General features: G+C 43.6%; 2 protein-coding genes across 2 annotated transcripts; one reads left to right on the forward strand and one right to left on the reverse strand.

The window, feature by feature from the left end:
- Positions 1–30,295: 30,295 nt before the first annotated feature.
- Positions 30,296–33,961, reverse strand: Tmem176a (transmembrane protein 176A). The gene is made up of 7 exons (XM_051203039.1): positions 33,902–33,961; positions 33,149–33,340; positions 32,813–32,923; positions 31,716–31,772; positions 31,374–31,592; positions 30,821–30,931; positions 30,296–30,535 (listed from the first exon to the last, which is right to left on the reverse strand). The coding sequence occupies exons 2-7, from the start codon at positions 33,338–33,340 to the stop codon at positions 30,494–30,496; spliced, it is 732 nt and encodes a 243-aa protein (XP_051058996.1). The 5' UTR covers positions 33,902–33,961; the 3' UTR covers positions 30,296–30,493.
- A 510-nt stretch (positions 33,962–34,471) lies between these two features.
- On the forward strand, positions 34,472–47,722 carry Tmem176b (transmembrane protein 176B). Its single transcript, XM_051203040.1, has 7 exons — positions 34,472–34,486; positions 37,586–37,791; positions 45,195–45,305; positions 45,563–45,619; positions 45,842–46,060; positions 46,874–46,993; positions 47,393–47,722. The coding sequence occupies exons 2-7, from the start codon at positions 37,591–37,593 to the stop codon at positions 47,474–47,476; spliced, it is 792 nt and encodes a 263-aa protein (XP_051058997.1). The 5' UTR covers positions 34,472–34,486; positions 37,586–37,590; the 3' UTR covers positions 47,477–47,722.
- Positions 47,723–71,919: the final 24,197 nt, after the last annotated feature.

Genomic DNA, 71,919 nt, shown 5'->3' on the forward strand with positions numbered 1-71,919 from the left:
GGATACTCCACTCTCAGACAGCTTAGTGTTGCTGCCCGTCCTGTCACTCATCACCAGGAGCATGCCACTGCCATTACAGCAAGGAGACATGCCATCCTATTACCACAGGAGAAAGGTAGCCATGCTGGGATTGTCCCTGCAGATACCCACTCTCCGATCCATCAACCTTCATTACATGCCTCACCATCCTCACCATGCAAAAACTCTTCCTAGACTCATTTTTGGTCTGGCAGTGTCAGTTCAGTCAATAGCTATGCTATGTGACTTTTCTTGGGGAGACACTAGCAAATATTACACAATGACAGACCAAAGGAACAATTCTACCCTACTCTACCTTGGAGGATCAATGGTGTTATTGAGATTCTATACAGTGACAGAGGTGAGGGGTTACTTACAGAGGCATGGTCCCTCCAAAGACAGTCACATCACTGTAAGACTATTCAAGCATGGATGTTGGTTCACCAGAGCTACATACCTAGGAGCTCCCTGCCTAACACGCTGCTTCTCCACTGGAGACAATGTCTTTGGGAAATCACTCACTGTTAACAGAAGCTTGGCAGGGGCTTGAGAATCCTGTAACTTTTTGTGCTTCCTGGGCCTTGTAAGTTTCCTCAGATTTTTAAGTCCTCCTCTAGGATAGATTGTTAAGTTTTGAGAAAAGAGCTGCACAATATTGGCAGAGACTGGAGTGCCTATTACCAGGTAGCATAGAATAAGCATGGTGGGAGTCAGAGGTGCTCTGTAAGCTTTGGGAGGAGATTCCCTTGTAAACTTCCAATTTGTCTTATATACATTGAATTACGAGATGATCTTTTATGACTGGTTGCTTTCATTTTAATAATGGTTTTAAGGTTAATCCATGTACATATGCATGCATATGCAGGTACATACATAAGAAAGATAAGCTCTTGGAAGACAGCTCAGCCAACAAGACACTTGTATGATAAGACCTGAGTTCAGATCCCTCAAATCCACATGAAAAGTGAGGTCTGGTGGTGCACATTTATAATCCTGGTGATGGCAAGATGGGAGATAGAGACAGGCAGATCCCTGCAGCTCACTGGCTAGCTTAGCCCACTTGGAGAAGTTCCAGACTAATGAGAGATCCTGCCTCAAACAAAAGGTGCAGAGTGCTGAGGAATAACATCTAAGATCATCTTTTGACCTCCACACACATGCACAAACATGTGAATGCATATACCCATACACGGGCATCCCTACACATACACTATTACATACTTGTATACACATACATACACACAAGTACCTTCATGCACATACACTGGTATCTCCATTACATACATATGTACATATACACACAAAGGTAAGGTGGGCCTCTGAGGTCATTGTTAGATCAGCTCTGTAGCAGATGTCCATAAATAATAGATGCCAGAGAAGAAAGGATGAGTGACTGCTGGTCATCAAACTGGAGTCCGGATGGCCTTGAGAGCAGGAACATTACCAGTCTCACTCCTGCAGCATTGGGAGAAAGGAGAGGACAATGAATGGTTCTGCGTGCATACAGAGATCTGGGATAGTGAGGTTTTGTCTTTACTAAAAGGGGCACATAGAGCAATGTTATAAGAAGGCCTAGAATAAATGTAATAGGAGTGATAGTAGGTGCAGGACTGGCATTTCCCTCCAGTCTACAAACGCTTGAGCCTCAGGACTGTCATGTTAGCCTTCTTGGGATGTTGCTACAAAGTGCCAAAAACTAGAGCATAAATAGCAAAATTGGATTCTCTGGCAGCTCTGGAGGCGGAATCTTGAAATCAGAGTAATGACAAGACTACATTTCCTCTCCAAGGGCCAGGTTCTTCCCACCTCTGCCAGCTTTGGGAGCTGGCAGTTTCCTGGTGCCATCTCTTAGACCTTGGCTTACAGATGCATTATTCTGGTCTCTGCTCCCGTCCTTACTGGTGTTCTGCCCTGAATCTCTGTTTTTTTCTAACGGGCTAGGGGCAGTAGCTATTCACTGGAACATTGCCCATTTTCCTCCATCTTAAATAATCATCTGTGATGATCCTATTTCATAATAGACTCACATTCTGGAGCACATGGTGTGAAGATGCACATGCAACCTCACAGCCCTCTTCTCCCACCTCATCGTAAGGAGCCCAGAGCGGAATGGGTGAGTAACCTCCTGGGTCTGTGCTCTGGTGTGGATTGTCGGGGCTCTGAGGATCTGCTTCAGGTATGACGGGGATGAGGAGGAGGAGAAGGGCTCTTCAGACAAGGAGCGGGTGGTGGAGCCACACAGCTGACATGAGTGCTGTGTCCTTAGGACATGATGTGAGGTATGTCATTGTGCTGGGGAGATGGGGATGAGCTCCTGGGAGATGAGATCAGAGGGGCTTAAGGAAACCCAGTGGAGACTTAGAGGAGGACAAGCCTTTGGGAGAGTGCCCTTTTAAAGACAGCGGCAAGTGGACAAAAAAGCTAAGCAACCCCATCCTTTAGACTGCGAGTGTGGCCCATGGAGGCTTTGAGTTTATGGCAATTTTCTAGCCTTAGATTCCAGTGTTGGCTTACCTCATGCCCCGCTGGGGCCACTGACCTTGATGTAAGTTTAATGAATGTGGTGGTTGGGGGAAATGAGGTGTAACTTCTGAGAACTCAGGCTCTTCTCCTGGGCTCACCATGCTGCATGGCCAGCTATTGGGCTTTTCTTATTGTTGAGAACTTCAGCTCTGGAGGCATAGTCCTTTTCTCCTGCAGTTAATGATTGATGACAATTACAGATAACATTTGGGCAAAGATTGCAAGCCCTTGCCCTTCATCTTCTCAGCTGCCTGCCTTTCTTAAAGGGACAGAACCAAGGGACTTAGGGACAGACTGCTGCCATCTGGGAGTTCAGGAAATTGACACCATGTGTGAAATGGGATTGGAGTGCTTGGTCAGTTGATGATGTAAAAACTGACTTCGAAGATCAAAGCTTCAGGAGAGACTTAAATGCCAGGCCCGTAGGGGATGAGGACCTGCCTCTTGATCTGTTCCATGTGATGACAGTCCCCAAATGAGATTTATTTAAAAATTTATCTGAAAATACAGAATTTCTTCTAAAGTTTACTGTGATTCCCAAATAGGGAGGGATATGACACAGAGTTAAGTGTATAAATAAGTAGTGAAAAAACTGATCCAGAGGCTGGAGAGATGGTTCAGTGATTAAAAGTACTGAGTGCTCTTTCAGAGGATCCAGGTTCAATTCCCAGTAACCACATAGTGATTAGCAACCATCTGTAACTACTCTTCCAGAATATCCAACACCCTTGTCTGGCTTCTGTAGACTCTGCACACAAGCCACATAGACACATGTGCAGGCAAAACATCCTCACACATACAATTTTAATTTTATTTTTTAAAAGAGGGATCTATAAAGGGGACTACTGTCTTCTGATTGCTCTTTATATTTCAAAGTGTGCCCAGTATCCCAAAATTACAGAAGCTAAAATTAAAACCCATCCCTCTCACTTCAAACTTTGTGGAACTGACTTTGCTTTTAGTCAGTGCCTGAGAGGCCAGAGCCAAAGGAGAAAAAAGGCTTTTACCATGCAATCAGCCAGAACCCAAAGGGCTTTAAGAACCTTCTTAAAAGACCCTTTCATTCACATTGCATCACCGAATCTCTAGCTAAGGGATCATGAGAGTCCAGGGTTGGACTCTTACCAGTGTAGTCTGAAGAGGAGAGGGGAGTGTCCTCAACACATCAAACAGAGGTCACACGTTCAGTGAGACCCTGACCATTTCTGAAAACTAACACAACTGAAGGATGAAAATACTAAAGATGCCAAAGGGCTCCTTGAATGTTCTAAGAAGCCTTGGTAGACTTGACTGGTAGAGAAGAAGCTGGTCAGGCTCAGGCCACCTTTTAGACACCTATTCAATACTCAGAAGGAAAGCAGAGCCAAAGAGTGGCCCAACTGGTAATAATAAAAAGCAGAGGGAAGTAATCTAAACCTAAAAGGGGCTGTGAGCAGGGCTGTTATCTGAGAAAGACACCAGTGGGTATGTGTTCAGGAAGAAATCCACCCCCACACCTGCCAAAGGCATATCTGTAGTGTTGAAACCTGCAGCCATAACACTCCCCAGTTCCCACTATCTTTTCTGAGCATGAATCCTTCAATCTGTCTTAGCTTAGTGCCTTTCTGTTGTTTTTATGTGTACTCAATCACACCCTGATGTCTGTCTTCAAGGTAAAACAGCAATGTAAACATTCTAGCCACCAAATGTTATTTCACCACAAACTGACTTTCTGTGACCCAGTGCAGACTTTCTAATTGGTTGTCTGAAACCAGTCACTTTAAAGAAAAGACCAGATCCTGGGTCCTGGGCCCTGAATAAAAACTCTGGTAGGTTCAAGTCAAGTTGATGTTCACAAATGGTTTCCAACCAATCTCAGTCTGTCTTGTTCTATCAGGCAGAAAAGCATTTCTACATCCAAGGATAGGTTAAGGCCAGTGTCATATGTGTACTGATAGTAGCCAAAGGAGATTAGAGAATTGGCCCTTTCTTCTCTTTAGGATTAAGGGAAACCCGGGCTAAAGAGATGGTTCATTGATTAAAAGCACTTGCTGTTCTTCCGTAAGACCGGGGTTCAGTTCTGATACTCACTTGGCTCATGATCACCACCTATATCACTCCAGTCCAGGAACATATATAGTGAACAGACATATATGTAGATAAAACACCCTTACACATAAAATAAATCAATTCAAAAATGATTAAGGAGGAAGAACTCTCTGATAGGGAATGACATAGACGGGGACAACAGGGGATTGCATAGACGGACAGGGGGAATGTGTGGACGGGGGGAATGTGTGGACAGGGGGAATGTGTGGACGGGGGAATGTGTGGACGGGGGGAATGTGTGGATGGGGGGAATGTGTGGACAGGGGGAATGTGTGGACAGGGGGAATGTGTGGACGGGGGAATGTGTGGACGGGGGGAATGTGTGGACGGGGGAATGTGTGGACGGGGGAATGTGTGGATGGGGGGAATATGTGGACAGGGGGAATGTGTGGACAGGGGAATGTGTGGACAGGGGAATGTGTGGACGGGGGGAATATGTGGACAGGGGGAATGTGTGGACAGGGGGAATGTGTGGACGGGGGAATGTGTGGACGGGGGGAATGTGTGGACGGGGGAATATGTGGACAGGGGGAATGTGTGGACAGGGGGAATGTGTGGACGGGGGATGGCATAGACAGGGGATGGCATAGACAGGGGATGGCATAGACAGGGGATGGCATAGACAGGGATCCTTATTGGATAACAAACAGATTCTCAAGCCCATATAGTCTGTAAAGTGAAAATGTGTCTCTTTTCTCCATTGTCAGCTATGCAGGGAGTGACCCTGTCCTTCTCCCTTCCTACACTCTACTTTTGTCGCAGGGACAAAGGGTGCATCATGGGTAGGAAGACACTATGGGTCCACAGATCAACAGGACACTGATTTATACCTTATATGAGAAAAAAATTCTGTTGAGTCGTAGGATGACTCTTAGAATATGCCACTTTCATTAGCAGCATAAGATTGGCAGACCCTGGGCTACTCCAGAAACCCCACAGAAGGGCCTGTTCTTTCTGGTTCTTTCCAGTGATTTGGGGTGGATGGCCCTCTCAGTGTCTCTCCCAAAGCTGTCCTCATTTTTCTTCCACATACCTTCCCCATATCCCCTCCCCATATTTCTTCCTCATCTCCTTTCCTCTCATACCTGTATGGGAAAAGGCTTCTGTGTGGACGTTTGCTTGCGAACTCACTCTGTGTGCATACCAATTTCCATTTCTATTAGTATTTCTAACTGGGCCTCAGAAGGCAGCTGACTTGATAGGAAGCCACACTGCAGTCAACAACTCGCACCTGAAAAGCACAGGAGAGAGGCTGGGAGATGGCTCAATCGGCAAAGTGCTTGCAGGACAAGCGTGGGACCTCAGTGTGGATCCCCAATGAGCGGGCATGGTGATACATTCCTATAACCCCAGCTCTGGGGAGGCAGAGATGGGCCAGCCAGTCTAGCTAATGGGTGAGCTCCAGGTCTCAAAAATGTAAGACAGAGAATGAGCAAAGAAGACATTCTACATTGACTCCTGGCCTCCATATGCATATGTTCGCGCATGGACATGTGCATGTGCACACACACACACACACTGCAAGAGAGCATGCATGACCCTGGGGTTCCTCACCACCACAGTGCCCTAGGAGCTACTTCTCCAGCATAGGGCTTTCTCATATTTTGCCAAATGGTATATAAACAGCAAGAAAAACAAAACAAAACAAAACTAAACTAAAACCTAACACCACTACATATTATTTACTTAAACAAAGAGATGGATGGGAATTAGCTCAGATGAAAAGTCAACCCTATGACCCTTCAGGCTGGGTGGGGGCAGGCTTGGATCACATCTTGAGTGGCAATTACTAGTTTGATGGGGAATGTTATTCTGTATATATGTTTGTCTTATTGGTTGATGAATAAAATACTGATTGGCCAGGCATGAAATGATGTAGCATGGTAGATACTGCCACTAGCTGACCATAGAGATCTGGAGGTCTGTACAGACAGGCAGGAAATGACTTGGCAGAATCAGAATATAAGCAGGGACAAACAGAAAATTGCTCTTTTCTCTGAAGAGATGTAGCCGGCATTTCCAGTAAGCCAAGACCACATGGAAATACTTAGATTGATAGAAATGAGTTAATATTTAAGACAGAGCTAGCCAATAAGAAGCTCTAGACATTGGTCAACAGCTTTATAATTAATAGAGTGTCTCTCTGAGTTATTGGGGGCTGATGCGGCAGTGGGACCAGGCTGGTGAGAAAGTGCTCATTACACTAGTTTCTTCCTTTTTCTTGTTTGGTTTTGTTTTGCAAAACAGGGTTTCTCTGTGTAGCATTGGAGCCTGTCCTGGAACTTGCTCTGTAGACCAGGCTGGCCTCGAACTCACAGAGATCCACCTGACCCTGCCTCCGGAGTGCTGGGATTAAAGGTGTGCACCACCAATGCCCAGTCTACTAGTTTCTTATTTTAAGCTGCCAAAATCAGGTAGAAAATCACATCCTAATCACTGGTGGAATCTCCTAAAGCGGAGACCCTTCTCCTACTCAGTGGCCCCAATGGGAGGTGGTTCTGGTCACCCCACGAAGGAGACAGGAGCCCTTGCAGGGACAAAAAATGAATAGGTTCTTGAGCCCCTGACCCCTACTCTGTAAACATTAATATGCCCCCTTTCTTCTCTTGTTGAAAGTACATAGAATGTGCCCACCCAGTATCCCTGACTCCTTATCCCACTTACCACAGGGATAAAATCTGCCATGTGCAGAGTAACGTCAAAAATGAAATGGGCTACTGATATATGTCTTATATGAGCAAAAGTATCTTGAAGCACAAGGAAGTAACTGTTTTAAAAGGCCATTTTCACGAGCAGTGGAAAATTACAGAACCCTGGAGATCCAGGGGTGATATGTCAGTACAGAAGAATGCAAGAGGGATTTGTCTTTTCTCCTATCTAGGTCCCCAGCTGATTGGATAGAGAGAGCTTACAGGCAGGCCTTCGCCATTCAGTCCACTGATGCATGTGCCAGCTCTCTGAAACACCTTCATAGACACACCCAGAAACAGTCGTTATAAATTCTCCTGGTCTTCCTTGCTTGCTGGCTGACCTCTTCATAGCAAAGAAATGACCCTGGAAGGGAGCCTGGTGAGATGTTTGTGCAACACAGAAGGGACATATATGAGAACAAAATCCCTTATTGGAGGAAGAAGAGGTGCATTAACTAGACCCTGCAACTCCTGAGGGAAAAGCCTAATGTGGCAAGATCTCATCATCCAGTCATCACCTGACATAAGAAGAAAATGCAAAAAATTACATACGGAAGCCAGGCCATCTAAATAAGTTAGTATATTTTGCCTCCACTGTCTTTAACAATCAGGACTTAGAGGAGAGAAGGGCAGAACAAACCAAGGGGCAAATAAGAGCTGATAAAATGGCAGCTGTAGATGGAGATGCCCTGGGTAGAGACCTCTAGGTCCAGAGAAGCCTGGAGGGGTTTGCTCTAAATTCAGGATGGGCAAAGACTGCACCGAGTCTCAGCTGACACCCTGTCCTCTCTACCAAGAAACTGGGCTGGGCACCTGGCATTGGAGAATTGGCTGTCCCAGGCCTTGGAGCAGATATCTAGAACTCTGATGGTCATGGAAGTCATGGATGATTAGGGAGGCCTGAAGAGATCCCCGTTGTCCTAGCTGGAGAATATCATCATCACCTTAGAACTCTGGCAATTATGGGGATTCATCATCTTATAGATACAATGGCAGCTTATTCAATTTTACCCATATTTGCAGGTCAACCATCCTCTCAGCCCACGTTTGTTACTGAGGGGAAAGGTCATGTTGATGCAATTCATATCACTAAACAGTGATTAATGCCAAGGGCCATCAAGAGATGGTAGTGAGAACTCTGAGGACAACAGAACAATTGACCAGTGTAGGAGTCTCTGTGACCTTAACAGGATGCGGAGAGACAAGCCATGGGAAGCAAGAAGATAGTTCAGTTCAATACTACTCAGGAGCTGGTGTTGGTTCAAACTTTGGGAGTCCAAGTGGTTTGTTTTAGGCATATTTAAACACAACACAGTTTGGTGAAAACTATGCTGGCAGTAATTAACTCAATCCTGCGTGCACAGGAAGCATGTATATATTTCCTAAAGGAAAAAAGGAAGCTAAATGCAGATCAGACTTGACTACACAGAAAGCTTTGGAAAGTCCATGAAGATAGGTTCTACAGACTGACAGAGAAAAATACACCCACAATAAGAGTCTGGGGGAGGGCTCAGTGCTGGACAATCTCCAGTTGCACAAATAGTGCAAAGGCCACCAGGCTAGTAAGCACACGTGCTTCAGCTTTCTGGGTGGATAATAGGTATTGCATCTCTTCCCTTGAAGGCTTTTTATGGTAGCAGATGGGGAATCACTGTGAAGCAATGTACCATGCTTGTCCCATATGTCTGGCTAACAACCAGGGACCAAAACCTCCTCCAGTTTGCAGAGTATCAGTGACATCTTTCTTGTTTGCAGGAGGGGAAAGATGGAACAACTTGTCCTTCACCTTCAGAGGCTATCTTGTTGTTGTCATAGTCCATACCACTGGACTGGAGACATTTCACTGAAGTTTTAGTTGGATTCATGAGACATGTAAGTGTTTTACTAATGAGACCAGGATGGATGCTACTTCATACTCACCACGTCCAGCCAGCATCATGTTATCAATATAATGAATCAGTAACATGTTGTGAAAGCAGAAGATAACCAGATCCCTGTGGACCAAATTGTGACATCAATTTGGACAAGTTTAGACAAGTGATATATCTACAAGGTTCAATGGTAGAAGTATATCTGCTTTTGCCAACTGAAATTAAACTGGTTCTGGTGGACACTGTGGGTAGAGATGATGGAAAGGGTACTTGTCAGATCCATAGATGCATAAGCAAGTATCTGGGGTGTGTTAATCTGCTCAGACAATGAAACAGCATCTGATACAGCAGCTGAAATTGGAGTCACTACTTAGTTAAATGTACCACTGCCAGACTCTGGAATTCATCAGTCTGTCTTTTGTACAAGTCAATAGAGAACTGTATGGAGATGTGGCATGAGTCATCACCTGTGTGTTTTTAACTCCTTGATGGTGATACTGACATCTAAAATCTTATCAAGAATGTGTCTCCCTTTTGGAGGATGCTATAAAGACTTTCTGGCCTTTTCCACAACAGCCCTTACTCCATAGCCCAGAGAACCAGTAAGAGGATTCTGTCAACTGCTAAGGAAGTCTATTCTGGTTATTCATTCCATCACTGGAGAAGTCCCTGGACCCATTTTCCCAATGTGAGTCTGCTTAGCTGAAACTTCATGGATCACCTTACCTTCCTAAAGCTCTACACTGGCTGGGGTCTCATGGATTCAGTGTTGGTCCAGAATCAGTGCTTCCCTAAAAATCTCATTATTTCTTTGTCCCCAAATGCACAGTTACACAAAACCCAGGAGAGAGTTTAGCAATATAAATGCTTAGTGTGTGGGACCATCATTCTTTGGGTTCTGATAAACCACTGATTCTGCTTCTTTGATTTGAGATACATCATTGTTCAACTGATGTGAAAGTGTTCTGCTTGTCCAGATTGAACATGAACCCAGTAGACATTTTATCTGTTTTTCCTCTAGGAACACTACATTCAGCCCAATGCCAGGGGTCTCCACAATTGAGCATGCTCTGATTGTTGCCTTGTCTTTGATATCTATTTCAGTAATCATGTCCTCTGTGCCTTTGGTTCAGGAGTGTCTCCACTTGGTCTCTATCATCCTCAGGTCAAATTACTCTCATTTTATTTCCAACTGAGTGGCAGAGGTTCTAACAGTAAGGTCTGGCCAATATAGAAGAGTGCTCACAGAGCTTTTCAAGTGCTACAGCTCTGCTTAAAACCTATTGTTCAAAGTATTGGTCAAAAGCATGCCTCTGAACTCTTCCAGTATGTTGGAAGAGCCAATGTGACTACTCCATGGTGGCATTGCATTTTCCCTTGAATCCTTTCTATGCTAGCCCACGATGAGACCTTTCTCAGACTGGGCCAACTTTTGGTCCATATTTTAGCCAACCAGCCAAACTGTTAGCCTCATTCTAACTCCCTGATCTACAAATATTCTATCTTGGGAAGAATATCAATAATTTCAGCCAGACCCACAGTCATCTTCCTTCCACAAGTATTTCTTACCTTTACATTGACAGGCCTGTTCCATGGGTTTGTGTTTGTATAAATTAAAAAACTCAGTTCTTTTGGACTAGAACACATCTCCTTTTGAGTCAGACTTTGTGTCTCCTCTTTAGAGGCCATGGACTTAAGCTTGTAGGCCTAGAAGCAAAGTGGGGTGGTGAGACCAGATCCTAGAGAGATTCAGCATTGTCTTCCATGGTAACTACCCTGTGGAAGCCATTAATATTTCCAAGGCAAAGCAGGCGTAGCCCCCTAGACACTGGTAGAAAGGCTAATACCACTATATCAGGAGGTTACTACTGATTGGATGTGAGAAATGGGGACAGAGAAACCGTTTCCAGTTATAAGTAAGACTTAACAGAACTCAGAAGTTCTGTCTCTAGCTTCTCCGGATCTTTACACATAGCCCCATCTGAACTTGCAAGGCCTCAGTTTTCTCAGCCAGTGACCTCACCTACACAGACGATATTCTTAGAAGTTGAGCATTCAGCATTCACTGTAACTCAGTAAACTACATAATGGACATGCCCTTGATTTTCAGAACTCTCAGTCTGTGTTGGTAAGGAGGATTTAGCTCAGGGCACACCTAGAAACTTCCGGGGTGTTTATGCTTAGCTGAAGGTAGAAGATAATTCTTGCTCCTTCCCCCACCCCCCCATCTGTCCTGAGATGCTGGGAGCAGCCAATGTTGCTATTGTCCCTGGTTTTCTACCAATGTTCATGGACATCTTAAACTTCTTCTCATCCTATAAGTGATAGAGTAGGAACACCCAGGACAATTACTTTGCATATATTTGCAAACACACCATGGGCTATTAGTGCCACCTCATTTAGAAGTGAAGTCCTCCAGTCCACTGGCAGAGGTGAGTCTGGGACCAGTTCAGGCTGAATCCCCCTCCCCCACATCCTTCCCTGGAAACTTGCTGGGTTAGTGCTGCATCTCGCTCCCCACTATATCCTGGCCCTGGATAGTACAGTCCTAGTCCTCTGTTCTATACACCACCCAGAGACTGTCCTCCCCCCTACCCTTTGTTCTATGGGGGCCTTATCCTCCACTGCTCCACTGCTCTGGGTGAGCACTGGGCCAGATTGCAGGTCCAGCAACCCCTCCACCTCCGCTGAACTTCCGGAGTCTGCTCTGAGCACACTGGACCCACCTATCCATGTGGAACCACCCCGAGGCCACACCTACCCAATCTTTGGACCCCATCACTGGACCTCTGCCAGAGGAGAGACCCCCCCAAGAGAACCTGGATCATCCAGAGTTATAGACATTGAACTCCTGACCCACCTACACCCACCAGGAGAGTAGGGTAGAGAAAGAGACTCCATCAGCATCCACTGGAAAAAGGGACGGGAAGACGGCAATACAAGAAAATACCCAACGGCAATACAAGAAAATACCCAACAATAGAAAGGAGATCATGACACCATCAGAATTTAGGGACTTTACACTAACTAGATAGACATGAACACACCAAAGCAGATGAAGCAGAAGAGTACAACTTCAAAAATAACTTCATAAAAATGATAGAGGTCCTCAAAGAGGATATGAGAAAATCCCTTAAGGAAGTGGAAGAAAAAACAAACAAAAGATTGCAAGACATAGAGGGAAAAACCACACACACACACACACACAAAACAACAACAAAAAAACAAAAAAAACAAAAAAAACAAAAACAAAAACAAACAAACCAAAAAAAAAGCAAAAAAAAAAAAAAAAAAAAAAAAAGAAAGAAAGAAAGAAAGAAAAAAAAAAAAAAAAAATCCAAGAAAAAAAAAAAAAAACAACAATAACAAAAACCAATCAAACAGATGAAGGAAACAATTCAAACAGTTCAAGACCTGAAAACTGAAATAGAGACAATAAATAAAACATAATCTGAAGGAATGTTGAAATAGAAAAACTTGACAAACGATCAAGAACTACAGACACAAGCATAACCAACAGAATACAAGAGATTGAAGAGAGAATCGCAGGCACTGAAGATAAACAAGAGGAAATAGATTCGTCAACCAAAGAAACTCTTAAATCCAACAAATCCCTTACACAAAACATCCAGGAAATGTGGGACACCCTGAAAAGGCCAAACCCAAGAATAATAGGCATAGAAGGCAAAGAAGCCCAGTTCAACGGTGCAGAAAACATATTCAACAAAATCATTGAAGAAAACTTTCCCAGTCTGAAGAAGGACATGCCTATGAAAGTACAAGAAGAATACTGAATAATAATCAAAACACCTAACATACAGAACATGCAGAATAAAGAAAGAATATTAAGAGCAGAGAAGGAAAAAGGCCAGGTAACATATAAAGGCAGACCTATCAAAATTACACCTGACTTCTTCATGGAAACTCTCAAAGCCAGAAAGTCCTAGATAGGTGTTCTACAAATATTAAGAGTTCATGGATGCCACCACAGGCTACAATATCCAGCAAAATTCTCAATCACTATAGATGGAGAAAACAAGATATTCAATGACAAAGCCAGATTTTTTACAATACACATCCACAAATCCAGCCCTACAGAAAGCTCTGGAAGGAAAATTCCAACCCAAGGAAGTTAACTACTCTCACAAAGACATAGGCAATAGATAATTCCACTTTAGCAGAATCCAAAAGGAAAAAGTGGGACAAAATACTCACTATACCACCGCCAACAACAAATATAAAACAAACAAGAATTAATAATCAGTGGTCCTTACTTTCCATCAACATTAATGGTCTTAACTCGCCTATAAAAAGACACAGGCTAACAGAATGGATTCGAAGACAGAATCCATCCTTCTGCTGCATACAAGAAACACATCTAAGCTTCAAAGATAGACATTACCTCAGGGTAAAGGGTTGGGAAAAGATCTTCCAATCAAATGGACCCAAGAAACAAGCAAGTGTAGCTATCCTAATATCTAACAAGTCAGACTTCAAATCAAAATCAATCAAAAGAGATGAAGAAGGTTATTTCATATTCATTACAGGAAAAGTCCATCAAGATGTAGTCTCAATTCTGAACATCTATGCCCCAAATACAAAGGCACCCACATTCGTGAAAGAAATGCTACTAAAACTCAAAGCTCACATAAAACTTCACACACTCATCGTGGGGAACTTCAAGACCCCACTCTCACCACTAGACAGGACCATCAGACAGGAGCTTAACAAAAGAACAAAAGAACTAACAGAAGTTGTGTACAAATTGGATTTAACAGGCATCTATAGAACATTCCATTCAAACACAAAAGAGTATATCTTCTTCTCAGCTCCACATGGAACCTTCTCTAAAATTGACCACATACTAAGCAACATAACAAACCTCAACAGATGCAAAAAAAAAAAAAAAAAAAAAAAAAAAACTGGAAAAGCCCCCTGTATCTTATCAGACCACTATGCTTAAAGTTAGAATTCAGCAAGAACACAAATTGTAGAAACCCTACAAACTCATGGAAACTGAACAATGCACAATTGCACCATTCCTGGGTCAAGGAAGAAATAAAGAAATTAAAGATTTCCTAGAATTCAACCAGAATGAGGACACAACATACCAGAACTTATGGGACACTTTGAAAGCAGGACTACGAGGAAAGTTCATTGCACTAAGAGCCCGTATAAAGAAAATGGAGGATAGTCACATTAGAGAATTAACAGCGCAACTGAAAGCCTTAGAACAAAAAGAAGCAAAGTCCTCAATTTGAGGACTAAAATCAATAAAGTAGAAACCAGGAAAACAATACAAAAAAAAAATCAATGCACCAAAGATTTGGCTTTTCGAGAAAATCAACAAGCTAGACAGACCTTTATCCAAACTAACCAAAAAGCAGAGAGAGAACATGCAAATCAACAAAGTCAGACATGAAAAGGGGGACAAAACAACAGACATTGAGGAAATCCAGAGAATTTCCAGGTCATACTTTGAAAACCTGTACTCCACACAATTTGAAAATTCAAAGGAAATGAACAAATTTCTGGATAGCTATTACTTACCAAAATTAAATCAAGAACAGATAAGCAACTTTAAATAGACCTATAACCCCTAATGAAATTGAAGTATTTACCAAAAGTCTCCCAATGAAAAAAAAGCCCAGGACCAGAATGCTTCAGTGCAGAATGCTACCAGAAATCCAAGGAACAGCTAATATCAAATCTCCTCAAATTGTTCCACACAATAAAAACAAAAGGCTTATTACCAAAATCTTTTTATAAAGCAACAATTGCCTTGGTACCCAAGCCACACAAAGACATAACTAAGAAAGAGAACTACAGACCAATATTCCTCATGAACATTGATGTAAAAATACTCAATAAAATACTGGCAAATTGAATCCAAGAACACATCAGAGAAATCATCTACCATGACCAAGTAGGCTTCATCCCAGGTATGCAGGAATGGTTATCATATGAAAATTTGTCAATGTGATCCACCATATAACCAAACTGAAAAAGAAAAACTACATGATCATCTCACTAGATGCTGAAAAAGCCTTTGACAAAATCCAACACACTTTCATATGGAGAAAGGGGAACACTCCTCCACTGCTGGTGGGAGTGCAAACTTGTACAGCCATTTTGGAGATCCTCAGGAAAATGGGAAATCAGTCTACCACAGGACTCAGCAATCTCGCTCCTAGGCTATAACCAAATGATCCACATCCATGCAACAAGGACATTTGTTCAACTATGTTCATAGCAGCATTATTTGTAATGGCAAGTACCTGGAAGCAACCTAGATGCCCCTCAACTGAAGAATGGATAAAGAAGATGTGGCACATCTACACAATGGAATACTACTCAACGGAAAAACAAAAGAATGTAAACTTGAAATCCACAGGCAAATGGATGGAATTTGAAGAAACCATCCTGAATGAGGTAACCCAGTCACAAAAAGAGGAACATGGTATATACTCACTCACATATGGATTTTAGACACAGAGCAAAGGCTCACCAGCCTATAATTCACACCACCAGAGAAACTAGGATACAAGGAGTTTCATAGAAGGTCCCTCACAAAAGGGGAAAGGAACAAGATCTCCTGAGCATATTGGGAGTTGGGGGGGCAGGGAGTGGAGAGGGAGTTAGGAGAAAGTGATGGGGAGGAGAGGAGAACATGAGGGACCAGGAAGATTGAGTCGGGGGACGAATAGACCAGAGCCATAAATAAATAAGTAAATAAATAAAATTAAAAAAAAAAAATAAAAAAGAGATACCATAATAGAAGGATCCATTATAGGTTTGAAGAGAAATCTTACTCTAGAGAAATGTCCAGAGATCTACAAGGATGACCCCCGATAACAATCTGAGCAACAGTGAAAAGGCTACCTTAAATGCCTTTCTCTGATAATGAGATTGAAAACTAACGGTGCCCCATCATAGAGCCTTCATGTAATAGCTGATGGAAACAGAAGCAGATAGCCACACCTAAACAATGAGCCGAACTCCTGGAGTCCAGTTGTAGAGAAGGAGGAGTGATTAAAAAAAAAATGGGGTCAAGACCAGGCTACAGAAACCCACAGAGACACCTGACCTGAACAATGGGGAGCTCATGGACCCCCAGACTGATAGCTGGGAAACCAGTATTGAACCAACTCAGATCCCCCTGAACGTGGGTCTCAGAAGGCCTGGGCAGTCTATGATACCTCTGACTGTGAAACCAGGATGTATCCCTAGTGCACGAAAGCACTTTGGGGCACATACCCCATGGAGGGATACTCCCTTGGCCTAGAGGCAGGAGGGAGGGCCTAGACCCTATTCCAAATGACTTCACAGACTTTGATGATCTGTCCTGGAAGGCATTGCCTTTCCAGTGGGGATGGGATGGGATGGGGGAGTCAGGTGGCATGTGTGGTAGGGAGCGAGGAAGAGGGAACTGGGATTGATATGTAAAATATGATATATATATATATATGTATATATATATATATATGTCCTCAACATTTTTAAGTCTAGCGAGATTAAAGAACAAATTAAGTTTGCCTTTCTTTAAATTTATATACACCTAGAACCACTCTTATTTCCAAAATCTGTATTAGTTGGAGTTTGACAGAGAGAGGGGCTGGCGTTCTTTTCTCCGTCCTCCATCTTGGAACTCCTCCCTACTCCTTCCAGAATCCTCCTTGACTCCTAGTCTTACCTATCTTGCTTTCCTATTGGCCAACAGTGCTTTATTCATTAACCAATAAAAGAAACATATATACAGGATGATTTCTCCCATCATCTCCTCTTTTCAGGTGGGCTGCTAGAATGTTTAAGATCCAAAAGCTAGAGAGTCTATGGTTCTGTGGTTAATGAGACCAGTATCATTGAGATGAAATCTTCTGGGGACTATTTCTTCAGGGTCAGCACACAGAGGATGTGATCTACAGGGTGCTAAGGATGCATCTCAATTTAGCAGCCAAACTTGGTAATGTATACAAATCTCCAACATGGTACTGGAAGCTACAGGATGGGAGGGGGTGATGGAGAACAGCTGAGACTTGGAATATAAGAGGCCAGGGGAAGGGGAAGCCATAGGTGAAAGTATAGGCTTAATTGCAGTAAAGACCCTAGGATTGAAGTGGTCCCGGACAGAAGCCAAGGCTTGGCACTGTGTAGCAGGGTTAGAGCCCCTCAAAGGAAAATTGCCATTGGTGACAGTGCAACCTCAGTTGCTCAGTTGCAATGGCGACTCCGGCATATTGTACTATGGGATGTGGATATGACAAGACTATGGGATGACCACCAAGGGCAGTGTCAACTGTGGAATGGACTCAACCTGTGCCTATAACCTGTGCATGGCAAAGCTGTAGAGGTATCTTTTTTGTGGGGGGTGCCTAGCTCTGCAGAGTCCAAAGGATCATGAATGATTCCTTGGTGTTGCATTCTGAGCTGTATATGCTCTGGGTTTTGGGTTTGCTTTGATCTGATTGTAACTGTGCCCTGATTCTTCCCTCTTGGATTAAGAAAGTATATAACTTGGCCAGGCAGTGGTGGTGCACACCTTTAATCCCAGACTTGGAAGGATCTCTGTGAGTTTGAGACCAGCCTGGTCTACAGAGTGAATTCCAGGACAGCCTCCAAAGCTACACAGAGAAACCTTGTCTTGAAAAACAAACACAAAAGAGATAGTATATAAAAAAGAGAACTTGGACTTTTAACGTGTTGAAAATTTTAAAGACTATGGGGAATAAAAAGTTTTTATATTGTGGTCTGTGGTGTTCACATGAAATCTTGGGGATAACCAAGAAAGAGAAAGTTTGTGATTTAGCAGTGATGTGTTTGTATGTCAAACTGACAAGAGGTCAATTGTTTCTGTTAAAGTTTGTCAATTTGACACAAGCTAGAGTCATCTGTGAAGGAGGACCCTCAATTGCCTAGCCTCTAGATTGACCTTTAGGTAAGTTTGTGGGGCATATTCTAATTGATGATTGATATGGGTGCACTCACCCTGGGCAGGTGATCATGGGCTGTATTAAAAAGTCAATGTGAATGTGCCATAGAGAGCAAGCCAGTAAGAAGAATGCCTTCATGGCTCCTGCTTTAGTTCCTCCCTCCAGGTTCCTGCCCTGCTTGAGTTCCTGCCTTGGCTTCCCTGGGCTGTAAAGTATAAGACAAAATCAACCCTTTCATCCTTATTGATTTTCACCACAGTGTTTATCACAACAATGAAAGCAATGTAGGACAAGGGGAAAGGGGGCTCACTGCCTTTCTGTCTTTCAAGCTCATGTCAGTTTTTTGAAACAAAGCATATCTCTCCATCCTTTAAGAATGAAAAGGAACCAGCTTCATGACTTGTGACCAACTTTATCATCATTTTACAGGCCCTCACCCATGTCTTCCACAAACCAAGGTCTAATCCTTGTTTCAGACATTTGCTTTGTGCCAACTGCTTCATGGGGACATTTTATTCGTAACACACAAGGATCATTGTGTTAATGATGAGAATGCTAGAATTAGTTGCAATTAGCCAGACGTGTGCCTCTTCTACTCAAGGTTGACCCAGGTAAGTATAAGACAGAGTGAAAAAAAAACCCTGGCCCCTGCCCCTAGTGGTGTGGACTCCAGTAATAAGATCCAAAACAAGTAAGGTTCATAAAACAGTCAAGGACAAAGACCAAAGTGTGTGCAGGGTAGGGAGGAGGTGTGGCAGTGAGTTTCAACGTGTTTTCCAAAGACCCAGCTGTCACAGTGGGTCTTGTGAGGCCTATGGGTGTGACTTTGTTCTAGGAACACAGGTCAGTGGCAAGAAAGTTATTACTGCTGAGGGACAAGCAACGTCAGCAACAAAGATTATAATGTTATCCACAGAAGGGCGGCAGGGTAAGTTGACCAAGGTCTGTCCAGCTGGAATATTACTCAGCAATCAAAAGAAACAATCTGATACTGATAGACACAGCATGAACAAGCCCCAGTGACACTTTGCTAAGTAGGAGAAGCCAGAGTCAAAGGTTGAAGAGCTTTTCTTTATTTTCAAAAGGAAGAGAAAAGACAACTGTTTGCCTCTGGTGGGCAGAGTGAGAAAACACTTCCTGGGAAGGGGCCTGAGAGCTTCCTGATGGTGAGGAAGGTTCTGCGTCTTGAGGGAATTTGGGTTGCCCAGTGTGTACGCTTGTAAAAACTCATTAGGTGAGGAAGGTGGAGGCTGAATGACTCCCAGGGTGACCATATCTGGGTCCCCACAACCTGTGGCTGTGCCCTCACATGATGGATGCTTCACAGCTGTGATTATGCTGAAGCTTTTTGAGATGCAGGGAGGGTAGCCTGAACTACCCTTATAAAAGGGAAGCCAGTGCTCACTGGTACTGGAGGCAAGGCGATTATCAGAGCAAGGCGTCAGTGCTGTGACAAAGGGGGTCGCACACCAGGGAGGCAGCACAGAGAGGGGCTCATTGGAACCTCCAGAAGGAACCAACCCTGCCGATAACTTGGCTTTGATCCAGCAGGACTGATTTTGTACTCTTAGGAAAACAAATACATAATCACATTGGGAAACAAACTGGTTATTTACCTCAGCTAGAATGGGAATACACTGCACACAACCTTAAAGCTAACATTTTAAAAAGAATTGAAACAAGTTTGGAAACTATTCCAGGCCCTGAAATGCATACAAATGGGTGAGTGTGTAGTAAAGCAAGCAGAGTAAAATGTAAATTGTTTAATTGGCATTTTCACTTTTCAGAATGCAACTTGCACCCCGGAATGTTTTTTCCATGCTTTTTTTTTTTTCTTTTTCATTTTTTGGGACAAAGTCTGGTAATATAGTTCTGCCTTGCTTGGAGCTTGTTTTGTTGACCAGGCTGGCCCTCAGACTTCTGGTGATTTCCCTGATCTGTTCTCCAGGTGCTGGGGTTACAGGAGTGCAGCAGTATGCCTGGCTCCCACAGATCGCTCCTGGCTCTCACACTGAACTTTGTGATGATCACTTGGAATGTCATCAAGACCTGCTTTCATCAACCTCATTCTTAGGTGTTTGTTGTTGTTGAAGATGGTGGTAGTGGTCATGTATGTGTTTGGAAACAGTTTGACTATGTAGCCCAGGCTAGCCTAGAACTTACAATGCAGCCTTTAGCCTCTAATCCCCATAGTGTTGGGATTGCAAGGGTGCTCAAAAACAAGGTCTAGTTCCTAGGAACTTTGTTTATCTCTTCTCCCCACTATTCTCCCATTTGTTTTAATTCGTGAACTTATGTCTGCTTGTATCCCAGAAGCATCTCGCACTGGCTTCCTAGTTCCCAAGTTTGCCACCCCTACCTCCCTGTCCTTGCCAGAATGAGCCTTCTGCAGGAGAAACCCAACTATCTGCTTCCAGACTCTGGCCCCCGACAGTGTCCCTGAGTGTACCTACTTAGCTAGTTCCTGCAGTCCTGACCACATTCCCTCCTTTAGTTTCCCTACAGCTTCCTGGAATATTCCACTTCCCTCAGTCATGCCTGGAGGTCTATGACTGGAATGTTTCACATGATCATTCCTCCCTAAGCTCTGTCCCCACTGGCTGTCCTTCATCCTAGAGTCACCAGGCCCCTCACCTCTATTGAGCTTAGCTCAGAGGCTAGCTCTAAATGTTACATTTATATGTGGGTACTAGGAGTAGAATTAGTCCCATGGTCAAAAGAGAACATAGGCAAAGGAAACGAAACTTTAGCATGTCTGTTAGGATCATATTAGGTGGCAGATGACATTGTATAGGCAGAACAGAAATTTACAAAGATGAGCAAGGTTGGTAGGGCAACCAGGCCTAGCAGTGGTTGGTGCCATTTTTACCTCTAGCTGGACAGAGATGTTTTGCAGAGCAGAGCTACACTGGATGTTGACCTGGCACAGTGGAAACCACTGACATTTATTCACTTGCCAAGCTCCCTACAGGCCTAACCCAAAGTCAATGCTATGCCTGAATGGGGTCCCTAAAGGCCAGCCTTCCAGGTATAGGGCAGGGAGAACTGGCTGGAAGGCAGGTCTGCAGAGAAAAACCAACAACAGAACTAATCAAGAATGCTTCTATCCTTCTACCTAAGCATGGATGAAGGCAACTGCACTCATGAGCAAGAACATGGCACCCCTTTTCACCTGAGCCGGGGTGGCAGGTGACAGTCTGGGCGTACTCTCTCTCTGCAGTAGCAGTCACTAGGTCCTTAAGAGACAATTTTCTGGCTCTACTTTCTCTTCTCAGCTTGTTTCGCCGAGAAAGCTAGAAGTCTCAAGTGGATCTGTCATCTGCAAACTCCAAACTTTCTTATCTAAGAAGTCCATGTACCAAGTCTCTAGGGTAAAGCCTGACTGGTTTTCATGACCACGAACTGATATAACTGCTCTGCCTTGTGGCAGAAAGCCTGGGCCCAAATCTTGGGCAAGGGCACCTTGAGATCTGGTGTGGTGGCTCACACCTGTAAGCCTGAGGCTGAGGCTGGAAGCCAACTATGAAGCTACAGCCAGCCTAGGCTAGAAGAGGGGTCCTTATCTCAAAACAAACAAATGAAATACCCACCCAACCAGACAACAACCCCTGAAGAAAGAGTTGAGTCCAAAAGGAATGTTGTACTCTGTGTTGCGATCCAGCAACGCCCCTCTAGGGTGATGGGGTGATGGAGTGCAGAGGAAGCCGTTTCTGTTTTAGAATGCCCTAAGGGAGCCGGCTGGGCATGGAAATTAGTAAGGGTAACACGCTGTATGACAGCCACCAGCTAGGACAACTCAGGTGGGAACAGCAGCCTGAGGCAGGAAACGCTGAGGGGAGAGGTGCGAGTGGCTGCAAGTCAGGTTTGGTCTTCTTGTTTACTTCTGGGAAGGTGAAGTGTCTTTAATAAAAAAAAAAAAAAAAAAAAAAAAAAAAATCAGGCTGGCCCGGCGGTGCTCCTTTAGGACAGCGCCTCCTGTCGGGGAAGGACAGAAGCGCATGGGTCTACTGCGCCATAGAACACAGCTGGACTGCGCCTGCCCGCCAGCGCCTGGGCGCTGCGGAGAGAGGCGGGCCGCCGGCAGAGGCTCTGCCTAGTCTTGGTTCACCCGGATCTCGGCCCTCTCCATCGGGGGCCCATATTTTCATAGCCAATCGGCCTGTCACTCATTCTGTAAACAGCCAATGAGGATACAGGAGCACTAGTCGCAGTAAAGCCGGCCTTCTCCTGTATGAGGAGTACAGCTCCCCCTTGTGTCGGAGCGGTGCAGATTCAAAGAATTTGGCAACCTTACTTATGTGTTTGGGATTCCTGAAAAAATACTTAGTGATCTATTGTGTGCAGGATTAGTAGCAGGAGCTTACCGAAATGCCTCTGCTTGTTCACATGCCAGGGGGCCAGGAAGTAGAGCTGTTTTTTTTTTTTTGTTGTTGTTGTTTTGTTTTGTTTCCTATTTTGAGACAGGGTCTCACTAGTTTGCCTAGGTTAGCCTTGAATTCAAATATGTAGTTCAGGCAAGTCTTGGACTTGCAATCCTCTTGCATCAGAGTAACACCCTCCGACTCTTGGCTTATTTCTGATGTCCAATTCAGAGTACAAGCTGAAACTTCTACCTGGCCTACTGTACCACTCCAGTGGAATTTCCATCCTTTTGTGCACAGGGTTTGCCCAGTTTCTGACCTCTGACCCTGATGGAATCTTGAGTTCAATATCTTTTAACAATGAAATATATGTAAATGAAAAATAAACATAGACTTAAGGTACTGTGGGCAGACACAAAGGAAACCAAGAAAGGGCACATTGCTTCAAGGATGCCTGCCTGATCTTTTTCCCGTGTCCATTATCTCTTTCCTTTTCTCTGGATAAGCTTTTGGATGCATCCGCAGAGGATATACACCGGCTTTGCCTGTGTTGAACCTCATACAAACAGAGTCTTATGAAGGTGGTAATGTCTTTTTTTTTTTTTGGCACTATTTCATGTGTCCATGAATGCTGCTATGTGTTTCTTCACTCTGGGAACCTACAACGGGGATATCCATTTTACTTGTGGTTTGTTTCTGGATTGGGGCTATTACAAACTGTGATATGATTGTATTGGTGTATATGGGTTGGTGAATCTATTCCAGAGTGTGTTGGTGGATTCATCACTGGCAGATTTCAAGTTTATATTAGTGTGCAGTGATTTTCCAATGTGACTACACTAGTTCCTGCCAGGTCATGAGACTGCTCATTTGTACCATCCTTATCTTCACTTGATATTACCAGACAGGACTTTTTCTTTTGTCAAATATGGTAGATTTGCTTATGTTTTATTATTGTTGTTGTAATTTGACTCGATGAGGTGTCAATAATATTTTTCTTGTGTTTATTGGTCATTTGGATATCCTCTGGTGTCCAGTGTTTATTCAACGTCTTGGCTACATTTCCTGTTGCAGTAGCTGCCTTGATGAAGTATGTGAACTCTCCTATGTCATAGCTAGCACTTCACCATCTTGGTCCTACTACAAACGGCAATTTCACACAGTGCACCTTAACAACATCCAGATACCTGTCACTTGTTAATCACATGCTCACAGATACCCTCTGACACTGGGTGGTGCATCTCATCTCTTCGTTTCCTCTGTTTTGTTTTGGCGAATCAGATATTTCTACTTCCAGTGCGATGAGTTTTATCAGCACCTCATTTTACGGTTGTCATTTTTGTGTCCTGGTTAGAAGATCTGTGTCTTGAGGATGACCAGACGATTCAGGGGACTTGGGACTGTGTTCTCAAAAAGGCCTTCTTTTGGCCTTTGCTCACACTGCTTCCTCTCTTCCAGCCTCTGTGTGGCTGGATGCAGGCAACTGTTTTCAAGAAAACCTTTCAGATTTGCACCTCCTTGTTTTGGGTACTTTCATTGAGATGGGGTCTGGGTCAGAGCAGAACTGGGCTGAGGGTGTGTGGATGCTGGGGAAGGGTGAGCTGTAGGGGGGTGACTCCCCCTTAGAGATAGAGTACCTGCCCCCTGAACTGTGTATTCCAAGCTGAGTGGGGTAGATTAGGAGGAAATGGGTGGAAGATAGTGGGGCACTAGGACAACTCTAAATCTGGGGCCTGGGGCACAGTTCCAACAGCCGGCTGGCATAGAATGGCTGTCTGGGCAAACCTGACAGGGAAGGAGAAGCCTCACTCCTCAGCATCCACAGGGGCCAGCACAACCTATCCTTCTTGAATCTCCAGGGCTGATGGGACCTTCCATGCAGGAAGCATTAAGAGACAATTGCTCAGTTGAGCTGAGGCTCCCCCCCCCCATCAGCTTCCCTCCTCCTTTTGTGTGTGTGTGTTTAAATAGCCAGTAGGTGCTCACAGCAAAGGGTTCAACTAAGGACTATGGAAGGAGCAAAGCATTTGGATTTAAATTCAGCTTTCGTTTAATTCTGTTTGTGAACTCATCAGCCCCAGAACTTTACACACATATTTCTGTGATGAGCATTGCACAGTGAAGCTGTGGCAGGCACTGGTATAGTACCTCCTCTCTCAGACTTTTAAAGATGGTGTGGATTTGGCTTCTGAGGTGCCTCTAGATCTGCCCTTATGTGGGCAGACTGTAAACATTCAATTACACAAATGTCAGTCAAATTGTTCTGCTAGGAAATGGCCTTTTACTGGCAGGATCTGGCAAGCTTCTTTGTTTGCAGCCTCTGGAGTGTTCCAGACTTGGGGAGCGACTGGTGGTAGCAGCCTGACCCTGCCTTCCATCTCCTGCCCAGCCCTGCTCCTCAGCTTCAGTCCCCACCACTGCCCTGCCCTTTCCCTGAAGCCCCAGAAAGTTCTGGATCATTGGTGTTCTTTCCTGTTAAGTCATGCCATTCCTTCCTGGAATTTAAATTTAAAGGTAATAAATAAATAAATAAATAAATAAATAATAAACAAATTGTACATAGGAAAATACAGCCAAAGCCACAGACCCAGGGTTCCTGTCTTGATCTGAAAGGTGACTACACACATTTGGAAAGAACTTGGAGAGTTGTATTGGTCACTTTGCTTCTCCATGGCTAAGCTGTCTGACAGAACCATCTTGAAGGAGGAAAGGCTCCTTCGGGCTCACTGTTTCACAGGTTTTTAGTCATTGTGCAGATGAAGGTTGGTGGGTGGCTCAGTCCCTGAGAGAAGCAGCGTGTGTAGATCTGTGTATCATGGTGGGCCAGGAACCAGTGACTGGATATAACCTGCAAAGACCCACCCCTAGGGACACTTCTGCCAATCCCACCCCAAGAATCTACAACCTTTCAGTATGACACGGCTACCTGGGGAACAAGTGTTCAAAAATTAGCTTGTGGGGAGACTTCTGATTCAGATCATAATACACGTGGAGATAGAGACAGGGCAACAATTTCATATATGTCAATGATTATTTACTAAAACTCACCTTTTCCTTCTTGTGTGTATAGGTCTGTGAGTTTTAACAGTGTATGGATTTGAATCATTGGCTCCAGGGCTATTCCATCATTCCCAAATCTCTCTGTGAAGTCCCTTTTGCAGTTATTGCCTCCTCATCCTAACCCCAGGAAGTCATTAGCTCTCCAGCATTGCACAGAACTATGCCTGGGACTGCCCCCTTCAGCAGAATGACCTTGAGGTGCATTACACTTTGTATTCCTCAACAGCTTCATTTTATCTTAGATTGGGCTTTGTAGCCCAGAGAAGGCTTGAGCTCACAATGCTGCCTCAGTCTCCTGAGAACTGAGATAATAGACACCTGCCACCATACCCAGAAAATTTCTCTGTTTATTTTTACTTTTTATTTACTTACTACATGTGTTCATGTATTTGTAGGCATGTCTATGGAGGATGGAGGCCAAGTGTCTTATTCAGTTGCTCTCCACACTTTAAACACAGATTCTCTCATGGACCCTGCAGTGTGCTGATGTGGCCAGACTGGCTGGCCAGCAAGCCCCAGGAATCTTTGCATCTCTGCCTCCCCAGCACTGGGGTTACAGGAATGTGCTACCACACCTAGTTTTTATGTGGGGACTGATGCTTGCTCTGCAAACACTTTACCAATGGAACTGTCTCCACTGCCCTATTGTTTCTTTTTGAGTAACATGTGTGTGTGTGTGTGTGTGTGTGTGTGTGTGTGTGTGTGTGTGTGCTATAGCTTGTTTGTGGTTTTTCCTATAGAAGGGTATCTGGGTTGCTTCTAGTCTGGGGGTAATTATGAAGGGAGCTGCATGAATGCTCCAATGCAAGGCTTTCTAGGATAAATGCCCAGGAATGGGGTCACTGAAATGTACACGGTGGACTTGAAAGTCTAGATACTGCCATGCTGTCTTTCGGAATCACCATGTGGCTTTGCAATTCCAGGGAGTGGGACGTTCAGCTTCATTCTGAACCGATAACTTGTAGACTTTCTGTAGTTGTGTTTGTTGTCACTCATGCTTGCTTTCTTGCTGTTTGACTGTCAATGCAGTGACCCTTCTGGCATCACTGATTTTTCCCCCAAGCAATTTTCTGTTTTCTCTCCCACCATCACCCTTCTTCCACCTCCCTTGGCTTTGCTTAGTTCTCTCCTGTTTCTGTTTCCTGGTATGAAATTTTATATTCTTGATTTGAGAACTTTGCCCTTTGCCATACAAACATTTAATGACTTAAATTTCCTTCTCATTCTCTGCTGTACCTCACAGTTTTAATGTATTAGTGTATGCATGTGTGTGAGGGTACATGCCACAGCTCTCATGCAGAGATCAGAGGACAGTTTTTGGGAGTGGCCTTTGCCCTTCCATCTTGTTGAGGCAGGATTTCTCTTGCTGTTTCTGCCACTCCAGCCTCCTGTTCCTAGAGTTTCCAGACCAGTCTCCTGCCTCAGCCTGCATTTCATTAGGAGTGCTGGAATTACAGATGTGAGCCATCTCATGCAGTTTCTTGTGGATTCTGGGGAATCAAATGTAGATATCTCACAGTTTTTCAAAGGTGTGTGTATGCGCATGTGTGTATATTAAAATATTTTCTAATTCCCTTGAAATTTCTTTGATATTAATTTTTGAATATTTGAAAATTTTCTCATTGTCTCTCAGCTGTTGATTTCTAGGTCAATTCCACTATGCTCTGAGGAGATGCTCTGCAGTTTCAGTTCTCTTGAACTTGTTGAGGTTTGGTCCTACAAATATGGCAATTTTCTTTGAATATATATTGAGTTATTGGGGGTGGGGGTATACCATGGAACATCTGTGGAGGTCAGAAGACAACTTCTGAGACTCAACTCTGTTTCCACCTTGTGTGACCGAGGAATTGAACTCAGGTCTTAAGACTTGGCTGCAAGTGCCTTTACCACAGATCTTGCAGACCTGCCTTGGTTAATTTCAGTGAACAATGAAAGACTATGAACACTGTGGTTATTGAGTATTCCGTGAGTGTAGTAGGAACCAGTTATTAATGATGTGTCCTGCATTTCTGTATACACATTCTTTTATCTGTAATTGGCCTTAGCGTCCTTGGTGCCAAAGTCCCTAGGCAAGCGCTCCTCTGTGACACTTACTCCCCACCTATTCTGTGTGATGCTGACAGGGGTATGTCAGTTTCCTACCCTAGCGATGGGTTCTCCCTGCCGTTGTATGCAGCGTTGCTTCGTGTGTTTTGAAGCTCTGTTACATGGTACATAGTATTTAGTTTAGTATTTCTGTCTCAGTGAGCTCACCCTTTATTCATTTTAAAATTTATTTTATTTTTATGTGTATGGGTGTTATGCTTGTATATATGTCTGTGCACAACACACATGCTTTTTGCTTGTGGAGGCCAAGAGAAGGCATCCGATCTCCTGATCTGGGGTTACAGACAGTTGTTACCATCAATGTGGGTCTGGGAATTTAAATTGAGTCCTCTGAAAGAGTAACTCGTGCTCTTCACCTCGGAGCCATCTTTCCATCCAAAGAGTTATTCTTAAGTGTGTGTGTGTGTCTGTCTGTCTGTGCATATGTGTCTGTATATCTGTGTGAGTGTATGCCATGTCTGTACAGGTGCTCATGGAGGTCAGCAAGGGCTACAGATTTTGTGGTGGTTGTGAGCTGCCTAAAATGGACTGAGGTCCGACTTTCTGGAAGAACAGAAAAGCTTTTAACCACTGAGCCATCTCTCCAACCCAGAGCCCTCACATTAGTTTGTAATGACTCAGCTTAACCATGTAAATTTTCTTTGCTTTGAGATCTACTTTGTGTGGTATTTAAAACATCTACTTCATCTCAATTAATGTTTGTGTGACATATCTTTCCCACCCTTTTGCACATAATGTATTTATGATATTGAATTTTAAGTTAATTTCTTAGATGTAATATTAAACAGTCCATCTTCTAATTATTTACAATTACACTATTTGCACTGATAGGTTCATGTTCGATCTAACATGTCTAACATTTTATAGTCTGCCTAAAATCTATCTTTGGATACTTCAGTAGAAGTAAAAACATTACCAATATATATGCCCCTTTCCCAGTCCCATTTATGTCCTATTTGTCTTGTATCTCACCTCTATATCCATGGAGGGTCCGTCAGACATTTTCTTCCTTGCTTTCAGCTACTGAGGGAACCCACAGATGTCCGCCCATGCCCACCCCAATGATGCATGTCCAGCTGACATTGCCCCTGGCTGCCAGCTCCCTTCTTTCAATGCTTTAGTGTTGTGTCATTTACGCTGGCTCCATGGCTCTGCCAAGTGTTTGGTTCACTCTTCCCATACATGGTCGGCCACTTTCTACTGGCTGAGCCTTTGGTTGTAGCTGTGTGATTGAATGGCTGGCTTATATTCCTTTGACATTCTTCCATTTGAGGTACACTGAGCACCTTCAATTCTCAGGCTTATGTCTTTAACCACAATTGGGAGTTCCTCAACCATTATTTCTGCACACAGAGTGAAAGGAATGCAGGCAATTGCTCTGGGTGCTTTCCCTTCCCCAGGACTGTTTCCCACCTGTCTTTAGCTTCCTATGTGTCCCCTTTCAGAGGACTCTCCTTTGGGATTTCATGTCCAAGGACTTCCTGTGGGGTCTTGTCAACAAGGACATTCAGGATTATCAGGGTGGCTTAGGTATTTATTCCATGGGATCTCTTGTTCCAAAGTCATGTCAAGCCAGCTGTGCCTCTGTCAGCTATTGTGACTTGAACATGGATGTGCAGTTGTCTCTGTGACGTGTTGCATATCTGGGTAAATACACAGAGTGCTACAGCCCGGTCATATGGTGGATAGACTTTCAGATATTTGAGGAACCTTGATACTTATTTTAATAGTGACTGCTCTAATTTACATCCACACTGGCAGCAAATAAGTGTCCCTCTTTCCCCTAGCCATCCTGGTTACATTTCTGACTACTTGTTGTCTCAATAATAGCCATTATGACCGGGGTGGGATAGAACCCTCACCAGAGGGAAATGTAAGAAGCTCTTGGGTTTCCTTAGAGCCCACCTGGAATGTCTTTCTGCTCTTGATTCTGGGGTGTATCTTCTTGATGCTATAGGATATCCATGAGTATGGACTCATGCTGAGCCCTGTAGGTCCTTCTGGAGAAACCTCAAATGTGCAGGTGCTCATGGCACCCTGACATAGACCAACTCAAGATTCAGATCTCTGATCCATCCCCTCCCTTTATTATGGCTTTCGAGGTGGTTCTTGTTTTCTTGATTTTATATATATATATATGATATATATATATATGGTATTTTTAAAATATAAGAATCATATGTTGTCTAGTTTTATCTATTTTTATAGAACAATTAATCTGGGGTTTATCTTGCCTCATCGTTGGATAGATAACTTGAAAAAAAGTTTTCAGAGCCAGGATGATCATAGACATCTGTGATCCCAGGAAGCTGAGCTATGAATTCCAGTTCAGCCTGGGCTACATAGCAAGTTTCCATCTTAAATAGCACAAAAGTAGATAAATAAGATTTCTGAATAATTATGTCTTGGTGTTATGCTGTCTGTGTCTTGATTTTGCTCAGTAGTAAAAATAAAAACCCATTTATCCAACTACCTAATTCGGGGACAGTCTCTACCCTCTGCACCCTACACACCCAGTCGGTTGTTTTCAGACCAGATTCTAGACCTGGGTAGGTTGGACCTATGTGGGGCATGTCATATTCTTACTGTCCTCACTCTGCCCTGATTCCCAACCAGTGAGAATTCCCTGGAGTGACAAAGCCAGGATCTGCTAGCAATGACATAACTTTATTATCAAGCCGCTGTCTGAGAAGGAGGAATGAGCAAGTGCTGCTGTGAGCAGCCATGACACTGGGTGGAGCCAGGCAGTGGTCATGCCCAGCAGTGGGGTAGGGTCTCTTTTCTCCTGTCCAACTCTTCTTTCAGGCTTGGGAAGGAGGGACACCCAGAGCAAGGGAGAGGCAGAGCTAGATCACATTTGCACCCAGCAGTTTCTTCTCATCTGTTTTCTAAGGAAGAGGCCAGAGCAAGACATTGGTGACTGAGAGAAGGGGAAGCGGGACCCTGTGCTCCAGGTCAGCTAGTTCTGAAGCCAGGCAGAGCCCATCTCAGCTGCATAGGACCCCTGACAAAAAACTCCATAGGCCTGGTAGAGATGTGGCCAGCTATGGCTTCCTGGGGAGGAAACGGGGACCTTGCAGGATGGGAGAGAAAGACATGGTTCTTCCTGGGACTTGCAAAAATGTCTCATCTGAACATGCCACTGCCCCAAACACAGTGACACCAGGACTTACTGCCTTTGTGAAGAATCTTTTCCAGAAGTAAATACACACAGGGGTGACAGAAGCCAGGAGCAGCAGCATCCAGACACCCAAGAGCATTGCCTGGAGACTTAGGAGCAGGGTCTGGAACCAGGGCAAAAGACAAGGGTCCTGGAGTGACGGCCATGTTTTCTGCCTCTTTCCATTCTCTCTCCTGGCCAATGTCACTTTCTAACCCTCACCTCCAAGCTTCTGGACTGGGGATGGATTATGGGTCCATGAGATACAATTCAGCAGAAACCTTTTCCACTCTCCTCAGTAGCTGAGCTGTGATATAAGTGACAGGGAGGGCATGCACTTACCATGTTGGTAACCCTTGACATCCTTGCAATCCTGCGCCACTCATGGCTTGTGGCTGATACAATTTCTTTGCTAATGTGACATCTACAGCAGTGGGAACAGTTCCTGGTTTTCTCAGTCCTGCATCTTCAGGACCAATCACCAAGATGAGAGAGAGGGGTGCCTTTCCTGCCCATCTTAGTCTACCTGCTATCATCTGTAGTTGCTCTTCTCCATGGCCACTTACCTTTAGCATGCTGGTGTAGAATATGCACAAGCCTATCCTATCAGCTTCTTCGGGGCCTGGGGTGTTGGGGGGCTTGGTGGGCCAGTGATTTGAAGAGTAGCTTACACAGACGTCATTTCTGAGATAGTATTGGTAAATATTGAACTCACGAACTCCAATAACAATGGCAGCCACAGCCGTGCAGAAGTTCACTAGCACAAGAAGTGTCCTCAACAGGGCCTAGGTAGAGGGAAAGATAGAGGGAGACCTTGAAGACTCAGATTTACCCAGCCTGAGTGATGGGGCAGGAGACCTGGCATAGCCTCGAAGCAGAGTGTGGGTCTTGTTTGGTCCTAAACTTACCCAGCAGGTACCACCCCGTTTCTTGTGAACGAAGGCAACAGATCCAGCCAGCATAGCCTGGGGAGATATTGAACCAGAAGAGTCAGCATAGGAAATACAAACACCCATTAATCTTCTGCCTCATTTAATCTGTAGTGTCAGCCACATGGCCTAGATACCATTCTATCTGCATTCCAGGTGTTCTGCTACGCTTGTTTGTCTGTGGTGGATCTCACCAGTGAGGATGTAGGACACTGTTTTAGTGACACCTAAATGCACATGGTTAAGCTAGGTGTGTATCTTCTCCTCTTTAGCTGCAATCTTCTTTTAAAATAATACTAGATTCTTCATGAAAGTTCCAAGGACTAGGGATCTTGTGGGTCAAAGTCCCAAGTTATTGGAAAAGCTGTCAATGCAGGATGTGGCTTTAGGCAGCCTCATGTCCAGACCCCTGACTTACGAGCTACTGGGTCCATCTGATGAGGCCAGAAGAGCAGGAAGTCTGGTGTAGCCCCGTGGACACCTGGGTCCTGACCCTTTTTGACTATTCTATAACAAATCTGCATACTTCTGCCACTGGATGGGTTAGCACAGTTACTTTAATCTCTGCTCTCATTGAATACATGTGTTTTTGCTGTTCTGAGAGTGTGGGTCTGTTAGAAAGTTCTCAGTACCCATCATGCTCAACCCACCTAGCTGTCATTAGTGATAACAGCATGTTGGAATACATCCCTGGATACCCATAGTAGGCACAAAAGGAAGTAGGAGATGCTCCCTGCCTGACATGCTCCACTTCCTGTCTTGAGGCAGATATCAGAGGTGGGTGAGCCTTTAAAGCCTTAACTGATGACTGCCATTGATGGTGAGGTGGGGCTGCCATCGTGGTGGGAGAAGCATGGGGCAAGAGCCAGCAGAGCAGACCTGTGACCGCGACCGCGACTGCGCAGGCAACCACTTCCTCACTGCTGCCATCCACACAAGCACCAAACTGGCCTGCATCATTCAGTCTCTCTGGCTACATGCTCTCTGATGCCACCTCAGCGGTGGTGTGAACGAAGCAAAGAGAACATTGTCCCCCTCCCTCTGACAGCTGGGGACCTTCATGCTGCCACACTCACCACGATCCCAGTCCAGAAGGGGGCACCTGAGGTATTCATGGCTAAATACTGGCAGATGTAGAGGGTTCCACCCAGAACCACACTCAGAACCCCCAGCACAATCTGCACCACCTGGAAGAGAGAGGTCTTGAGAACACAGCTCCTGATCAATGGGTCCACCCACCAGCCTGCAGCTGCCTGCACAGCTTGGACTGGTTTCTAATAAGAAGATAAAACCAGTTCAATGCCTTAGGCATAGAGGGTGGCCAGAGGAAAGTGTGGCAAGCAAGAAAAAGGACCCTTCCTTAGCCATGCTTGGTGTCCCTCCTCAGCCATGAAGCATGTAGCTACTCTCACCCAGGAGGCCACCAGCAGCCTGTTGCTGCCCAGACTCCTGGCAGATTCTGGGAGCCGTAGCATTGAGCATCCGGCCAGCAGGAGTTTGGCTAGAGCAGACTCTTGATGGATGTGCACATCAATGTGGGTGGATGGTGGGGCCTCAAGGGTTACCTCACCGACATCTGCAGTCTCCATGTCTTTGGACATCATCTGTGAGGGAGAAAATGAATAGCAGGAAAAAATATCTGGCAGATTTTCAGGCAAGTTCAGTGACACAGAATGGTTGTTCGGCTATGGAGCTGAACCCAGGGTCTCTTTTGGAGGGTTGTCTGTCAGGGAAGCATGCTGCTTCTGGGGTTCCATCGTCAGCCCACATCTGCTTTGTGCCCCTGCATTGATCTTCAGGGACTTGGTGCCTACATCAAGCAGTGCCCACTTTAGCCCTGACTGGGTCTCTTCTCTCAGAGTTCTCTGGCCCCAGGTCAGAGCCCAAGCTCCTTTAACAGTTCCCCCCCCCACCTCTTCGCTATCATATCAGTGGGCCCGGGGATCACCTCAGCCCTTGGATGAGCACTTAGCACTGACTGGCCCCATAGGACTGAGTGGCAGAGAGGCCACACCTGTTCCCAGAGGCTCGCCTCAGTGTGCCCACCCCCTGGGTAGCTGTAAGGAAGCCTGAATGGAAGGAGCTTGGTGGACTAGGAAAAGGATTTATGCTGAAGTGATTCCTAGAAGGAGCCACATGGCCCACGAGAGGGTGGGCTGTCTTACCTGCTTTCCTCTGGGACCAGGACAGTGTGCAGCAGGAAAGACCCAGAGAGGAGGACCTGGGTGTAGTTGAGAACCTCAGCCCTGGCAGGAGGAAGAACTTGGGTGGGAGCCAGAAGGGGAGGGAGGATGACCAGACTTTTGCACTTCCTGGCAGGCAGCTGGGACTGAGGGCCCCTTCAGGGGCTTTCCAGCAGTCAGTTCCTCACTGGGCACTGGGCACTGGGGACGGTGGGTGAGGTAGGCACTGAGTTGGGGCTGGCAATGATTTAATCCTGCAGGATCTTTGAGAGCACTCTCTTCCAGTCCCATCAGTGCTAGAGCTTTCTAAGCAATGTGGTCTGTGTTACTTTGGGTGTTTGTGTGTCCTGTGTCACCTGAGTCCCTGTTGCAACAGGCCTGACCATCTACTCCAAATGGACCCCCCCCAAGTGGGGCCCCTTCATGTCAGCTACTTGCTGAGAAATTGAGAGACTCTGGTCAAGCCCCCACCCTCCCTCCCCTTCCTCCTAACCTCCTCCCTCTTATCTACCTTGGGGTCCTCCCAGAACTCCCTGCTCCAGCCCCACCTCTCTCAGAGAACAGCAGGTAAGGCCGGCCCTTCACAGCCCCAGGGTACCCTCTCTTGGAGCACAGAGCCTCTTCTCTAGAGGGTCCCCAAGCCTACTTCTGGAGCTCCACCCTAGCCAAGGATGCTGCTCCTCTCCTAAGCTGCTTTCCTGGACTCCAGGAGGGAGGGACATGCTGGACAGAGGCGGTGGCTCTGGAAACAGGCCCAAGGCTGGAGAGGACAGGGCCTGGCTTTGCCTCCCACACTTACCAGACCCTCACTTGTACTCTGAGAGTGGGGCCTTTGAGACCAAGCAGGAGTGGGATGGCTGCGGAGTGAAGACACAGGGTGTTTCTCCTCGTGTTCCTGGGCCCTGGGAGGAGGGTTATCAGGGAGCCACTCTCTGGAGTGCTGAGCATCAGGGTTTCTGAGTGGCCAAGGCAGTGGTAGGACTGGGGGTCTGGAAGGGCCAGCACACAGATGGGATTGGGATTGTATTCCTAACTTCTGGGACCTCAAGGGAAGGTGAGAACCTGGGGTCTCTATTTGCGTTTCTGAGAAGTCGAAAGTCTCTTCCTCCCTCCTGAAGAGTTGTCACTCAGAGGGTCCAGGTAAGCAGAAGGGGAGGTGCACTAAGGCCCCGGTGACCACAAATGGATTCGAGCAGAGGAGAGACTGGAGTGGCTATCAATGTCCAGCTGAAACCGATGCTCAACCAGATTGCCCCGATGAGTTGTCTGGGCAGAATTTCTTTTGGATCTAAGCAACTGATCAGAGGGGCTAAGATGGCCATGACAGTTCTGAACCAGGAACAGGAGAGAGGCGGAAAGCAGGCAGGATGAGTTAGACTCTATGCTGGTTAGATTGGTAGCAGTGGTGAGGAGCCCATCGGACTTCATAGTAGGCAGAATAAGAAGACCTTGTGGGTCCAGAGCCTATGGAAACTCAGGGCATGATTTTAGCCAGTGGAGAAAGGTGATATAGACCACAGTAGAAGTTGTTCTTCAGAAGTTAACACATGGACTCACATGGGTCCTTGCCTCCATATCTGGGGATTATGACATAGATCCAAAGATCAACATTTTTTCTTAAATCATGTTTGTACCTGTTCATGTGGGTGTGTCAGTGCATGTTGCTAATGGTAAAATTTCCAAATATACAAAGTTTCAAATATACAAAACTTTTATGAAAAAAAGTTCAGGAAGTATCAGAATGAAGAACTTACAAAATAAGTAATAAAAAATGCCCCTAAGAAACAAAAAGACAGTCAACCACATTATGAACACTCAAAACCATTGCAGAAACCAATGTGGAAATTCGGACAAGGAAATGTATTGGGGGAGGGCATTAGGGAATTTTATTTTTATTTTTTTGAGACAGGATCTCATTGTGTATCCTTGGCTGGCCTGGAACTTGCTATGTAGACCAGGTTATTCTCCAACTCACAAAAGTCCATCTGCTTCTACCTCCTGAGTGTTGGGATTAAAGGTGTGTGCCATCACACCTGGAGGGAACTTTTTGCAATATGCATCTAGATTGTAGCTGTGTTTTCATAAAGATAAATACTTGTCAAACCTCAAGATAATCAATGAAAATGGAGCAATTTATTGCATTAAGTTAAAACATATAATAGAATGTAATTTCTCTTATGTGAAACTGAAGAAAGCAGAAACAGGAGATGCCACTTGTCATTGCTACAACATCCATGGAATGTAACTGGCAACAGCCACTAAAAATGCATTATTCCACCTTGGTCATGATACAAAGGGATTGGAAATAACCTGAGTATCGGAGACTGCTAAAATATTCTCTCTCTCTCTTTCTCTCTGACACACACACACACACACACACACACACACACACACACGCACACTATTATGTAGTCATACAAATGGGAGCTTATGATGGACTGATGTAGGATGATTCTAAAACATATGGAAACATCGATACCATGTTGTACAGAACCATGTAAGGCAGTGGTCATATGTGAGGGAGAAATACTTCTACATACTCTTGTATATTAAACATGCCACTGGAGGCCCTGCAAGAAACTAGTCATGTTAGTTCCCATCTGGAAGGCAACTAGGCACCTGCGAGCAGATAAAAAGGAGAATTTTAAAGCTATACTCTTTTATCATTTGCACTTTTGTGTATATTTGTATAGTGTGTGAGCATGTGTGTTGATATGCACATGGGCACAGATGTGTATGTGTATGTGCACACACGTGTGTGCACATGCAGGTGGAAGCCCAAAGTTGACATTGCATGTTTCCCTTGATCTATCTCCACTTAATTGAGGTGGATCCTCTCAGTTAAACACGTAGCTTAATGGCCAGCTTGTCCTGGGAAGCCTGTCTCTGCCTCCCAAGGAAGACATCACACCTGCTCAACTTCTACATGGATTCTGGGATCTAAAGGCTGGTCCTCATACTTGTACATCAAATTCTTACCTACTGAGCCACCTTCTCGGCCCCCTTTCTAACTTTTTAGCTAGGAAAAGTTGTGTGTGTGTGTGTGTGTGTGTGTGTGAATGTGCATTTCTTTTTTGTCCCACTTAGACCTAAGCCAAGCTGTGTTAGCCAGCTGTGAATAAACATCTGAGAAAAACAGCTTGAAGGAGGGGAGATTTATGTTTCCTTGTGTGGCTGGCTCTTTCAGATGTTTTGCTGTGAGGCCGGCCCATTAAACTGTGCCCAAGGCAAGGCAGAATATCAGGGCAGTAGGAGTGGTAGTAGAGGCTGCTCACCCCATGGGGGTCAGGAAGGAGGTGGGGGGGGATGGAGGAGGGAAGGGAGAGTGGAGAGATGGATGTGTGAGGGGCTTACATGCTCTTCAGCACACCCCTGTTGACTTACAATCTTCCAACCAGTCCCCACTTCCTAAGTCTCCACAGTCTCCCCATCAGCCAAGACTAAGTCTGTGAGGGGCCCTGCATAGTCAAACAGTAACATTCCATTAATCCTTTGGGGAAGGGGTCAGCCCTGTGCCTGGTGAAAGGCTCTGGAAGTCGTTTGAATCCCAAATAAGGGCAACTGCGACGCTGATCTTGACCTTGAGTCATTAGTTCCTCCACTTTCCCTTTCCCTTACTTCATTCATTTGTTTTCTACGGTAACCACCTGCTGTTTTCCCCATTAGGAAAGATGGTCCAAACCACGGTGACTGTGAATAGGCTTGAAATGGCCTCTGTGCTCCCCCAGTCCACTCATGTCAACATCCACATCCACCAGAAATCAGCTTGGGAGCAGCTGCTGAAAGCCATGGTTTCCCTGAAGTTTCTCTCCTGCCCTCAGGACACTGGGCCCTCCAAGGCCAACATCCACCATGGGCAGCTGGCTCTAGGGGTGAGAGGCGTGGTTGGTGGATTAATGAGGTGGCACAGAGGGTAGGGACTCTACTCTTTATAGGATGCAAAGGAAAAGCAGATTGACTCCTCAGGGAAGAACACAGAAGCTCCCTCATCCCCTCACATTTGGGAAGAGGTTTTAGACATTTCTCTGCAGGGGGTTGCGTGAAAGGAGTAACCAAGCCCCACTTTGGGGCAGAGAGGGCTGTGTCAGCCAGAGGCTGGGTGACAGGGGAGGAATGTCAAGACTGTGAGTTCAGTTGTTTCCTGGAGTTCATGGGGGCTGGAGGCAGCAGGTACGAGACAATATTAACCAAACCCTCAGAGAGAGCAGGGTGTGAAAGGAAAGGACTTCCATGGCAAAGGAGTGCCAGGAACAAGGGCAGCCAGTACTGGTACAGTCCAGAGTAGAGAGAGGGGTCACAGATGATCAGGAGCCACTTTGCCAAAGCCTTGAGTGACAGGGTGAGGAGTTCCAGCTTCTGTGGGTGAGCTTTGAACTCAGGCTGCCTCTGAGCCAGGAGAAGCCCAGGCAAGGAGCCAGGTTCCTCGCTTGTGTGTTGAGTGTAAGTAATGAGAAGAAACAGGAATCCAGATAGTTTAAATGGGGTCTCCCTAACGGGGTGGGATGGGTTTGGGGGTATAAGCCAGGAACATGATGAGAACCCTGGAAGATGGTGTAGGTGTTGGTGCAATCTAACGGATGAGTCTAAGGCACTGGAAGGACATGCAGGCGGGGTATAGGAATCAGTGACAGCCGGATTTTAGCAAGAAGACACTCCTCAGGTTAGGGCTGTCTGTGGTTTATTGGGGCTTACACTGATTAAGTTGTTGGGGTGGGAATGAACAATGAGGAGCAGGGAAATGCCCCTTTAAATGCCACATTGCTTAATTGCTGCCTGGGATGATTCCTTAAAGGCCAGCCCTCAGCTTGAAAGATTGGGACATGTTCCTCATTATAGGCTATCTGTAAGCCATACTCCTCCCTCCCTTCCTCCCTCCCTCCCTCCCTCCCTCCCTCCCTCCCTCCCTTCCTTTTTTGGTGTTATTGCAAAACTATATATATTTTTAAGTAAGTTAATTACTTATTTTACATCCTGACCACATCCTCCTCTCTGGAGCTCTCCTCCCACTCCTCCCCCACCCCGCCTCCCCATCTACCCCTCCTCCATAACCTCTAGAAAGGTGCAGGCCTCCTATGTTTGGCTGTGGGCTCTGAATCTGCCTCCACCAGTCACTGGATGAAGGCTCTCGGAAGACAACTGTGGTACTCACCAATCTGGGAATGGCCCATTCAGTTTATACAGCCACTGCTGCAGGAGTCTTAGCTGCAGCCCTCTGTGGAGTCTCAAGAAAGTTTCCCTTGCATAAGGCTTCTCCATACAGCCCCACTTTCCAGACGCCAGTTTAAGCTCTGCTTCCCTCTGCGCCCCTACCCAGATCCCTTAGTTCCCATGCCCACCTGCCACAGTCCAGACAGGAGCCCTCGATTTCCTCTTCCCAGGGAGATGTGCGTCCTCCGCCCTCCTTGGGCCCTCCTTGTTATGTGGCCTCTCTGGGTCCGTGGATGATAGCATGGCTATCCTTTACAGTTAATATTTATTTATGAGTGAGTGCACACCATGTTTGTCTTTGTGGGACATCACTCAGGATGATTTTTTGTTCCATCCATTTGCCTTCAAATTTCCTGATGTAATTATTTGTAACAACAGAGTAATACTCCATTGTGTAAATGTATCACCTTTTCTTTATCCATTCTTCAGTCGAGGGGCATCTAGGTTGTTCCAGGTTCTGGCTATTACATATAAAGCTGTTATGAACACAGCTGAGCAAGTGTCCTTGTGGTGTGATTGAGTATCTTTTGGTTATATGCCCAAGAGTGGTATCATGGGATCTGGAGGTGGATGGGTTCCCAATTTTCTGAGATAATGCCATATTGATATTTCCAAAGTGGCTGTACAACTTTAAACTTCCACCAGCAATGGAGGAGTGTTCTCTTTGCTCTTCATCCTCTCCAGTATAAGTTGTCATTTGTGCTTTTGATATGACAGTTTTAAGATAGTACCTTAGAGTCTTTTTGATCTGCATTTCCTCTGTGACTAAGGATGATAAAGTGTTTCTCTGCCATTTGAGTTGGATTATTTGGTGTTTTGATGCCTAGTTTCTTGACTTCTTTATTTATTTTAGAGATCAGCCCTCTGTTGAATGTGGGGTTGGTGAAGATCTTTTCCCATTCTGTAGGACCTCATGAAACTGAAAGCTTCTACAGAGGTCCTATTTATTACTTGTCTATCTTAGTGTCTGTGGTGCTGGTGTCCTATTCAGAAAGTTATTTCCCATGCCAATGTGTTCAAAGCTGTTCTCTACTTTCTTTTCTAATCAGGTTCAGTGTAACTGGGTTTATGTTGAGGCCTTTGAGTCACTTGGACTTGAGTTTTGTGCAGGGTGATAGATACTGATATTTTGGATTCTCAGTTACGCCAGCACCATTTGTTGAAGATGCTTTCTTTTCTCCATTGTATAGTTTTAGCTTCTTTGTCAAAACTCAGATGTCCATAGGAGTGTGAATTCATGTCTGGGTCTTTGATTTGATTCCACTCATCCAATTGTTTTTTTAATGTTATTTTTAAATTAATTAATTATTTTTTAATTGAGCTATATATTTTCCCCACTTCCCTTTCCCCATCCCTTCTCCCCTTCTATCCTATCCCCTGCCCCCATGAGATCTTGTCTTTTTCCCCTTCCTAGGATCCATGTATGTCTGTCTCTCTTAGGGTCTTTTTGTTACCTAGGTTCTCTGAGGTTGTGGCCTGCAGGCTGGTTGTCCTTTGCTCTACGTCTAATATCCACTTATGAGTACATATGGTGTTTGTCTTTCTGGGTCTGGGTTACCTCACTCAGGATAGTGTTCTCCAGTTCTGTCCAATTGCCTACAAATTTCAAGGTTTGTTTTGTTTTTAACCACTGAGTAGGATGCAGAGTAAGGGAAACACTCCTCCATTGCTGGTGGGAGTGCAAACTTGTACTTTGGAAATCCGTATGGCAGTTTCTCAGAAGACTGGGAATCAGTCTACCTGAAGACCCAGCAATACCGATAACTTTTGGACACATACCCAAAGGATACACACTCATACCACAAGGACATTTGCCCAACTATGTTCATGGCAGCATTATTTGTAATACCCCTCTACTGAAGAATGGGTAAGGAAAATGTGCCACCTGTCTGTTTCTATTTTAACAACATGCTGTTTTTATTATTATAGCTTTGTAGTGGAGCTCGAGATCAGGGAGGATGATACCTCCTGCAATTCTTTTATTTTACAGGGTAGTTTTAACTATCTTGTGATTTTGTTTTTCCATATGAATTGAGTATTGTTCTTTCAAGGTCTGTAAAAAAATGTGTTTGTATTTTAATAGGGACTGCACTGAATCTATAGATTGCTTTTGGTAAGATGGCCATTTTCACTGTGTTAACCCTACCAATCCATGAGCATGGGAGATATTTTCATCTTCTGATATATTCTCCAATTTCTTTTTTCAGACTTGAAGTTCTTGTAATACAGATCTTTCACTTGCTTGGTTAGAGTTACCCCGAAATATTTTATATTCTTTGTGACTGTTGTGAAGGGTGTTGTTTCACTGATTTCTTTTTCAGCCCTTTTATCACTTGTAAGTAAGAGGGATAATGATTTTTTTTTTTTTTTTTTTTTAGTTAATTTTGTATCCGGCTACTTTGCTAAAGGTGTTTATCAGCTGTAGGAGTTCCCTGGTAGAATTTTGGTGTCATTTATTTAAACTGCCACCTGCAAATAGTGATACTTTGACTTCTTTTCTAGTTTGTGTCCCCTTGATCTCTCTTTGTTGTCTTATTGCTCTAGCAGTAAGTAATATATTGACTAGATATGGAGAGAGTGGACAGCCTTGTCTTGTTTCTGATTTTAGTGGAATTGCCTTGAGTTTCTTTCCATTTAATTTGATGTTAGCTTTCAGCTTTCTGTATATTGTTTTTATTATATTTAGGTATGTTCCTTGTATCCCGGATCTTTCTAAGACTTTTATCATGAAAGTGTGTTGGATTTTGTCAAAGGCCTTTTCAGCATCTAGTGAGAAGATCATGTGGGTTTTTTTTTTTCAGTTTGTTTATATGGTAGATTACATTGATAGATTTTCATAGGTTGAACCATTCCTGCATCTCTGGGAAGAAGCCCATTTGAAATGTCATATTCTGTAGGTCTTTGAAAGGTTTGGAAGACTACCTAACCATTTGAAATATATCTATGTATGTCTAGAAAACTAACAAAACTAAGTTTTGACTTTTATAGGCGACTATAATCTGTACTGAATTATACAGTACATTTTAAAAAGTGCTGTATAAACATAATAATTAATAATACCTAAACAAGAGTAGAAATATACATATAACAAAATTGACCTTAAATTTGTATAAGTCAAAATCCATACCAATGCAAAGTATTCATTTCTATATCATATGTCCCTTTTTTTTCTTTAGAAAAAATTGACTGTGATCATTAACCATTTATAACCAACTCCAATAAACATTTATAAACAATATCTGAGAATTTTGGCATAGTTCTGTCCAAACTGCTTCCTGTTGTTTGGGGGGACTGTTAATCCCAAGGGGATCCTGAGAAAGCCCAGAACCCTGGCCAAATCCTGGCTGTAGCAGTCTGTGAGGCTGCATGGTCTCAGCTATTTTGGATGTTGGATCACCTGGCCACTACTTCAGATGTCTTGCTTGACCAAGCCATATTAGTATGGAAGGAATCCATGGAAATGAAAGCAGAACTTCTTTTCCAAAGTAACATGTCCTTAGACTTAATTTTCTTTTTCTTTCTTTCTTTCTCTTTTTTTTTTTTTTTTTTGTTTTTTTTGGTTTTTCAAGACTGGGTTTCTCTGTATTGCTTTGGAGCTTGTCCTGGAACTAGCTCTGAATAGAAATATTATATATTTCTATCTTTCTCTGGTCACATTTGTTTTTAATCTGTTAAACAGAATGGCTAAGATTAAAGTGGCATCTTACCCCACCCTATTCCTTGGCTTCTTGAGAGTCTAGTTTCACTGGTGGGAGCTATTTTTATTGCCATAACTCTGTGGAGTTTCTAGGTCCATGCCACCCACCACCAAGAAGCATGCTGCCAGCTGCTCATAAACACAATTTAAGCATTTGGTGGAACCATTTAAGTGTTTAAGTCTTTTTCAAAAGAGACTTGCAGTTTTTGCCACTAATACTGAGTCAGGAAGCCTCTCTTAAAGGAGCCATGCCTCTGCCTCTGCTTGCCTCTTGCAAACAGAGCACATCCAAGAAAATGTTGCTACCAAGAGGCCATGCTTGATTCTGTTCTTTTGTGTTCATAATCTCTAGGTTTTACATGGAAATTCTTGCCAAAAGTTTGGGCACCACTTGTGAGTGAAAGTTTCTGTCCTGCAGCTGTTCAGTCTTAAATAAACACACAGAGGCTTATATTAACTATAAACTGTTTGGCCAATGACTCAGGCTTCTTATTTGCTAGCTCTCTCTTAATTATTAACCCATATTGGATATATATATATATATCCAGAGAATGCCCAGACATCCTACCTTTCCAGAAGCTACATGTAGTTTCCTTGACTCTGCCTACTACCTTTCTCTATCCCTGTTTGGATTTCCTTCCTGGCTAAATCCTGCCTGTCCATTGGCCAAAACAGCTTTATTCATCAACCAATATAAGAAACGTATATTCACAGCATATAGAAGGACATCCTCCATCACTATTCAGTTTCATGAATTTGTAGGCTTTCTGTGGTTAGTGGTATTGTTGAACTCAATTTTTGATCTGATAAGATACAAGGGGCTATTCCAACTTTTTTTTGTGTTTGCTAAGACTTGGTTTGTGACCAAGTATGTGTTCAATTTTAGAGAAGGTTCCATGAGGTCGTGAGAAGAAGGTATATTCTTTGGTGTTTGGGTGAAATGTTTTGTAGATGTCTGCTAGGTCCATGTGAGTTATAACATCTCTGTTTAGTTTCTGTCTGCATGACCTGTTCCATTGGTGAGAGTGGGATGTTGAAGTCTCCCACAATTAATATGTGAGGTTCAATATGTGACTTTAGATTTACTAATGTTTCTTTTACAAATGTGGGTCCCTTTATATTCAGGGCAAAGATGTTCAGAATTGAGACATCACTTTGATGGATTTTTTTCCTTTGATAAATATGAAATATCCTCCATCTCTGTAGATTAATTCTAGTTTGAAGATTATATTGTTAGATATTAGGATTGCTACACCAGCTTGCTTCTTTGGTCCATTTGATTGGAAAATCTTTTTCCAACCCTTTACTCTGAGGCAATGTCTGTCTTTGATGTTGAAGTGTGTTTCTTGTATGCAGAAAAAGGGTGGCTTCTGTTTTAGTATTCATTCTGTTAGCCTGTGGGTTGTTCTTTTTTATTGGTGAATTGGGCCCATTGATATTGAGAGATATTAATGACTGATGATTATTTGATAATTTTTTATTTAAATTTGAAACAAGCTTGTTTTACATGTCAATCCCAGTTCCTGCACACTTCTGCCCTCCCTTGTTCCCCCCACCTACCCCTATCTCATCCCCTTTCTGTTCCCCAGGGAGGATGAGGCCTCCAAAGGGGGACCTTCAAAGTCTGTCATATCCCCCATGTGTCTAGACTGAAAGAGTATCCCTCTGTGTGGAACGGGCTCCCAAAGTCTGTTCGTATACTAGGGATAAATACTAATTCACTACTAGAGGCCCCATAGACTGCCCAGTCCTCCCAACTAACCCCACATTCAGGGAATCTGGGTCAGTCCAGTATTGCTTTCCCAGCATTCAGACTGGGGTGCATGAGCTCACCCTTGTTCAGGTCAGCTGTTTCTGTGGGCTTCTCCAGCCTGGTCTTGACCCCTTTACTCATCATCACTCCTCCCTCTCTGCAACTGGATTCCAGGAGTTCTACTCAGTGTTTACTTGTGGGTGTCTGCTTCTGCTTCCATCAGCTACTAGATGAAGGCTCTAGGATGGTATACAAGGTAGTCATCAATCTCATTACGGGGGAAGGGAATTTGAGGTAGCCTCTCCACTTTTGCTCTTACACTGGTGTTTAGGCATCTGAATTTAGGGTAAGAATGAGGCAAAAATGGTAAGAATTGGCATAACGTGATAGTGTTAGGAAAAAGTAAATGAAAGACAGATAGCCTGAGGGGGATGGAGAAAAAAGCAGACCAGTATGATTCAATGGATATTAGAACAGAACCTTCCAGAATCAGAGCTGCAGCGAGGCCAAAGCAGAGGAATTGGTGAAGCCTACATCTGGCTTAGAGCTGTGCAGTTCCCCTTGGGATGTAAAGAACTGCTTTGTTTGTTTTTGATTTTTCCCCTCCTGTCTGGCAGGTGACCCAGGTATTGCTGGGGCTTGTGAGCTATGTTCTTGGAGTGTGTGTCTACTTAGGGCCCTGGACTGAACTGTGTTCCTCTGGCTGTGCCTTCTGGTCAGGGTCTGTGGTAAGTAAGGAGACAAACAGGAAATGGTTGCCTTAGGACTGGAAAAACCCTTCTGATGCCTAGCTTTCTGTTTTTGTTCAAGGGCAGGACACTGGTGACAAGTGTCTACCCATGTGCTGCCTTCTTGTTGGCTTGTTTGTCTTTTGAACCCTGCTTTAGTTGGGCTGTTGTGGGAGCTGTTGGTGGAAGGGTGATGGGAAACCTAGCCAGGAGAATAAACTAGAGGTATTTTTTTTCCTGGTGTCCTCTCTTTCCAGGCGATTGTAGCTGGAGCTGCCACCATTGTTCATGAGAAACGACAGGGAAAACTGTCTGTGAGTCTCTGGATTCCTCTTTATCAACCTTGTCTTTCTACACCCTCCCAAATGGCTAGCATTTCAGCACTATTCTACGGATTATCCTTTAGTTACCAGTTTCCTGGAGGGTTGGGAGGGACTTCCTGCCCTAGCAGCAGGTGGGAGATGAGCAGGTTCCAGGCTGTGGTTCGTGACTCTGCCACTGACTGCAGCATCTGCATCGGGACCTTTCTCTTCCAGGGCCACATATCTCTTCTGCTCATCCTGGCTTGCATTGCTACAGCTGTGGTTGCTACTGTTCTGGGTGTGAGCAGCTTAATCTGGCAAACGAGCGATTTCTACCATGTCAAGATCAGTTCCACGTGTGACTCCTTACAGTCTGGCGTGGGCAGTGAGTATGGGATAAGTGACTCACCCTGGAAGACGGAAAGGTGCAGAGAGTACCTGAACATGATGATGGTGAGAATGCAAGTGGCTTTCCTGGGACATGTTACAGCCCTGGCTTTTAGGGGTTAGAGCCCCTGGGGGACAGGGAGGAAGGCTCTGCGAACTTGGCCCTCACCCTAGGCCTTTGGTTAAGTTGTTGTCATTCAAGCTGGAGGCATTTTCAGACCTCCATACATGAAGATCCCCTGACTCAAAGTTGGTGGGGGAACAGACAGTAGGTCACTCCCCTGACTTTTCTAATGAATGGCCATTGTGGTTATCTACTTATTGATGCATAAGAAATCGCCCCAGAACATGGTGGCTTTAAACACCACTTTATTCATAGTTCTCACAGTTCTCTGGCTGGGTCAGACAGACAGCTCACACTTGGGTTTTCCTATGCAGCCGAAGGCAGAAACAGTGGGTGTGGTCGTTTAAGGGCTCACTGGGGCCGGGCATCCACACAGAGGCACTAACGTAGTAGGTAGGTGATGTGACTGTTGGCTGGGAGCTCAGCTGGGATGTTAGCCAGAGAACCCATAGCAGCTTCTTCACGTGCTTCTGGCTTCTCAGTACAGCAGTAAGTTCCCAGGTGGGGAGTTAAGGTTGTCAAGAGACAGAATAGAAACTCAGGATCGGTGAAGGGCTGCCCATTATTGGCATGATGTCATTTTCACCAGTCAAGCAAGTGGGTTAGAAATGGTGGCCACCCCCTCACTAGAAGACACCATCAGCCTTGGTGAGAAGTATGGCTAGACAGGGTCTGGACTGAATGTAGCTGTGGTAAGGGGATGATATGATTCAGAGGAGCTGACTCCTGCTGGGTTGGCTCTCTTTTGCCTCTAGAACCTGTTCCTAGCAATTTGCATCATGCTCACCGTTGTCTGTATCCTGAAGATTGTCGTGTCTTTGGTTTCCCTGGGACTGAGTCTCCGAAGTATGTGTGACCGGAGCTCCCAGGCCCTGGTGAGTACTCAGGAAGGGACTTGCTGGGCATCAGGGGTCTGGGCAATGAAAACGGGGACAAGCACCTGACCTAGGAAGTAACTGGTCCTCTCTCATCCTTCACTGTGTGGAGACTCTCACCCCATCGTATGTCCTATACGACTTATGCTACCTTGTGCTTCTCCATGCTATCATTTCCCACTCCGTCCAAGTTCATGTTTCACTCCCCCTACTCTGCTTCCTTGTCCGTCTTGCTGCATGTGCACTTCCTGTTGTCATTCCCTGCCTCTCATTTCCTCTGCTGGTTTCAAACGCTGAAGCCAACCTCATGCCCTTCTCCATCCATCCACGGTGCTAAACTCCATGCTCCATCATCATGCTTTTCTTCCATTCAGTGATTTCTTCCTATTTTATTTTCAGGATAAGGAAGAGACAGAGAAAAAGCTTCTTGGGGGAGATTCAACACCTCCCTCCCCAACCAAGGAGATTCCTGGTATCCTATGAATTGCTACAAAGACTCTGCCTGAGCCCGCATGTGTCCCTGCACAGAGCAATCCTGTTCACAGGGCCTCTGCTGGTCCTACAGTACACACCTAGTTCTGATGTAGCCACTATCCAGCTCTTTCTCTTCCCCTCCCCCACGGTCCTCACTCCAATGTCCTTTGTTTCATAAACAGATACTGTGTCATTTCCCCAATGCTAATTAAGCAGAAACAACCAGAAAAAAGAAACCTTCTTGAAGAGAGGTGTGGGCTCTCTGTTGCTACTGATGGTGTGCTGGGAAAGGCATACCTCGAGCTGGTGTGTATGGAGACAGAAGGGTGACCATGGAGGATGGTTGCGGTTGGGTTGCATATCTCTGATGTCACACTCTACTTCAGGATTTGCCTCCATTCTACTACATAAAGTGAACACAACTCAGGGGTTTAGAATCTTCTCGGCCATTGCTTAGTCTTATTTCCTATGCTGTGATGAATGCTCTGGCAAAAAACAGCTTATGGGAGAAAGGTTTTATCTTACTGTGTTGTGATCATCAGGGCGGTTCACAGCAGCAGGAGCCCAACGCAGCAGGCCACACCACAGCCACACTCAGATGCAGAGGGGTACATGCAGACACACTGGTGCTTGGCTCATTTCCCCACTCTACCTAGGAAATGGTGGCTCCTGGAGTGGGTGGGGCTTACTCCCTCAATGAACATAATCAAAGTGATCCCCCACATCTATGCTCAGAAGCCCATTTTTCAGGCGATTGTAGTCAAGTTGATTCTCCCAGAACCCAGCCCACTGCATGTTCAGGGGTCATCTGTAAGTTCAGGTGTCAGGGAACTAAGGACATTTTAATTTCTTTAAAAGATGCGGCATCAAGCCTACACCACAAAGAGTATGGTGTACCAGGCAAGAAAGTAATGTGAAGTGTTTGCTGAGTATCTGTCAGAGATGAGGACCAAAAGGAACGTTATGAAGATGACACTCAAGGGAGAGGCTCTGAGATTGCTATTGGCGCTTGGCTAGCTGGGGCAGGCTCTGAGATCGCTATTGGCGCTTGGCTAGCTGGGGCAGGCTCTGAGATTGCTATTGGTGCTTGGCTAGCTGGGGCATGCAAAGTGATCAGCACCCCCTGCCTCAGTGTGCACTGGCACATTTGGTGGCGCCCAGTGACCTGTCATCAGCCCGATCTCAAGAAATGATGGCTTAGTTGGGCAGAGGGGCTTCTTAGTCGTCACTCATTGTGCCCTGGATTCCACTTGCCAAGACCCCAGGCCACGGTCTAGGAGGGGCAGTCAGTCCTTGGGGCCTGAAAACACTGGAGGCGAAGAGAGGGCAGCATTTCACCAACTTCTGGCATAGAGTCAGACGTCATAGGATTATGGATTATGATGACTAAGTTCCCCTCAAAATCTATGTTTTGAATGTATAATCCCCAGTGGCTCAGAATGTGACCACATTCAGAGATAATCTTTTCGTATAAGTCAGGTAGAAATGGGGCCATCAGGGTGGGTACAACCCCATCATGACTGGTGTCTTTATAGGAAGAGAGCGTTGTGAAGATACAGAGGTAAAGGCGGCCGTTTGTGAGCCAAGAAGCCTTAAGAGAGAACTGTCAGTACCTTAATCTCAGGCATGTTTTCATCAAGGGCTTAGCTACATTGACAAAAAGAGGAAATGGAGTGCTTGGGGAAAAGGAACTGGTAATGTCTCAGTCAGCAAGCCTGTCTGTCCTGTGGCACTCACTGTTCCTGGGGAGACAAGCAGGTCTAATCACCACAGATAGGGAAGTAGCACAGACCAAAATAAGAATAGCAGCAAAGTTCAACCTGATGAACCAAGGAGTTTGCTGAGGTTACTTACAGGAGTGTGGGTGAGGGGATGCTTACAGGAGCACAATGGTCATCTAAAATCACCCAAGCATGAGTGCCAACTTACTTGTGAGACCCAGGGCTCTGTAGTTCTCTACATGATGTACAAGCAACTTGATGGGTTGCAGAATCTTCTCTAAGTAGTTTGTCTGATCCAAGCCTCCTTAGCAATCCTCCCTGCTTATATAATCTTAGGCAGAGTGGGGGCTTGTATGTTTTTGGAACCCCCTGATACTTTTGAGTTGCTTATTTCCCTGTTTTTAGCAAGCCTCCCTTTAGGACATTTTGGGTCTCAATGAGCTACCATCCAGAATGAGATGCTCCAGTTCAGAGAAATTTGCTCTGTAACTGTAATGACACTGTCACCCTGAAGGGGCCGCTGGGTTTCCTATCCTTCTGAGCATCCTCTCTCCTCTGGAGCAGGGCCTTGCCTCCTGCCCACCACCTGAGACACTGCCATTTTTATTTCCACTTACAGTAGGTGCCTCTTGTGCACCACAGGACAGCTCAATCGGAGTGTGCAGTTTGACATACGTGCTACCTGGGGGTGGTTCTGGACATGATGAAGCAGAGGAGGGTGAAACTCCAGTCAGGGAGGGTAAAGACTTAGTAGAAACCACACCTTGCCCTCTGCAATCATGAAGCTGTTAGGGGAAAGAGATATGGTGCACTGTGGGGTTACACTCCAGGATGCCATGATGGATGGCTAGCACATTAAAGATGTGAAGAAATCTGGAGAGTCACAGAAAGGAAGGTGAGGCAAATTACCCTTCAAAGGAGCTTGCTTAGGGGAATCATGGGGTTATAGCCACAGACAGCCATGATGAGGCCTTCAAGTAGGAGGGCATTAGGAGAGATAGCTGCCTCATATGGCATGAGGGGGACCCTGAGGGAAAATGACCTCCAACTTCCTTCAGTTTCAGGTATTAGGAGGCTTACAGCACCATCCCATAATTGCATGAAGGGACCCCAAAGGAAGAGACAGACCTTTCAGTTCCACAGGACAAAGGGAGCTTCTTGCACTTAGAGGTTTTCAGGTGTGGGGGTAGTTCCATACCACATGACCTAGCCTCTATGCCAGGAGTCATAAGGTAGGAAGGTTGTACATATAATCCAAGGTTGTCTTTGGTCTGAGCACACCTGAGATTGCTCTCAGTGGTACAGGGGAGGGAGAAGACTCAACTATTTGGAAGAATGCCAAGGTCATGGCCGCTCTCTGTAGTTGGCAGGGGTGGGGAATTGATTGCAGGTGGTATGGTTTGATTTTTAGCTAGAGGATGTGTAACCTAACAGTATATAGATATCATATAGATGGCCTTATGGAAGGAATTCAGATATGGAACAGGGCCACTTAAATTCTGTATCTTGTTTGACTCCTTTTTGTTGTCTTTAAAACTTTTTCTCTGTGCGTACATGAACGCACGAGTAAAGGCACCTAGAGAGGTAAGAAGACGGCATCAGATTCCCCGAGACTGGAGTGCCAGGCACTTGTGAGCTGCCATGTGGATGCTGGGAACCTTTGAGCCATCTCTGCAGCCCGCTTTAATGTTTTGTTTGTTTTTGTTTTATGAGACAGAATTTATCTGTAGCTTTGGAGCCTATACTGTCATTCTCTCTGTAGATCAAGCTGGCCTCAAACTCACAGAGATCCACCGGCTTCTGCCTTCTTAGTGCTGGGATTAAAGGTGTGAACCATTGCTGCCCTTCAGCATAGGATTTTAGAACAGAGTCCCAGGTTGAAAAAACACAGCAAACGGAGTCAACGGCAAAGTCAACGGAGTCATTATTTCCTTCCTTGCCCCCCAGTGGTACTAATTTGTGTCTCAGTATTTTTACCCCAGTCTTATGTAGACAGATCAGATAAAGCCTCTTGGATTTTCCATTATGGAAAGCAAATGTCAGCATGTTTAGTTTTTGTTTTAGTGGTCTGTTCAGACTTTGGCAACTCCTTTCCCCACCTGGAAGGGAGCCTGGCTTTCTTTCTCTGGCCCCTCCTCCCTCATGCTCTCTGCTCTAGTCTCACAGTAGACCCCACCACACCCCATAAAGAGCCTAGAAGCAGCTTTGGATAAGTTTTTCTTTTCTGTAGACTATCAGATGTCACCACCCCTCCCCTACTTTTTGTTTAGTTGGGAAAACCAACATCCATCTCTCTTCACCTAGTTCTGCCTTGTTGGTAAAACTGTATACAAATGCAGATGACGTCAGGTTCCTGAGGGAGTCCTGAAAATTATCTCCAGCCTGTTTGTATATAATGTTTCTAATCTAAACCCACAGGCATAAACAACGGAGGGTTCATCCTTCTCTTTCTTGACCTCCTATCTCCCCCATCACCAATGTTTTTCCCTCCGTGTTATTGGCTCTTGGGTCCTCTAATGTCAGGATCAGATTCGAGCTTGCACACATTGGCTATTAAAGGGAGTGCTGGTTGGTGTTTTTGTTAACTTGACACAAATCATGGTCATTTGGGAAGAGGGATCCTCAATTGAGAAAATGCTTCCTTCCATCAGAGGGCCTGTAGGCAAATCTATGGAGAACTTTAATTAATGCTTGATGCAGGAGGGCCCTGCCTACTGGTGGCTGTGCCACCCACGGGCAGGTGGTCATGTGCTGTATAAGAAAATGGCCTGAGCAAGCTATGGGGGGCAAGCCAGTAAGCGGCACCCCGCTGTGGTGTCTGTTTTATTTCTTGCTTTTAGGTCTTTCCCACGAGTTCTTGCCTCGATTTCCCTTTATGATAGATTGTAGGCTTTAAGATAAAATAAACTCTTTCTTCCCCAAGTTCCATTGTGTTTACCACAGCAATAGAAAGCAAACTAAAATAAAGGGAGTTCCACCTGGTTTCTAGGCCATTCTCTATTCATTGAAAACAACTACAAAACAAAGTGCACTCCTCAGAGCTTGGGTCTCTGAGCCCCCAGCCCTCCAGGTCACTTAGGCTGGAGGGCTGGGGTGGGAGGGAGGGTTCCTTCCTACTGCTGGGAGGTGAGGGGCAGGGTGTTTGTTTTTAGTTTGTTCTTTAATCTGGCCTCAGAAGGAAGGCTGGAGAATGGCGTGAGCAGATAAGGGACAGGATTTATTGACTCAGCCTAAATCCAACCAATGTTTTTGGCTTTTGTTTATATTCAGTGGGTGATGGGCTCATATATTATTATTGCTTAGTCTGGGAAGTATTTAGAAATTTTCCTGTCCTCTACTGCATTAGCTCTCTGGGTTTTTCTGACTGCCTGGAAAGGAACATTTAAAGGAGAGAAATCTGACCTGAAGGGAGGAAGTCACTCTGGTGGCAAGATTTTTTTTTTAAGAAATGTATTTATTTAATCACTTATTTATTTAGTTATTTATTTTACCTCTGACTGCAGTTTCCCTTCCCTGCTCTCCACCTAGTCCCGCTCCTCCATTCTCCTTCTTTGCCCCCCCCCATCTATTCCTCCTCCTTTTCTGTTCAGAAAGGGAAAGGTCTCCCATGGATCACAAAGCATGGCACACCAAGTGCAGTAAGACTGATTCCTCCCCATGTATTAAGGCCGGGCAGGGCCTTAATGAGGAATAGACTCCCAAAGCCTGTAAAAGTCAGAGTCAGCCCTGTTCCCACTGGTAGGAGTCCCACAAGAGGACTGGATGGGGATGGAAATATGAGTGATCAGGTTGGTGAGGAGGTGGAGAAGGAGAGTACTGGAAAGGGGGCACATTTTGGTGTCAGGTAAAAATCTGACCCAAGGGAATCTCCCAGGCATCTACAAGAAAGACCCCAGCTTAGACTCCCAACAATAGCGAATAGGTAGCTTGAACTGGTCATCTCCTGTAACCAGATTGGTGCCTGGCCCAATTGTCATTAGCAACTGATGAAAACAGATGCAGACTCAAAACCAAACATTAGGCAAGTTTGGGAAGTCCTGCAGAAGAGGGGGAGAAGGGTTGTAGGAGCCAAAGGGACCAAGGGACCAAGGACACAAGAAAACCCACAGAATCAACTAACCTGGGCTGGTGGGGCTCACAGAGACTGAACTGACAGCCAGGGAGCTCGCATGGGATTGACCTGTGCATTCTGCATATATGTGACAAGGTTTTTTTTTTTTTTTAAATATACTCTCTCTTACACTTACATGCCAAGTCTCTGAGTATTTCTGATACCCACCCCCTGGCCTTCAACTCTGCAGAGATTCCAGACTTTCAGATCTGATAACAGATTGAAGAAAAAAAAATGCAGCGAAGCTTTGGGAAAACCATCTGAAGTAGGAAGGTAGTTGCTAGGTGGGCACTTGTAGGAACAAGCTGCTATACTTATGTAAAATCTGCTGCTTTTTAAATGTCTCTCAAAGATTTGTCTTGATATGGCCCTTCAGAGAGATGTCCAAGGACCAGCCAAAACCTGGAGTTATTCTCACATATCCTTTTGAAGTGATTCAAAGTGACTCATTATAATGCAAATGCAAAATTCTCCCAGAAGTGTTTGCAGCCACACTGCTTGCTTGCTTATTTTTCAAATATGTAACATATGAATGTGAACTGAACATGGGATGTACTCCCGTGGCAAACGAGGCTTTCCAACCAAAACAAGTGTGAATTCCCCCAGTCAAAGCCGATTGCTTTCTTTGCTAGGGCCAAATGCTGCTTTGAGAATGACCTCCAGGGTTGCCCTTGCTTGCTGTATGAAATAAACCTCTCTCTATTCTTATGCCCCCTTATGTGTTTGAGCTTTGCCCTCACCAAGAGATGAAGCATTGCTGGAATAAGCCACTAAAACCACCATCTCCACTAGAAACATTTTCAAGATTTACCATTCAGTTCATCTCTCTATGCACCTTACTTCTTCAATATTTAGTGCTTTCTTCCTATCTTCTCTTTTTCCTTCCTTCTCCCCACTCAGGGAATGTTCTGTTATCTACTGATGTCTCTAGAAACGTCTATTTAAATATGTGTGAATGTATCAGTCAAACAGCCATCAGGGAACCTTTTTATTGCAGTAGATGGCAATGAACACAGAGACCACACTGGTAATGGTGCAGAGGACAGAAGACATCAGAGTGCTCAGTCCCAAATGAGACATCTGTATCATACCTTTTCTCCCAAAGCTCAGGGATCATTTCAGCAGAGTGGACAGAAATATTCTAAGAGCCAAAGTAGACACTTGTAAGAAAACAGTGTTTTCTAGATACGGCGTACAATTGCACAAATGAATTTACAGTAATTGAGACAGAGGACAGGTGACAGACACAGGCTCAGGCTCAGGCAAAAGTTCTGGCATGGAGAGGGGGAGGTGGGCACCAAGTCCCATCCTTAGCCAAGAAACTGTCAGCAACAGATAGTTGCTAGAAGAGGGAGACTCAGTTTCATTAAGGGTGTGGCTCCTGGTGGGTTTACTATGCCCTAGTGAAGGCCACACATTCAAGAGTATGGACAGCATAAACTGTACTTGGTGAGATCAAGAAGAGAAGGAGCAGGAGAAGGAAGACGGAGAAGGCAACATCAAGTTGGGTATGCAGAGAAATAGAGATATATCTGGGAGGAGTGGGTAGATGGGGTGAATATGATCAAAATGCATTTTTTTCATTTAAAGTTATTAACTAAGCTAGTAAAATGTATTTATATAATCAAATTTTACAACAATTAATATCTCATTTCTTATCTTAAATTCCAGGCCTATCTTGATTTATTTTATTCCTATTAATTAGATGTTTTAATGCATTTGACGTTTGTGTGGATTTATTAAAAAGATGTCCTTCTTAAAATTCAGATCATTGTTCTCCCTTCAAGTACTTTATAGTTTCATCTTTTTAGAATTAATTTTTAAAAATCACCATAAAATTATGTAGTTCATTGTATTTTCATACATGTATATAATTATGCTTTGTTGATATTCACTCCCATTAGCTTCTCCTGCTCCCTCTCTCACCTCCCACTGGCCCTTTTCATTCCTCATAATAGTCCTGTTTCTGCTACTATGTCAAATATATATACATTGTGTGTGTGTGTGTGTGTGTGTGTGTGTGAGAGAGAGAGAGAGAGAGAGAGAGATCTAGAGCCTGCATATGAGAGGAAGCATGATGTTTACCTTTTTCCTCCATTGCTCTCCCTTGATTCTTCCTTGTCCTGCAATCAGATGTCTTTAGCTGTGTGACTTACTTTTGGGTCCTCTAGTTTATTCTATTGGTCTATGTATGTGCTTCTCTGCAGTATATAGTGACTCTGTATTAGAGCTTAAAATAGAGTATGGCAATAACTATAGCATTATTTTTTTTAATTTTGTAGAGGTTTGCTTTGACTGTGTAGGATCTTTTGTGGAGTCTGAAATGTAAATCAATCCAGCCCCCATGAAAATCAATATGAAGATTCCTGGAAACATTCTAAAACTGTAATTATTGTATAATTCATCTCTCTGCTATACCACTGCTATGTATATGCCTAAAGGACCACAAGTCACTGTTCCAAAGGTATAATTGTGTATTCACATTTATTGCAGCACTATCACAATTGCCAAGTTTTGGAAACAGTCCATCAAGAGATGAATGGACAAAGAAAATTCAGTGCATATATGCCAAAGTATTTGTTATCTTTTAGCGCACAATGGGGTTTTATTTGGTCATAAAGAAGAATTAAAAGATGTTTGGATTGTCCTTACTTTTCTAAGACTTTGAGTTGCATCCTTAAGTTATTTATTGGTGCTGACTCTGATTTTTTAATAAAAAAAATCTTCAACTTTAATTTATTCTTTGGTAATTTCATTAGTGAATACAATGCATTTAGATCATATTCACCCTGCTCTCCCTCAAAGTCAATGGTTTAAAAAAATTAAGACTCATAGCTGTTTTCTTCCATTTTAAACTGTCTTTCCTACAGCCAGCAAGATGGTATAGCAGATAAAGGTGTTTGACACCTAAAACTGGTGACCTGAGTTTGATTCCTGGAACCCACCCACATAAAGGTTTAAATGAAAGCGACAACTCTGAAAAGTTGTTCTCTGATTTCTGCACACATGCCATGGTACCTCCTGACCCTTGTGCATATGATGATGATGATGATGATGATATGACAAGTTTTCAAAAATAACTACTTTTTTGCATCACAAAGATTCTGATAAATTACACTTTCATTTTTATTTGAGTCTATAAGTTTTAAAATTTCCTTCCTGATTTTATGAATGACCACCTGACTACTTAGGGGTATACTGTTTAATGTTCATATGTTTGTACAGTTTCTATCATTTCTCTTGCTATTGATTTTTATTATTACATGTAACCTGATATTTACATATTTGTGAGACTTGTTTAAAATGTGATACATTTGAGGGATAATCATATGGTCTGCTGAGGATAATGTGTATCACACATCTATTGCATAGGATATTTTGTAGATGTCTGTTAAATTCACTTGATCTATGGTACAGTTTAATTCAGAAATGCCTGTTTATTTTTTTCTCAGGTGACCTCTATACTGATGACAGGAGTTTAAAAAAGTTATCCACTGTTGTTGGGCCATCTGCTCCTTTCATGTAGTAGTGTTTGCTTTGTGAAGTTGGCTGCATCACTTTTCAGTGCACCTGTGTTTACAGTAGTAATCTTGTTTATAGTACCCATCTTTAATTAATACGGAGGGTGTCTATCTTTTCTAGTTGATTTTTGTTTGAAGCCTTCTTTGTCAAATGTGATTATAATTATTTCTATTTTCCAGGAGCTTCCACTTGTTTGGTATTTACACTTCTGTCAGCATGTGTATGTGTTTTGCCACTAAGTTCCAAATTTTGCAGACACTGAAAAGCTGTATCCTGTTTTTAAAATCCAGCCAGCTAGCTTGTGTTTTATTTGGTGAGTTAACATCAATTTACTTTTATGATTGCTATTGAGAGGGGTTTTCTGAGTCCTGTAATTTGTTGGTAGATTTTCTGCTTTGTTCAGATACTATTTTTTCTTGCTTCTTTATTTTATTTTATTAATTCACTTATTATTTATTGCTGGGCTATTGAGTTGGACACAACTGCTGTTTTCCTAGTTTCTGTTTATCCTCTTACCCTTATGAAATTTGTTCTTTTTTTTCTTTTTCCTTATTGAGACTATCTTTTTCCTGTGTGTGGAGTGTTCCTCCAAGTGGAATCATCTACTGTGCTGGCCTGGTGAGCATCAAGTACCTTTGTTGTACTTTTCTTGGAAGGCTTTAATTTCTGGCTTTTAAAAGATATATTTGGAGGATATAGCAATGGTTGGTAGTTATATATATATGAATTGTTCCTTGTTTCTCTGGCTTTAGGGGTTCCATTGAGAAGATTGATGGTATTCTGTCAGTTTTCCTTTGGGAGCTGGAATTTTTATCTTGTAGCTTTGTTCTGTGGGTTTAGCATTTGAACTACAATTTCTCATAGAATGTTTTTTTTTTCTTTTCATGTCTCTCTAGACTTCTAAGTGCCTCTCATATTTGTGTGCCATTTATTTTCCTAGATTTGTGGGGATTCCTGCTGCAGTATTCACTGACCAGGTTTCCTATGGCTTTGGTTGCTTACCCCAGCTCCCTTTCCTACACTGTGGAGTCTTAGGATTAGTCCCATGATTATTTCCCTTCTGAAAAATTGAAGTCTTGATTTTTTTCTCTTTCCTTTGAACATAGTATTTCCTTAGTCTTCCGTTACTCTCCTAATACCCTTTTCGATAATAATCATCTTGATGGTATCTATTGGTGATGTTTCCCATTGTATTTTTCATTTGATTCATTGAGCTTTTATTCTCCAACATTTCTGTTTTTCCCTTCCCAAATCTGTTACCTTATTAGTTTCTCATGGATGTTGCTGATTAAAGGGGCCTCAGAGTTGGCACAGGACACATCTGACTTTAGATGCTCAGCACAAACAAGAATTATTTACCCCAGGAGGATAATGGGGGTGGGAAGCTGCCACTGGATCAGGTAAAGACATCAGCAGGTGCTCTGTAGGAGTGGATTTTAAGGAGAGAAAGGGGAGTCATGCTAGGATGACTTGGTAAGTCCTGATTGGACATGTTAGTTAGTGGAGCCAAATAAGGACTTCTGATATCTGGACCTTGGTGTTCAGCCTCAGGAAAGAGTCAGGAAGTGGACAAACAAGGAGTCTAATAGTTTAGCACAAGGAAGAAGGGAAGGGAGGGCCTGGCACTGCCATGTGCTGTTGGCCTGTTAGAGCTCTTCGCTGATATTTCTTCTGTGCTGCTGACATGTGTTTTAAAAATCAGGGCTCAGATTTCTCAACTAGTCCATCCATTTCTAACTTTTGGAAGCTGCTGCTCATTCTTGTTTTTGCTCTTTGCCTAACATTTAAAACTTTTCAGGGTCTGCAGATTTGGTAACTGAACAGTTCTGATCTTTTGGAGGCTCCGTGCTGTCTTCACATTTCAGGTGCTTCTGTGTGTGATTTGCATAGATGTGAGGATGACGCCCTTCTGGCTTTATTTGGGGGTCTTCTTAGTTCATAGCCCTTTTTAGGAGTTCAATTCCCAGTATCACCCAGAAGGAACAAATAAGCCATAAGCTTATAACAGAAATAAGCTATAACAGAAACCACACCAAAATAAGACATAGATGTATATCTTAAATCAATTAAAGCCAAGTACTACATGTACTTTTTATGACCATAGAAAGGAAAATGGTAAAAACAATATAGGCTCTGTCAGGCAGGTCCTAGCTGAGGTCCACTGGCCACATGTGACTCAGGATAGCTATGGGTGTAGCACAACACAAAATCTAAACTGACTTAAAATATTATGAGTGATTTTTCTCTTTCTATTTTTTTGTTTTGGTAGCTTGATTGTGTAATTTTCAAGCGTGGACTTTGTTGATGCCAACATGTCATGTTGTTGAACGATTGGACATGCTCTAACGTACAAAGCAATTTGGTAAAGATAGAAATAACTGAATGAAATCAGAGAAGGGAATAAGACAAAGGTAAGAAAGAACAAAGCTGGATTAAATTGAAGAATTAAAGAAAGGCAACAGGAAAAAAGGTTTACTATATTAGGGAGAGGGAGGAAAAAAGATCAAGAGATTTAAGAAACCTGATCACATAATAAAAGAGTGGACAAATAAAATTAGATAAGAAATAAAATGTAAAAAGATAAATTTCTTCAAAAAAAAAAAACATTGCAAAGTCTAGCAAAATGGAAACACACAAAGAACTAAAAACAAACAATAAACAAAAAACCAGTAACAAAACACTGGAGCATCTACTCTCTGGGTCCATTAATGTTGGAGTCAATGGGGAGAAGAGGGAGGCTCTTTCATCCTGCTCAAGTTGGTGCTGAGCCTTAGCAGCTGAGCATCTGCTGTTCTCAGCCCTTTCCTGGCTTCACATTGCAGCTTCTCCGTGGTTTTTGAGAATGCTGGAGTTTTGCCAGTGACCTTTCTCCATCACAGGTCTTCCCCTCACAATGTGTGTGGGGTGAATGTGTGTGTGTGTGTGTGTGTGTGTGTGTGTGTGTGTGTGTGTGTGTACCATGTACCTGCAGAGTGGAGAGGCATTGAATCCCCTGGAGGTGGATTTATAGGTGGTTGTATGTTGCCCCATGTGCAGTGTGTGCTCTTAACTGATGAGCCATCTCTCTAACTGCAGAAGGAAGATTTGTTATGGGGCTCACCAAGAATTTCACTTGTGACTTGTTAAGTTTGAGTGACTTATCAGAGATCAAGTCAAGATTTTGAGAAGACAGTTGGACACACTAGTTTGGAGTTCAGAATCATTTTCCCTTTTTTGTTTTTAGGTCATACAGATTAAATTTAACAAAGAAAAGATTCAAGGGTTGGACCTCAGCCTGAAACAGTAAAAGTTCAGAGAGGACCACCAAGTAACTGTCTGCCTAAGTTAAAAAAAAAAATAAGATGACACACAGAGAAAAATAGGGTGGCTACAGTGTAGCCTCGCCTTTCATGGCTGTGTCCTGGCAGTTTACCACCTCTGCTGATAGCCTGGCTGCACTGATCCGCTGATTGACTGAGATTCTACCATGAAACTGCACTTGCAAGTTAGGTCAAAGGTAGTCAATATAGTAAGCTACAGTGTGCTGGAGGCAAAGGTAGCTTTAGGCCGAATTTAATTTACTTTACAAGTTTATAAATATAAATCTGGGAGTTGGCAATAAACTTCAATAGTAACAACTCTGCCCGCCTTGTGTACACAACAGCGATATTATCACTGGGCCAGCTGGGAGGCAGTCTCTAAATATTTGTTGGGTGAATCAATAAATGGCATGAACTATTTTTTCTAGTTTTGTGGTTTGAGCCAACTGTATTTAAAAGTTTGTGTAGTAGCCAGCATGATATATGTGGGTGGTGATTGGATTGGCGGCACTCTTTAGCATGTGTTGGAAAAGCATCCCCGTCAAAGAAGGAGAAGCAGCTGGGATCTTCTAACTCTTCCACCACTTTTGTTGAGATTTACAGTGGAAGAAACCTTGTGAGCCACTGGGTTGGCATTAATGTAGCATCTGAAAACAAATGGCCTCAGCAACCTTCACCCTTTTTCTATGAGCAACCCCAGATCCCACCCGGGTCCACTTTTCCCTTTGTGTCAGGCCAAGTGTCCTGATAAGACAATGTCTTCAGATCCCACTGTTTTAGGCATGGGCACCTGGCCTGAGATGGTCACATCAGGAAGCCTAGGACTTCTGGGTTTCCCTACCAGAAAAGGATTTATCTGGTAACTTGAAACCTGAAGGCTGCAAAGCAGAAGCTGTGGTTGCTGTTTGCCCTACCCCACACCCTATCTCTACCCCTGCACCCCACCTGGAGCTGCTGAAGATCACCTTGAGCCTGAAGATGAAGACCATATTCTGGAGTCAGATCCCAGAAGTGGGGAAAGTCTTTCCTAATGATGTCTGAGTTCTGAGCTCAGTCATGCTTGAATGAATGTCCATACTGTTGAATGAGCCCTGCTTCCTACATAAAGTGCTAGGGTGCACTAGGGCATACTAACTTATGTCTAACTGGTTCCCTCTGAATCTGTAAGTCCTGGCACTAAGGGGCAGCACCCAAGGCCTCCTGAACAAGGGTGCTATTTCTAGGAGACTCCAAGTGTTCTCCAACTGGGCTGTGAAGAGGTACCACGTACCTGAAGACAGACAAGCTAAAGGAATTCAGATACATAGGGACAACTCTTGTTGGTCAAGGTTGTATTCCTTAGGAAGCTGTGCATGAACTCAGACTCTGCAAATGCACTTTTAAAATGTGCATTTATAAACATATAAATGCTTATCTATTACACCACACCATTGTTTTATGAATTCTTTTACAATACAAAAAATTATCAATATGTGATACATGGACAGATAGATGATCATTTTGTTCTCTTCAAGAGGCCTTAATTTCTATTTCTAATAAACAAAGAGACTGAGTATCTGCAGAGACAGGTTGATCTTTAATTTCACAAAGGCATCCCCCCTTGTTGGTTCTACCAAATGGAAGATACTATATTCCATTTTAGCAAGAGCAGGACATGGAAAATATCTAAATTAAATGTTATTACAAAAATTTAGCTGGAACAAGATTCCAGCTAAAAGAGCATTAAAAAGAATATATATATATTCCAAAACAAAAACTATTCTAAAAATGCTTCACCAGCACCATAACCAATTAGGTTTTCCTTCTTGTGTGTCCTTTAGACAATGGAATTGTCAAACAAAGGGCTCACTGTGTTAGAATACATACATTACTACAAAGTGGCATCAAATGGAAGTTTTGTTTATCACTGTCTCAGAGAAGCATAGTTTGCATCATTTTGTGGCAATTTATCCTCAGGGAAACTGTTCAGAGTCCATTTTACTTTAGAATATCCTGTAAACAATCAAACTACCAGAACATGCTCCTGTAACAGTAAGTTGTTTTCTTATATTAAACTGAAGACATCTTCCTAATTAAATAAGGAAAGAAGAGTATGAATGGATACTTATGGCTCTTAATTTCTAAGTATACAGCATCCTAGACATTCATTTTAATCTCCATCAAGAACAATAACAATAAATATTTTTTTTACTTTGCTAAATCCACCATTATTATTAAAACTGGTACTAATTGGTCAAATAGGTCCAACAAACACTGATGTCCAAGCTAACATATTGGCAACTAACATACTCAATAGACTTTAAAAGATCTTGTAGCCAGGTATGGTATATATGTTTTTAATTCTGTCACTTGGAGGCTTGAATTCTGTGAGTTCTAGCCCAGCCTGGTCTACAGTGAGAGTTCCAGGCCAGTCAGTACTACTAAAAAAACTCAGTCTCAAATAAATAAGTAGTAAATAAATAAATAAATAAAATAAACATCTAGCCTCTCTTCTGTTCTTTGCCATAGTTCATCAAGACGTCCATTCTAAAAACACAGTGTTGAACTTCCCAGTTTGCTTTCTCTTCCTTAAACTGAGGATGTTTCTCCCTAAGTCTCTGTGCAGTGCTTCCAAGTTCCTTTCCATCTGCTCATGGTGCCAAAGCTCTGCTTCAAAGTCCCGCAGCTTTTAAACTTTTTCTTGTCTCTTCATCTCATCACCTGCTCCATCTCCATCAGCATCCTGGTGGCATGGACCTGCCTTTCCTGTCTGTACTACAGCATTTTCAGAAAGAGACCCTTGTTTCTCTTGTTTCCTGCTTCTGTGATCCTTACAGTGTCCATGTTAGTCCTTTAAATCCTACATGTGTGTTCATAAGTCACCATGTAACTTAGAATTGTAAACTCATAATGTTCACCACTGCCAGCCCCAGTCATACCCCAAGGCACTGCCTCTCTCTGACCACACTGCTAGCAACTTTCACGATAGTTTTAGTGCCAACCATACATGCCAAGGGCTATGGGCCTCTCTCTTCTAAATCCCTTATTCCTTCTTCATCATCTGTTTCTGAAAACCCATGTATGTTCACTTTATGTCCATGGAGTTGTTTCATTATCTGGTTTTTAAACTGCTAGCATTCCTCCAGCATCTGCTTCGGCAATTGTGGGATAATATTTACTTTTCTACATAAACCTTCTATAAACTCATTATCCAGTGACAGAAATCCATGTCCTGAAGGAGCAACAAAGAATAAACAACAGAGTACCCTGATATCGTGCATCTGATGTCTGTTCACTGGAGACTCTGCTATTATTAAGTAATCCTCAGATTTTTTTTTACTACCAATGTGGTCATAAGCAGGATGCCAGCAAGTACTGTTTCCACTGCATCTCCAAATCATATCCTCAGCAGTGACTGAGCACCACCTTCTCTCAGGAAAACTCCAATTGCTCCACCTGTACCATCTTTAGTCTGGGGAAAGACCTGGATATCTGGCGAGTACAGATCTGTAAAAGTGACAGATCAATTGCTGTTGACTTTCCCAGCCCCATTCACCCACTACCACAGTGTGAATTTAAAACCTCTTTCACTGATCTATACACTCAATTTGGAAGGACGGCACACCCCACCCAACCTTCAAATTCTTCACCGAGTTCTGCTATCTGTCATCCTGCTCCACTTCCAGTACAACTTCATTAGTATTAACTGCCATACTAATATCTATATCTATATCTAATCTATCCATATCTCTATATATAGTATATCCTACTTTCGGGGATCCTACTTCTTAGACAAAATCCAGGTGGGAACTATTGTTTTCGGATGTAAAAGTCTCCTTGAACCGCAGTTCTAGAAAAGCAGGTCTGAAATCTAATCCCATCCTCAGCTCCCTTTGCATTGTTCATAAATGAAAACTGAATGCAGTTATGTGTGTAGCATGGTATTTGTTAAAAAGCGGTGGGGGAGGGGAGGGCAAGGGGCAGGGTAATTCCTGATAAAGATATGTGCTGCTGAAGACCCTCACAGCCCTGAAAATGTCATGGTAAATTGCGGATACCAGCAGGTCAAGATCAAAGTGGCTTGCTGAGAGTCTGTGCCACTGAAATAAGCAAACAGACATTGCATCGTAATGAAATCGATAAATTAATTCCTTATAAACAGGAAAGAGAGTAAAATAAAATCTCAACTGGTAGAGTGCTTGCTCAGCACATATGCTCTATTCCCATCACCACAGAAACACAGAAACACAATTATGATGGTGCAGGCCTGTAACGCCAGCATCTGGGAGGTGGAAGTAGGACCAGAAGTTCTAGGCCACCCTCAGCTACAAAATTCACAGCAGCCTAGGATATATGAGACACTGGCTTTACTTTTTGAAATAAAATAAATTAAATTTGATGGAAAGCGTTTATTATAAGGATGAGTGCAGTCTACTAAACTGTGGAGCCAAATGCACAACAGATAGGAACAAGCTTGGTGGCGCCCTTCCAAGACCAAACCATTTAAGAGAAGCAAGAGATTGGGCGACACATGTAGTACAAGCTTGCCACCTACTGGTGAGAATGGAAGAGCAGGCTCTGATTTGTGGAGCCTTCTGAAAAAAATTTACAGGGGAAAATAAAACCTGTCTCCCAGCATGAATTCTGATTTCCACAGGTCCTTTCATTGGCCCATCCTTTGTGAATGAATTTTCATTACAAAACTACATTGCCGCACAAAAGTTTGTATATTCTTAGTAATATATGTGAATCCCCATATATAAACATGTGAATGTATTTTTTTCTACATGCATAGGATAGTTCAGGAATAAAATAACTGAACTAGCCATAGTAATTGTGTCTATGGAGAGAACAGGCCCAGAAGATGAAGCTGTTGAGGACTGTACCTATTTGTGTGTTTTGACCATTCCTTAGTTAAAAAGGTAACTTAAATCATTAAAGGAAAAGTTCAAATCGGAGGAAGATTTCTCTTTGATCCTCCTTCTTATCTCCAAGCAACACCTGTGTGACTCTGTCCATACACTTGCTTTGGTTATTTTATTTCGTTAGTAACACAATATTCCCATCCATCCACCACCAAACAAGCCACACATGCCCGTGGACAGAGCAAAGGGTACACAGTAAAGAAGCCCAAAGCGAAAGGGCAATGGAAAAACACAGTATCTCCTTATCAATGTGGAATAAACACAGAGGAAATCTCTTTACTTTTAAAGTATCAGTGCAGGCTCTGTCTGGGACTCAATGCAATATGGCTGCTTCTGCTCTGAAGAATATAAATATTTAAACACAGGGTGAATTTGATCAGAGAGAGCCCTTTCCAAAGCCTGCCAAGGGATGCAGTTCTCAGCAGACTCTGCATTAAAGGGGCCCTCTCCTTTCTCACCACTCATTTGTGCCAGCAGTAGATATCACAACCTTCAAATTTTTCCAAGTTGTCATTTGATGCTATAGAAGTTAAGACTGGCCATTTATTGTCTACCTGAAAACAGTCTACACAGGTTTGCATGCCTTTTTTAAAGTTGTGAGATATTTTTATGTTTCTTTTTTTAAAGTTCATCTTTTGATTTCAACTTTGTTTATGTCTTTGGCATATGAAAACCACGGGGTGGTGGTGGCACACACTGTTACTCCCAGCACTCAGGAGGCAGAGGCAGCTGGATCTCTGTGAGTTCAAGGTCAGCCTGGTCTACAGAGTGAGTTCCAGGACAGCCAGGGATATACAGAAAAACTGTCTCAAAAAACTAAACAAAAAATTATGGTTTCATGTCTTGGTGAAGAAAGTGTGTTCAATTCTTGGATTCTAGATACCGTTTGCTATATTTTGTCTTGAGATTTTCATTACCCAATTTCTTTTATATAGATCTGAATTTAAATCCCTCCTGTGGAGTGAGGATTTTGTTTGTTTGTTTTTGCCTTTTGAGATAGGGCATCTTTCTGTAACCCAGCCTGGCAGTTCATGATCCTCCTGCCTTAACCTTCCATGTTCTGGGATGAAAGCTTCTTGAAGTTTCCCACAGTGTGAGGTAGCCACCAAGGCTTGGAATTGGGGTCACATCACTGATTCAATTGCTACTGTAGCCCTACCTTTTGATTAAGTCCCAGAAGTTCCTAGTACCAACTGTGCCAATACCAGACTTGTTATGTTTACACTTCTAGTTTCATTTGGGGGCCCCTATAAAAAGTGCTATGGAGATGCTAGCTGGCTTGGAGACTCTGGCCTGCTGTCGAGCATATCCAGGAGCACTAGTGGTTGAAAATGTCCACTTGACAGATGGTGTGTCTTCTAAACCAACACTAGGAACTTTGTATTTGACAGTCACTCATGTCGTATTTGTGGGAAATGTACCAGGACAGGAGTGTTTAACTGCCTTGAAGGGGTTGGAGGGATGCTGCCCCAAATCTACTACTGATTACATTGGGTGGTGAAGGAGGAACCCTAGCAGCTAGAGGGTGAATTAGAGGCCCTAGAAGAAAGTCTGGAAAGGCCCAGAAAGTCTGTGCAGGCTTCCCGAAGCAAAGCGAGGCCACAGTGAACCAACAGACATGGGGTTTCCATCTGACAGCACAGAGGCCAACATTTCCTGGAGTCACGGCAGGAACATGAAGTCTGTCCCTTCCTGGAGCCCTTCTCAGAGAGTGGCACATTCCACTCAGTCTGAAAACATTCAGAACCTGATTCTAGTGCACAGGGATCAAGACTCAGGAGAGGGATTTGAGCTGTCTGCCTCCAAGAGGTGGAGAACAGGCACAAAGCCTAAACAGTGTCAAGAACAGGATCACAGACACCAAGATGAAGCTAAATTTCTCACTACGTTTTCCTGTCCAAATTTCAAAGGGTAAAGAAACAGTTCTAAAACCAAGGGGGCAATGCAATCCACAACAACAACAAAAACCTCCATGGATGACATATGCCATTAGGAATTGTAAAACACAGCTATGAAAATGGGGGGGGGGGAGGTCAAGTCTTTGTTTCTTAGCAGAAACTAGGCAGTTGTATCACCAAATATAAGGAATGCTCACTGTTTATGTATATGGGTGTATTATTCCTGTATGTATGTCTGTATACGGTGTGCGCACAGTGCCCTCAGAGGCCAGAAGAGGTGTCACATCTTCTGCAACTAGAGTTACGATTGTCAGCCACTATGGAGGTACTAGAAATTGAATCCAGGTCATGGAAGCCCTCTCTCCAGCCTCCTGCTCACCATTAAAAATGTTTTATTTATTAATTAATGTGTATGGATGTGTATTGCATGTCTACAGTGCTCAGGGAGGCCAGAAGAGGGAATGGGATTTCCATGGAGCTGGAGTTAAAAGACATTGTGAGCTGCCTGAAGTGGGTCCTCTGCAAGAACACGTGGTCTTAACCACTGAGCCATCTCTCCAGCCCTGCCTTAGTTAGGATTACTATTGCTGGATGAAACACTGGGACCAAAAGCAACTTGGGAAAAAAGGGTGCGATTTCATTCACAGTTCCATGTAACAGTTCATCATCTGCGATGAGGGCAGCAACTCAAGCAAGGCAGGAACCTGGAAGCAGGAGCTGATGCAGAGACCTTAAAGGAGTGCTGCTTAACTGCTGTCTTATAGAAGCCAGGACCACCAGCACAGGGCTATCTCCACCCACAGTGGGCTGGGCCCTCCCCATCATTCACTAATTAAGAAAATGTCCTACAGGATTGTCTACTGCCTACTCTACTGGAGGCATTTTCTCAATTGAGGCTCCCTTGGCTCTGATGACTCTAGCTTGTTTTAAGTTGACATAAAACCAGTCAGCACAAGTTCTCGCCACTTTTGAAGCTCATTTCCAAATATGAAAGCCAAGGCCTTTGCCTGGGGTTGTCACGCAAATCTTCCTTGGCTTATAAGGCCGAACCTCCTTTCCTTCCCTCCCAGCATGGTTTAGAATTTTATTTCATGCCCTTTATTTTCTAAACCATTCAGCATTGCACTTCTTTCTGCTCCCCCTTTTTTTATCAATAATATTACTAAAAATAAGTATTGGAAGGACCCCTACTGGTTAAATACATTCCGAAGTGCTTTGACATCATTGAAGCTTCTCTTTCTAGTGTAATGATTATTTCAACTTTACTTAGTGGCTATTTGAAATTATATAGGGTTTCTCCCATCTAGAATATCTCCTATTTCTCTTTATTACTTAAAAGTGTGTAAGTCTTCTCTCTTGAAGTAATGGTACTCTTTTTGAAAGGTGTTATCAGTTGCTGGAGACACGGCTCAGCAGCAGAGGTTGCGTCTAGCATGTGTAAGGACCTGTGCATCATCCCCCAGCACAAAGAATAGGAAGACTAGTGGACCCAGAGTATCAAAATTCATCTACAGAAACTACAGGTTGCAATTGGAAGTCAATATAATGCATCCGTTTTGAAAGAAAAATGTTGTTGTCACAGACAGTGCTTCTATACAAGAGCAGGGGATGTCTCTGGTTTAAACTGATTTTGTTTCATGTTTTCAACAGGGCTGTTTATAACTAACTATTGAGTGTCTGTGCCCTGTCCAAGTTTTTCTTGGGTTGCCTCATTTTTCTGCTGGATGGCCACACCCTCCTCCCCCACCCACCAGGGTGGAATCACTATCTGTCCTTTGTAGTCACTATGCCCTAACTTTTCTTTATGGTTTTAGTGCCATAGTCATTACTCTGTACAATAAAAAATTTAATTTTTTTCCATAATTAACCCTGGCAAAAATGAGATGGGATTCTGCCCTTTTGGGGAAGAGAATGGTTCTTCCTTGGCTTACTTGGTGAACATGGAATTTACCCACACCTGTGCAGCTTGTTCAAGTTTATGGCTGCGCACCGGTGCACTAACAGCTTGTGTATTCCCTGGACTATTCAGGTTGTTGTTTCCTAGTGTTCAGCTGCCCAAATCTTCTTCTAAAAATGCTCTGATGTGAACTTGTAGGGGTTTCTCCAAAACACCATTCTCTACAGCTTTTGTGTATTTAGCAAAATAATTTTTAAATATAAAATTTTCATTGTTTATATATATGTATTATATTTTTCATTAATATATCATATATAATGTATAGTAACATTGGAAACAGTTACAGTGATCAAGTCTTTAACTATGATATTTCCTCATAGTACTAGTACTCAATTGATCAAAATGACAAAAACACTTGAGAACATTTGTAAAATAACTTGTCAGAAATTGTTTGGGAAATGTACTTCTCAATGGCTGAAGGCAAACACACACACACACGAATTCATACTGTTCTAGAATGAGACAATGTTTGGCACTAACGCTATTCCTGTTTTTTCCTCTTGGTTTGACCAGTGCTGGCACTGAGCAATCTTTTCCACATAAATAAATCAGCAGGAATGGGAACAATCTTGCTATGGTGATGCCAGTCAGTTCTTTGCACTCCTTTAAGATGAGATAAATGCCCCAGATAGTATGGAGGTCTACCATTAATTTTTAATGGTCCATTAGTGGATACACCTGCCTTCCTTTTTGTTGAAAACAAGATGGTGGAAACTGCTTGGCTTGCAGAAGGATTCATTAGACAGCCATTAGGGCCTGTCTATCAGTATCTGGGATGTATACCAAACCTGATATCAAATGACTATAAATTTTATCTCTGACTTGAACAGCATTCTGCTTGAGCTAATCAGTCTAAAATGTTTGGGCAATCTGAAATATTGTGAGTTTTAATAGCATAATAGTTACTGTGAATATATTTAGCATATGTCCTGGCTAGATTTTGTCAATTTGATTCAACCAAAAGTGGCCTAGGAAAAGAGACCCTCAACTGAAGAACTGCCTTCAGTTGGTCAGATTGGCTCGTGGGCATATCTGTGGGCAATCCTCTATATATCTAATCCTGTGGGGGGCACCAGCCCACTTTGGGGCAACATTCCTAGGCAGATGAGCCTCGTCTGTATAAGAAAGCCAGCAGAGCAGAAATCAGAGAGCAAGCTAGTAATCAGTGAACTTCCATGGCCTCTGCCACAGTTCTTGTTTCCAGGCAGTTTTAGATACTGTAATGATTTCTTCATATAATACCAAAAAAGTGGGAAACTTGTCCTCTATCATTATTAATTAAAAGCTCATTAAACCCTTTGTATTACTCATTTTTCTCATCTCTGCAATGGAACGCCCAACACACAGCAACTTAAAGAAAGGGGGTTTACATTGTTGGGGCTGGGACGTGCTTCCATGTAGATGAAGGTGTAACAAACAACAGTAACATACTGTAGCTGGTCATGTTGCATCTGTAGTCGGGAAAACAGAAATCAGCTGGCTTCTCCATTTTCTCCTCTTTTTTATTCAGTCTGTGATTATGGCCCATGGAATGGTGGTGCTCATATTCAAGACGGAACCTCCTCCTCGTTTGAACTCTCTAGAAACACCCTCATAAACATGACAGAGGCATGTCTTCTAGGCAATTCTAAGCATAGCCAAATGGACAATGAAAACTGACCATCATATACTTCATAAGGTCAAAAATCAGGGTTTACACTACCCCAACTGACTTACATAAGTAGTGTAAGCCTTTTCTCCTAGGGGTTTATAGCTGTTTCTCTCTTTTAATGATGTCTAAATACCATTGAGGATCACTGCCTGGGTCTTTCAGTGTCTTGGGATTACAAAATGATGTCACCTCAATTTTACCAAGCCTCTGTGAGCAACAGATCTTGGAAAGTCCCACAAAAAGAAAGGTTCTGCCCTTGGGGGCTCTTTCATTACATACAACCCCAAAATATGCTATTTTGGCATAAGAAGTATTTTAAGCTGAAGACACTAAACAAACAGGAAGTGCGAGAAGATCGCTCTGATACTTGTTGCTTCTAAAAGCTCCAAATGAAATTCCCCTTTGGAAGACTCCCCACCCATCTATTCCTTACCAAAAAGACAATGCCATTCTTGTCATGAAGGTAGATGAGGCTAAGGAGAAGCTATACAACCCCTTACATTCCTGGTTGCTTCTCTACCCAATTGTTTTTCATTTGTCTTATCACATTTTCACAGATCACTACTTTCCACCCAAGACAGTGTATACGTGTATTGATGCTTCTCCAAGTCTTCGGTTCCTTGGGAAGGCACACTCTGGGTAAAATTTGTATTAACTACATTGGCATCGTTTTCCTCTGCTGAACTATCTTATGCCAGTTTAGTTCTTAGGACCAGATATATGTAATGCCACGAAGCTGTCAGCAGTTGTTACAATGGCAATTATTCCTATGATGGCAACAACAAGCCATTCAATGAAACATTTTGTCCTTTTTTGATAACCTAGGACTTGTACTATGGATGATACCAGCAACAGGCCCTTCTTCCCATGACCTGTCAAATTTACAGGTAGCCATAATCCTATCCTAGACTTTAATAGAGTAACAGAATGTAGGAACTTGTTGAATGGTATTATTGAGGCACATATATAACTTATAATTAAAAATAATCAACACTAGTCAGAGCAAGATGAATGTTAAGGCTACCTCTAGAGAAATCATAGGGCAACTTTATACAAGAATCAAGATGAAAGGAGTTATTAAAGTAAATGTATATTATTGGGACAGGTGCATGTAAAATTACCAGACCATGTCTGTACAGAATTTAATGCTGGCCATATTTTCCAAATATGCCATTGTTCAAGTTACAGTTTATTATTAAATCAAATCCTAGGCCTAGAGAGAGCTAGGCCTCCAGTTGCCAAGCCATTAACCCCATGGTTCAGAGTGGAAAATAGTGTAAGTATGAACATGCCATAGAACAGATTGCTAAAATTATACCATTGACTCTTATCTGAGAGACAGTTAGAAACAAATCTTCCATGAGGACCCCAATCAATTAACATAGGTTC

This window comes from Phodopus roborovskii, unplaced genomic scaffold (genome assembly GCF_943737965.1).
Source record: "Phodopus roborovskii unplaced genomic scaffold, PHOROB, whole genome shotgun sequence".
Lineage (NCBI taxonomy): Eukaryota > Metazoa > Chordata > Mammalia > Rodentia > Cricetidae > Phodopus > Phodopus roborovskii.

What these genes read in the sequence shown, in the direction of transcription:
- Tmem176a (XM_051203039.1), bottom strand. Translation starts at nt 33,340, where the DNA reads ATGATGTCCAAAGACATGGAGACTGCAGATGTCGGTGAGGTAACCCTT. An exon ending in AACGGGGTGGTACCTGCTGG is followed by an intron (nt 31,593 to 31,715) that starts GTAAGTTTAGGA and finishes CCCTCTACCTAG; the next exon opens with GCCCTGTTGAGGACACTTCT. An exon ending in AAAGATTCTTCACAAAGGCA is followed by an intron (nt 30,536 to 30,820) that starts GTAAGTCCTGGT and finishes CCTCTTCCTTAG; the next exon opens with AAAACAGATGAGAAGAAACT.
- Tmem176b (XM_051203040.1), top strand. Translation starts at nt 37,591, where the DNA reads ATGGTCCAAACCACGGTGACTGTGAATAGGCTTGAAATGGCCTCTGTG. An exon ending in ATGGGCAGCTGGCTCTAGGG is followed by an intron (nt 37,792 to 45,194) that starts GTGAGAGGCGTG and finishes CCTGTCTGGCAG; the next exon opens with GTGACCCAGGTATTGCTGGG. An exon ending in AACGACAGGGAAAACTGTCT is followed by an intron (nt 45,620 to 45,841) that starts GTGAGTCTCTGG and finishes TTTCTCTTCCAG; the next exon opens with GGCCACATATCTCTTCTGCT.